This window comes from Lupinus angustifolius, chromosome LG05 (assembly GCF_001865875.1).
Source record: "Lupinus angustifolius cultivar Tanjil chromosome LG05, LupAngTanjil_v1.0, whole genome shotgun sequence".
In the NCBI taxonomy this organism is placed as follows: domain Eukaryota; kingdom Viridiplantae; phylum Streptophyta; class Magnoliopsida; order Fabales; family Fabaceae; genus Lupinus; species Lupinus angustifolius.
Genome location: NC_032013.1, coordinates 22,125,690 through 22,195,884, shown reverse-complemented (window position 1 = coordinate 22,195,884; position 70,195 = coordinate 22,125,690). Strand labels below are relative to the sequence as shown.

Here is a 70,195-nt window from a genome sequence, read left to right as displayed (position 1 = left end):
TTGGCATCCTTATTATTAGGTACTGTGATGTAATAACAATTTTTTTCTTCCATATCCATTGACTTTATTGTTCTCCATTAGAAAGTTAAACATTATTAATGGAACTTAGAAGTCTCTTAACTTGTCTATGAGATACATTTCATATTTTTTGCACTGTGATGAAGTTACATATAGAATATTCAAGTTTGAGAAATGTTGTGGTTCTTGTTAACATCATGACTATTTTTTTTGTTGCACTCAGTTCTTTCTTACTACCTAATTTTTCCCTTTATTTTTGTCCCTTTGCAGTGAGGATGAAATTGATGATATTCAAAAGGTATACTGTGATAGGTCACTTGTACTTCAAATTTGCATACCCAAATGATTAAATCTCCATCAATTTAACAAATATGAGAAGAGGAAAGGAGAGAGAGGAATTGACAAGGAAAGAGGGAAGATAAGCAGATTCAGTGGCAGACATGGAATTACCAACAAGATTTGGTATATTTTGGTGTAAATTGACGAAATGGTGAAATTGACAAACATTAGAGAGATAGAGGACTAAGTTGACATTTTATTTTGTTCTAGGACCAAATTGAATCCTACAGATAAGTTAAAGGACCAAAAGAGTATAGCCTTATAATACTAAATTTTTCAATCACAATATATTTGATTGTTGATTGCTTTTGGAACTCTGGTATTTACCGTGACTCTTTGCAATAGAGGGTGGCTTTATGTTTGCATATAATTCTATAGCTTATATGTTGCTCCTTTGGAGAGCTATCTAATTGGCAGATATTGGTAGCCAAGCATACTTGTGCTTTGTGCTGATGTTCTATGGGCATTAGCAATGTAGTTGAAATCAGAGATTTGTCAAGTTCTTATCAAAACCTAAGTAGTTATTTAAGTTGCTATTTAGTTACCATATCTTTGAGAATAAAATTTTACCATATCTACCTTTATTAGCAAGTTTGTGGCATTTTTTATATAATTCTTTCGAACAAAAAAAGAATACATCGGAGGAACTTCCAGAAAATTATTTCCGTGTTTATTAACTAGCCTTAAGTTATTTTTACCAAACATATTTTATTAACTAGCCTTAAGTTAGACATGTACAATGAGTTGTATGTTAATTACATTGCATTATGTTATTTCCAGGTTTGACAAGGAGCTCAACAGAGAAGTCGCTATCAAAGTGATTGATTTAGAAGAATCGTACGTCCCCCTTTACTCTTTTAAAGAACGTTCTAACTTGAGGAATTGCAGTAGTGGCCATGTTAGGGACACTAACTAATTTTATAGTAATGGAAGCCTGAAAATACATTGAAAAGCATCCTTCATTAAATTATCAAGGATTGTCTGTCTAGATTCTTCCATGGAAACTTGAAGGAATATGATTATGTAAACTAGAAGGAACATGATTATGGAGACTAGAAGAAATAAAATTATGGAAACCCATAGGAAATTGGTGAGCTTATGTCCCTGACGACTTCCTGCAGTGCGTATTGTATAAGAAAAGTATCTAATATCTACAGTTATTTTATCAATAGGGACCAATATTTATGGTGAGTAATTGGCATCCTTATTATTAGGTACTGTGATGTAATAACAATTTTTTTCTTCCATATCCATTGACTTTATTGTTCTCCATTAGAAAGTTAAACATTATTAATGGAACTTAGAAGTCTCTTAACTTGTCTATGAGATACATTTCATATTTTTTGCACTGTGATGAAGTTACATATAGAATATTCAAGTTTGAGAAATGTTGTGGTTCTTGTTAACATCATGACTATTTTTTTTGTTGCACTCAGTTCTTTCTTACTACCTAATTTTTCCCTTTATTTTTGTCCCTTTGCAGTGAGGATGAAATTGATGATATTCAAAAGGTATACTGTGATAGGTCACTTGTACTTCAAATTTGCATACCCAAATGATTAAATCTCCATCAATTTAATTTTTTCAGGAAATTTCTGTTCTTTCACAATGTCGATCTCAATACATTACTGAGTATTATGGTTCCTACCTCAATCAAACTAAACTTTGGATAATAATGGAATACATGGCTGGTGGCTCTGTTGCGGATCTAGTAGGTTACTCTGCTTACTTGCTTCTATGTGTCCAGTGCATGAAAGTTGGAGTTGATTTTCCCAAAATATTTGGCTTCTATTAGTGATACTTCCTCAGCTTATCCTTAAACTATGTCATGTATTCTTAAACTGTTATTTTTTTTTTATTTATTGGATAAAAAAAGGAATTCATAAGACATAGAAATGATAACAAAGATTTATGCTATCCTATCTTATGTAGACACCAATCGAGTAAAGAAATTATATGCCTTGAATTGGGTTATAATGTTCCTTTTGCATATTTCATTGAAGTTTTGATGTTTTTACCAAAAATTCCTTTACTACGGTGCCATATACGTTTACATTTTTGTAGCTCTCTCACTGTCAGTTATAGGACTTGTAGTTGATGTTGGATGATTTAGTTTCTCCGCCATTACATGCTTCTTAACATTTTCCGCATACCTTTGGTCTCTTTTGCTATTTTTATTTCTGTTGTACCAACTTTTCCGAAAGCTTAAGCTATAAGGAGAATGCTCATGATTTAGAGATCAATGTTTTGTCAACAGACATGATTTATGATAGATCATTATGATGTTGTTGGATCCATGGTGGGACTAAGGTTTGGTTGTTGTTGTATTCCCAACATGCCCCTCACGCAAGAGCCCTTTAGGCATGAACATTGAACTGGCCTGCCTATCATGTGCTGAAACTCAAATTTTTATTTTAATAATAAAGGTTACAGGGATCAACCTCTATATCATTTGCTTGGTCATATAATACCATGTCATATAAACTCTTCCAAAAACTTAACTTGTTTTAGGTGAAGGCTTATGAATTGTTTTCTTATGTATATCTGATATTGATCTAAGAGGATTTCTTATCCTCCTCCATACCTCCCCTGTTATCATATTTTATTTCATTAAAAACCCATAAAAAAACCCTAGGCTCATATCTCTTTACTCTAATTTCCAATATGGCTATATGGTATATCATGTGCTGTTAATGCCGGTTTTATTACTCTGTAGCTCCAATCTGGTCCTCCACTTGATGAAATGTCAATTGCTTGCATTCTGCGTGATTTGCTGCATGCCATTGATTACTTACATGCTGAAGGGAAAATTCATAGAGACATTAAAGGTATTAGCAGACACCCCCTCTCCATTGTTTTTGCAGTACTTTGAAGCTGCTTTTCCTTCGTGTATATTAAACTTGTAGTCATTGGATTTCATTTTTTATTTACATTAGCTTTATATTGACAGCAATTTACATATCAATTTTGCAGCTGCAAACATATTATTGACTGAGAATGGTGATGTAAAGGTATATCTCATTCTATATTTGGTTATAATTTCTAATATGTGTATTTTGGAATACACCTTACTGGAAAAATGATAGACTTAATAATGTAAGATGTGGACATCCATGCATTTTACAAGTGACTTTCTTAATGACACCAGGTTGCAGATTTTGGTGTTTCTGCACAGCTAACAAGGACTATATCAAGGAGAAAGGTAAATATATTTCATTGATGTTAAATCCTTGATCACTTTGAAATGGATGGATTGTTGAGATAATGCTATTTTTATTACATTTAGATTAAAACTGATTTCTGTGATTTTATAATTTGTTCCATTACTGTCCTTTTGATAACTCAATTTTTTGTTTCTTTAACTGGTCAATCAAATCAGTTTATAGTCTCCCTAAATTTAAAGAAATCATAGAATGAAAAATAGTATACCTTGATTTGATCTGACCAACTGAGTTTCAAATTGTTGGTTTTCATGTATAGAGCTCTGCATTTTTCTTTCATTACCAAATTCCTGCATATAATGTTGTTATTAAAAAAAGTCATTTGTACTTGTAAATTGTTACACTTCATCTTTGACTGAATATGCTAATTTATTTGGTAACAGACATTTGTAGGAACACCATTCTGGATGGCACCCGAAGTTATTCAAAACTCAGATGGATATAATGAGAAGGTTATTCTATAGTTATTCTACACATATTTTTTTCTTCATAGTTCATCTTTATTTTTTGTCTGTGTGCTCTACTTCCCTATTATTTTCTTTTGGACCATCAGAATCATCATTGAGGTATTCTTTTTACACAGGCAGATATCTGGTCTCTAGGGATCACTGTCATTGAGATGGCTAAAGGGGAGCCTCCACTTGCTGATCTCCACCCTATGAGAGTGCTTTTCATCATACCTCGAGAGAATCCTCCGCAGGTTGCGTTCTTTAATATCAGAGCAATCCATCTTTCAAGTTTTGAATTGTTGAGTCGATAAAGCTTCCAAGATGGAGATGCTATATTTTCCAGTATAAAATAGTTGACATCTAATGTAATTTTTTGCAGCTAGATGAGCATTTTTCTCGTCCCTTGAAAGAATTTGTCTCGTTGTGTTTGAAGAAGGTTCCTGCTGAGGCAAGTGTCTATGTGTTCCTAGTACTCTATTTTTTCATTTTCCTTTTTCACTTTCTTTCTTTCTCTTGGGAAAATTGACGGAAACGTAAACCATAGGATTCAAGCAGGCTAGATGAAATGATAGTGCTTCAAGTGTCACATGTGATAGAAAGTTGTCATTCAAGCTCAAGGGAAGGTTTTACCGCATAGCTATAAGATGTGGAATGTTAACTGAGACTGAATGATGGGCAGCATAATGCCAGCAAGAGAATAAACTTCATGTAGTAGAGATGAGAATGTTGCATTAGATAAGTGGACACACTAAACAAGATAAGATTAGAAATAAATGCATTAGGGTAAAAGTTGGAGTAGCTCCTATTGTAGAAAAGATGGTAAAATCATGACTTAGGTGGTTTGGACATGTGTGGAGGAGACCGTTAGATGTCCCGGTAAGGAGAATGGACCAAATGGAGATTAGTCCAACTTCTAGAGGAAAAATGCCAAGAAAAAACTATAGGTGTGATAATTAGGAAAGATTTACAGATCAAAGTTTTATCAACGAACATGATTAATGATAAAGCATTATGGTATCTTTTGGCCCATATAGCCGACCCCAATAGTAGGATTAAGGTTTGGTTGTTATTGTTTCTTTCCCTTGGGCATACGCGCAGTTCTTATATATTGTTAATGAACAGGATTAAGGTTTTGTTTTAAGCTTTAATTCAAGTAAAATGATCACTTTAGGGATTGTATGAGAACAACCTGAAAAAGGCCCTTTTGTTTTATCATGCTTAGTTTGCTTGCCTATAACTTTTTCCCCGGGGTGGATGGAGGTGATAAGATACATAAGATATATCTATTAAAATATTTGACTTGAATCTAAATAACTTTGTGTGGGAGTTGTCAACTTACTCTAGCCCAATAAGATGCTTTTTCAGACTAGGATTGAAGTGGAACTGGTGAAGATATTTTCTCAGTCTCTTAACTTTTCCCATTTTTCAATTCCAGAGGCCAAGTGCTAAGGAACTTCTCAAACACCGCTTCATTCGGAATGCTAGGGAGAGTCCAAAGCTTTCTGAAAGAATAAGGTGTGAATTATGGCTAAAGAATGTGCTATACTTTATTACGTATTTCTACCTACCTTTGCTTTTGGCTATTATTGTTAAAAGAAGTAAACCACTGCTCTTGGTTTCTTTTATTTTTTCTCCAGTCAATATCTTAGAAAAAAAGAAAAAATGAGTTTTCATGATTAACTTTTCAAACCCTTTTGCTGTGTATTTTTAGCATGTTTTTCATGACCTGGAAATTGAAAATTACGAATACTATTCCCCAACTTGTGGTTGACACCACCATGCCTTGTGGTTTCATGATAGGGAGCGTCCTAAATACCAAATAAGGGAGGAGGATCAGGAGACACCTAAAAATGGACAGAGAGGGATGGGGGAGGCATCTGATACTATGAAGGTTGCAAGAGATTCAAAAGGCGAACAAACTAATCGACCCAGGTAGGTTATAACTATTTGTTAACTGTTACTGTTCTCAATTTTACATATTGAAATTGAATTTTTATGAACAGTTTCTAATTTGCAGTGATCAGGGTAAAACCATGAGAAATTCTGGATGGGACTTCAGCATTGGCGCATCACAGGGTACTGGAACCTTTCGTAGTGTTTCACGGCCACCTCAATTTAGAGATAAGAAACCTGAAGTTTCACATAATCAGCTTATCCAAAGAAAAGCTCCAGAGAGTGGCTATCAAGAGGGTTCAGCCAATAGAAGTGCACTTAACGAATCACTTGAAAGTTCCTTTGGAAAAGATCCTAGAGTTTCCTACCATGATGAGCATCTGGCTAATCTTGAAGATGTAATGAATTCTTACTATGTGTCTGTGTTTGTTAAAGAACATAACTTAAGCTGAATGATCTATTGAGCAGCCATTTCTCCACAGGGAGAATCTTTGGGTCATTTTGGTAGTTTGTAAAATGTTGGATATATGATTAATGCTTAACTCTAAATTATTACCTGTTGAGTTTTAGTCTTTTAGATACTTTGAGCTTAAACTGATGTAATATTCTCTCTCAATCCTATCTTGCTACCCATTTAGCAGAGACAAAACAACACTTAAAATGTCTGGTGGATTAGTTATTGAGAATTCACCTTGTCAAATGTTATGTATCAGAATTGTGTAATCATGAAGTAATATGATATCCGTATGAATTCAGTGAAGTTTCATTTTAATAATCTTTGACATGCTTTGATCCTTTGGAACCTTAAATGTGCAGGATGAATTGTCTGGATCAGGAACTGTTGTTATTCGATCTCCAAAAGGATCAAGGCCGTCAGGGTCTCTTGACCACTCATCCCAGGTATTATTCAAACTGAGTTACTTTGATAAGAAATCGATTAGCTCCTATTGCTGTTCTGTGTGTCACTAATACGATTTTGAATGCAATGTAGTCTAGCAGCAGCCATGCTTCTTTTGAAGATACTTCTACCAGTGGAACTGTTGTTTTGCGTAACCAGCGTGACTATTCTGGTTCTTCAGAGACAAGTTCCCGACTGGGACTTCATGAGAGAAATTCAAATAGCTCATGGGAAGACAGTGCTGCAAATCTTGCCGAGGTCTGTGAATTTCACTTGTGTGTTATTACCCCCTTGTTTCTTGTGTTTTAGGTTTGGTTCCACGATGTTGTTAATTTATTTGAGGAAGAAACATTATTACACTTTATTGTTTTCTCATGTTATATATTTTCAGGTTACCATACATGTAGGGTATATATGTTTCTTAAAACACATCTTAAGCACTTCTTGTACAAAAAATCACCATTTTTTGCTGTGATAATTTATATTTTTGCTACAGGAGACTCTGACATGTTTGCTTTGTCGGATTAATATTGCTTATAAACAACATATTCTTGTCTGTTTATCTCTGTAGGCAAAGGCTGCTATCCAAGGAGGACTAAGGAAAGGCAATGCTCGTGAGAGACTTGCAATGGGGAAAATTAACAATCAACAAGAAAGCAAGAGAGAAATGACAAGCAGCTCTGGTTCTTCGAGGTACCTCCATACCAATGACACTGGTAATTTATCTGTTCTGAAATAAAGATGTGATTATAAATTCTCGATGAATACTTTTTTCAGATCATCACAAAAGGGCATGTCAAGATCGCATTATTCTAGTGGTGATGAAGAAAGTGCAAAAATAATGTCGTCCTCTGTGCCGTTATCAGCTTTGCTTATTCCTTCACTAAAAGAGGTGAACCTACATATAGATTTTAATCTTATTCTTAGCAGTATGGTAGAGTAAACATTTTGTTTCGACTTCATCTCTTTCTGAACTGCCAAATATAGCATCTTACATTGGAACTTTCACTTTTGCTTTTGGATTCTGTTCTAAATTATTGGTCTACATGTTGCAAAAAAAGAAAAAGCATTAATATCCTTGTAAATGACATTGAGTATGACACACTACTAGCACGACTAACTTTTCGATCAAAATTTATATGTATACAGGCTATTGCTGATGATCCAGAAGGCTCAATTGTGCAAGCAGTTATCAATTCTCTCATAAACATGGAGAACACAAAGCCTAGATCCTCTGATGTTCTTGTCAGAAAGTTGCTTCAACAGTTGGCAAGGTTTTCCTTCTATAAACATTAATCACAAAAACCAACAAAAGGAAACTACTTTAAATAAAATTACCTCTCTCTTTCTCTTCTGTGCAGTTCAAAGGAAGATTCATTGAAAGACCTGCAGGAATTTGCAGGCCAACTATTCAACAAGACCAAGTCAGCTGATACAGACTCCGGTAGCCGCAAGAAACAACAGAATAAGGACCTTCATCCAAATAGCAATTTAAGCCCACTTGCCAGATTTCTTCTCTCAAGGTTTATTGAACTTACCATTTTCCTTGCAAATAACTTGATTCTATAAATTAGTTTTCCTAGCTTTTCTTTTTAGGATTATGGTCTTGCTAATGAAACAAATAGCATTATTCTGGGAAGTTGGATGTTTGAGAGAGCTTAGAGTCTATTTGGGCTAATGAGAATAAGTTATTTTCAGAAGTGTATTATGACATTCCTATAAACTGTAGCTTATGTCAATAAGTTTATCAGATAATAAGCTTATGAAAATAAGCTCTTTTTAGCTTATTCCAAAAAAGCTTGCTGAGTAAACACTTAATTAAACTGCTCAGACACACTATTTAGTCACATTATATAACATAACATATGCTTGTGAGTAATCTCTTGTTCTTTGTTTTTCAGATGGCAAGGCCAAACCTCAAGGGATCTAAATCCATCTTGAGGAGTGTTACAAGTTACCCTTTTGTGTGTTGTCTCTTCATTTATGCATTTATTCTGATTAAAATGTACATATCATTGTAAGGAATGTTTTTTTCTATTTTCTATTATTATGTGTTCAATATTATTTTATAAATATTGTCTCAGAGATAATGAGGGTCTTCTTAGTTACATCCAAATTGTAATCAATAAGTATTTACTAATTGTTGTTTCTTTGCATTGTGTGAGAAAAAACCAATGCCTATGTTACATTTTTTGCCCATTGTTTAAAGTTTTATTTATATATTTTGGTTGGATAATTAGGCTTCTGATGTTTATAAATGTATCAGAAATTGTTAGCACTGAGTTCAAATCATGTATCAGAAATTGTTAGGACTGAGTTCAAATCATGTATGTCCTCTTTATTACCTTTTTTTCCTGAAAATGGCTTGAAAAACTTACCAAAGAAAACAAGGGACGTTTAGAAAAATAAATAAGGACATCTTAACATAATTATATAGTTAAAATGTGTAATACATTATTAACTTCATGCTATCAATTAATCATGAATAAAATGTGTAGTTATGTTGCATTGACATTCCAGACACAAGATTTGATGAGAGAATTTGAAGTATAAATTAAATCATTTCCCATTTTATTACATTCCAAAGACACTCTAAAGGTTTTGAATATTTGAGATTTCTCTTGTTTTGAATACACACAAAACCCATACCCTCCTATGTTGTGTATCTTTTTTCATCAAAAAGAATTTGTATGTTGTTACTGCCTTGATTCCTTGACATATATCTTTGAGGTTTGACCAAATCATCCTCTCTCATTGCTCTTTTGATACATTTTACATTTGATTCTTATTTAGAGGCACCTAAGATCTTATTAGACAATGAAATTTTCCAATTAAAAACTTAGGCCAACTTTGATTTTATAGATAAATGACTACAACAAAATAGAAAATAAATGTATGTATATGCAAGTGATGGACATGGAAACATGTTTTAAAATCAAAGCCAAATGCAATGACTATTTATTTGGTACAAAAATTTTGTATAGCATGAAACTTCTGCAGCTTCACTTTAAGATTTGTTCACATTTGCAACACCACAAAACAAATAGAAAGAGAAACCTCTAGGTAAATATATGCAACAAGAACTCTGATAAGCTTTTATTTAATGAGTATAATATCTATGCATTGACATTGTAAAGATTTATACACAATCTCTATATCATTCACAGTTCATTTGGATTCTTTTTTCAAGAGTCAATGATGCAATGAGAGTATATAAAACTCATACATTGTCAACTTCACTCAACATAAGTAACATGTATTCTTTGTGAGTCAGGCCCAGCTACCATATCATCCCATATCAAATCTGAAAGTGACATTGTTAATTCTCCAACCTTTCCTGTCAAAAATAGATAATTGAATGAATAAATAGGATAAAGTATGAAAGGGAGAAAGATAGAGACACTCAACAAATTCTATGTTGTAAGACTCATGTTGATTATTACATATAACTATGATATCAATCACTTCTTAAATGATTCTAGCATGAATTATATCAAAACCATGTATAATACAACATGCAAGAATAAAAATTCATGAGCATCAATAATGTTAAAAAAAGTTTAAAGGCTTTATAGTTTACACCATACAATGGGAGATTGATAATAGATTGTTACTAACTTACTGTCATAAGTCAATTTAACCAAAAGCTTAAACTTTTAATGAAGCTGGTCTACACAAAAGTCGAACTCATAATCATTTAGTCATTCTAATCGTGTCATAAACCAATTCCCCTGCAAAACTTAAGCTATCGGGTAAAGGCATATGAATGATTTTATATATCTAACACTTACCATTCCCGATCGGTCGAACATCCCATGCGACTATAGGCAACACAGGAAGCGTGCTTCCTACATACATCATTTCAGCGGCAGATTTAGCTTCCTCCACAGTCAGATTTTTAGTTGTCACCCCTTTCAAAAGCCCTTGATCAACCAACTTAGTTGCCAGCTGAAGAAGCCTTTTTTGAAGCGCAGCCATATAAGATATTGTCCTTGTGGTTGACACCACCATGCCTTGTGGTTTCATGATAGGGAGCGTCCTAAATACCAAATAAGGGAGGAGGATCAGGAGACACCTAAAAATGGACAGAGAGGGATGGGGGAGGCATCTGATACTATGAAGGTTGCAAGAGATTCAAAAGGCGAACAAACTAATCGACCCAGGTAGGTTATAACTATTTGTTAACTGTTACTGTTCTCAATTTTACATATTGAAATTGAATTTTTATGAACAGTTTCTAATTTGCAGTGATCAGGGTAAAACCATGAGAAATTCTGGATGGGACTTCAGCATTGGCGCATCACAGGGTACTGGAACCTTTCGTAGTGTTTCACGGCCACCTCAATTTAGAGATAAGAAACCTGAAGTTTCACATAATCAGCTTATCCAAAGAAAAGCTCCAGAGAGTGGCTATCAAGAGGGTTCAGCCAATAGAAGTGCACTTAACGAATCACTTGAAAGTTCCTTTGGAAAAGATCCTAGAGTTTCCTACCATGATGAGCATCTGGCTAATCTTGAAGATGTAATGAATTCTTACTATGTGTCTGTGTTTGTTAAAGAACATAACTTAAGCTGAATGATCTATTGAGCAGCCATTTCTCCACAGGGAGAATCTTTGGGTCATTTTGGTAGTTTGTAAAATGTTGGATATATGATTAATGCTTAACTCTAAATTATTACCTGTTGAGTTTTAGTCTTTTAGATACTTTGAGCTTAAACTGATGTAATATTCTCTCTCAATCCTATCTTGCTACCCATTTAGCAGAGACAAAACAACACTTAAAATGTCTGGTGGATTAGTTATTGAGAATTCACCTTGTCAAATGTTATGTATCAGAATTGTGTAATCATGAAGTAATATGATATCCGTATGAATTCAGTGAAGTTTCATTTTAATAATCTTTGACATGCTTTGATCCTTTGGAACCTTAAATGTGCAGGATGAATTGTCTGGATCAGGAACTGTTGTTATTCGATCTCCAAAAGGATCAAGGCCGTCAGGGTCTCTTGACCACTCATCCCAGGTATTATTCAAACTGAGTTACTTTGATAAGAAATCGATTAGCTCCTATTGCTGTTCTGTGTGTCACTAATACGATTTTGAATGCAATGTAGTCTAGCAGCAGCCATGCTTCTTTTGAAGATACTTCTACCAGTGGAACTGTTGTTTTGCGTAACCAGCGTGACTATTCTGGTTCTTCAGAGACAAGTTCCCGACTGGGACTTCATGAGAGAAATTCAAATAGCTCATGGGAAGACAGTGCTGCAAATCTTGCCGAGGTCTGTGAATTTCACTTGTGTGTTATTACCCCCTTGTTTCTTGTGTTTTAGGTTTGGTTCCACGATGTTGTTAATTTATTTGAGGAAGAAACATTATTACACTTTATTGTTTTCTCATGTTATATATTTTCAGGTTACCATACATGTAGGGTATATATGTTTCTTAAAACACATCTTAAGCACTTCTTGTACAAAAAATCACCATTTTTTGCTGTGATAATTTATATTTTTGCTACAGGAGACTCTGACATGTTTGCTTTGTCGGATTAATATTGCTTATAAACAACATATTCTTGTCTGTTTATCTCTGTAGGCAAAGGCTGCTATCCAAGGAGGACTAAGGAAAGGCAATGCTCGTGAGAGACTTGCAATGGGGAAAATTAACAATCAACAAGAAAGCAAGAGAGAAATGACAAGCAGCTCTGGTTCTTCGAGGTACCTCCATACCAATGACACTGGTAATTTATCTGTTCTGAAATAAAGATGTGATTATAAATTCTCGATGAATACTTTTTTCAGATCATCACAAAAGGGCATGTCAAGATCGCATTATTCTAGTGGTGATGAAGAAAGTGCAAAAATAATGTCGTCCTCTGTGCCGTTATCAGCTTTGCTTATTCCTTCACTAAAAGAGGTGAACCTACATATAGATTTTAATCTTATTCTTAGCAGTATGGTAGAGTAAACATTTTGTTTCGACTTCATCTCTTTCTGAACTGCCAAATATAGCATCTTACATTGGAACTTTCACTTTTGCTTTTGGATTCTGTTCTAAATTATTGGTCTACATGTTGCAAAAAAAGAAAAAGCATTAATATCCTTGTAAATGACATTGAGTATGACACACTACTAGCACGACTAACTTTTCGATCAAAATTTATATGTATACAGGCTATTGCTGATGATCCAGAAGGCTCAATTGTGCAAGCAGTTATCAATTCTCTCATAAACATGGAGAACACAAAGCCTAGATCCTCTGATGTTCTTGTCAGAAAGTTGCTTCAACAGTTGGCAAGGTTTTCCTTCTATAAACATTAATCACAAAAACCAACAAAAGGAAACTACTTTAAATAAAATTACCTCTCTCTTTCTCTTCTGTGCAGTTCAAAGGAAGATTCATTGAAAGACCTGCAGGAATTTGCAGGCCAACTATTCAACAAGACCAAGTCAGCTGATACAGACTCCGGTAGCCGCAAGAAACAACAGAATAAGGACCTTCATCCAAATAGCAATTTAAGCCCACTTGCCAGATTTCTTCTCTCAAGGTTTATTGAACTTACCATTTTCCTTGCAAATAACTTGATTCTATAAATTAGTTTTCCTAGCTTTTCTTTTTAGGATTATGGTCTTGCTAATGAAACAAATAGCATTATTCTGGGAAGTTGGATGTTTGAGAGAGCTTAGAGTCTATTTGGGCTAATGAGAATAAGTTATTTTCAGAAGTGTATTATGACATTCCTATAAACTGTAGCTTATGTCAATAAGTTTATCAGATAATAAGCTTATGAAAATAAGCTCTTTTTAGCTTATTCCAAAAAAGCTTGCTGAGTAAACACTTAATTAAACTGCTCAGACACACTATTTAGTCACATTATATAACATAACATATGCTTGTGAGTAATCTCTTGTTCTTTGTTTTTCAGATGGCAAGGCCAAACCTCAAGGGATCTAAATCCATCTTGAGGAGTGTTACAAGTTACCCTTTTGTGTGTTGTCTCTTCATTTATGCATTTATTCTGATTAAAATGTACATATCATTGTAAGGAATGTTTTTTTCTATTTTCTATTATTATGTGTTCAATATTATTTTATAAATATTGTCTCAGAGATAATGAGGGTCTTCTTAGTTACATCCAAATTGTAATCAATAAGTATTTACTAATTGTTGTTTCTTTGCATTGTGTGAGAAAAAACCAATGCCTATGTTACATTTTTTGCCCATTGTTTAAAGTTTTATTTATATATTTTGGTTGGATAATTAGGCTTCTGATGTTTATAAATGTATCAGAAATTGTTAGCACTGAGTTCAAATCATGTATCAGAAATTGTTAGGACTGAGTTCAAATCATGTATGTCCTCTTTATTACCTTTTTTTCCTGAAAATGGCTTGAAAAACTTACCAAAGAAAACAAGGGACGTTTAGAAAAATAAATAAGGACATCTTAACATAATTATATAGTTAAAATGTGTAATACATTATTAACTTCATGCTATCAATTAATCATGAATAAAATGTGTAGTTATGTTGCATTGACATTCCAGACACAAGATTTGATGAGAGAATTTGAAGTATAAATTAAATCATTTCCCATTTTATTACATTCCAAAGACACTCTAAAGGTTTTGAATATTTGAGATTTCTCTTGTTTTGAATACACACAAAACCCATACCCTCCTATGTTGTGTATCTTTTTTCATCAAAAAGAATTTGTATGTTGTTACTGCCTTGATTCCTTGACATATATCTTTGAGGTTTGACCAAATCATCCTCTCTCATTGCTCTTTTGATACATTTTACATTTGATTCTTATTTAGAGGCACCTAAGATCTTATTAGACAATGAAATTTTCCAATTAAAAACTTAGGCCAACTTTGATTTTATAGATAAATGACTACAACAAAATAGAAAATAAATGTATGTATATGCAAGTGATGGACATGGAAACATGTTTTAAAATCAAAGCCAAATGCAATGACTATTTATTTGGTACAAAAATTTTGTATAGCATGAAACTTCTGCAGCTTCACTTTAAGATTTGTTCACATTTGCAACACCACAAAACAAATAGAAAGAGAAACCTCTAGGTAAATATATGCAACAAGAACTCTGATAAGCTTTTATTTAATGAGTATAATATCTATGCATTGACATTGTAAAGATTTATACACAATCTCTATATCATTCACAGTTCATTTGGATTCTTTTTTCAAGAGTCAATGATGCAATGAGAGTATATAAAACTCATACATTGTCAACTTCACTCAACATAAGTAACATGTATTCTTTGTGAGTCAGGCCCAGCTACCATATCATCCCATATCAAATCTGAAAGTGACATTGTTAATTCTCCAACCTTTCCTGTCAAAAATAGATAATTGAATGAATAAATAGGATAAAGTATGAAAGGGAGAAAGATAGAGACACTCAACAAATTCTATGTTGTAAGACTCATGTTGATTATTACATATAACTATGATATCAATCACTTCTTAAATGATTCTAGCATGAATTATATCAAAACCATGTATAATACAACATGCAAGAATAAAAATTCATGAGCATCAATAATGTTAAAAAAAGTTTAAAGGCTTTATAGTTTACACCATACAATGGGAGATTGATAATAGATTGTTACTAACTTACTGTCATAAGTCAATTTAACCAAAAGCTTAAACTTTTAATGAAGCTGGTCTACACAAAAGTCGAACTCATAATCATTTAGTCATTCTAATCGTGTCATAAACCAATTCCCCTGCAAAACTTAAGCTATCGGGTAAAGGCATATGAATGATTTTATATATCTAACACTTACCATTCCCGATCGGTCGAACATCCCATGCGACTATAGGCAACACAGGAAGCGTGCTTCCTACATACATCATTTCAGCGGCAGATTTAGCTTCCTCCACAGTCAGATTTTTAGTTGTCACCCCTTTCAAAAGCCCTTGATCAACCAACTTAGTTGCCAGCTGAAGAAGCCTTTTTTGAAGCGCAGCCATATAAGATATTGTCAAATGGCCGGGACAAAGGATCGCGATCCCGCGAGGGTGAGCTAACTCCAAAAATCTGTCCTCAATTTGGATTATAGTGTGCAACTCGCCTGCGTGAAGCCGGAATCGCTAGTAATTGCTGGTCAGCCATACGGCACTGAATTTGCTCCCAAAGGCATGACAAGTTCCTTTTAATGTGTAATAAAGGCAACATTCACATTTGGACCTTCAGCAATATAACCTGCTTCATCAACCCATATAGAAGCAAATGCTCCTTTCTCTTCAGCTTCCATCACTGCAAGAACATTTGGAAGATAATTCACATTCTTCATGGTTGCAAATAGTGATGCCTTCATTGGAACTTTTGAAGTAAATACTTTAATCCCTTCTTTGTGTTGAAAAACATCTTCATCAATGACTAATTGACTACTACACTCAACCAGTATCTTAGAGTACCTTTCTTGCATTTCGATACGGCGGTTAGCTGTATCGAAATGCGAAGAGTTGCCCGAGGAAACGGAGAGGATATCTTTGCTACTGAGGTTCATCTTTGTCATAATGTCCACAACTGTTATGATTAGTTATAACAAAATGCAGTCGATATAATTAAAATTGTGATCACAATATGATTTTATCTATTAACTAGGAAGATATGTGTTAAAACAAATTATTATTCATCCTACATACATGATTATCAACAACTATAGAAACCATGCAAGAGTTATATGTATTGGAAAACAAAAGTGACTGAGGCATTATAAAAGGTTATAAGGACTTATCACCATTTAATGGTGCAACCACATTGGAGTTATAAAATAAGGGTTATACCGAATTTTTCCACATTAAAATGTTGTGGTGTTTCCTTTATTATTTTCTACTCCTTGTATCCTCTATCCTCTATCCTCTATCATTGATATTGGATTTGATTCTCAAAGGATTGAATTTAGTGAGCACTTTATTATTTTCTTGTCCAATAGTGAATATTGTGGGATAACAATGTAAGTACCGAAGTTTAAATCATTTAAATCATAATAGTAACATAATTTTCATCATCCAACAGAAAAATCTACCAATAGAAAAATAAGCGCTCATGTTTAATATGGTTGTGTTCGACCTGCTTGTAGTTTTTTCGGATAGTTTATAGTTTTTTGACTTGGCTAATAAACTACTAAATTGTTTGGTAACCAAAAATTGAAGGGAACTTGTAGGTATTAAAAAAATAGTTTGTAAGTTTGAAATCTACTTTTTAGAAAGATGGTTAAAATAGTATTTAGAAAGTGTAAGTAGCTTTCAATAATTAGATTTTCAATTTTATCCTTCAAATGTTTAAATAATTACATTAGTTACTTTTAGGGTGAGTAGGACTCGGCCCTACTTGCTGACCGGCACAGCCCGATCATGATTGAGTCCGAATATGGTCGGGTCTGATTGGGTCTAAGGCTGGGTTCAGGTTCCAAAAATAGACTCAGTCAATATTTAGGATCAGGTAAGGACCAAGCATGACCCAGCCCATCCCGTCTCATGGCCACTCGCTCATCATGTTTGTATGTGTTTCTACTCAAATATATAGAGTAATGATACCTTTTTAGTCGAAAGTATTATTTATTCTTTAATTTTTCCATAATATATACATGATTAATAATATATATATATACGTATATCGTTTATATATCAAACTACATATTCATAATAATAATTAATATTGAGAAGTTTTTATCTAAAATGAGTACACATTATATTTAATCGGGTCTAGGGTTTGGTCGAATTTAAAAGCTAACTCGGTCGCTATTTAGTGTCGGGTTAGATTCAGGTCTATGGTCAGTTCAGGTTCAAAAAAGTGATATGGCCAATATCTAGGACCGGGTAAGGATAACCCATATCCCGTCCCAACCCGGCTCATTCTCACTCCTATTTACCTCAACTAAAAAACTTCATTATTATTATTGTCTCACATTATCTCCAAATAAATTAAAATATTTCATATCCAATATAAATAAAATATTAAAATAAAGGATTGAAATTTTTCATCTTAAATTTTTTATATATTTAGTTATTCCAATTTATAAGTATTTAATAAATAATTAGCGGATATACTTTTTAATCATTTTTCAAATTTTAGTTAATTATAAAGCTACTTTATTGAACAATTTTCTTTAATAAGCTATATATATATAACAACAAATCACAGCTGCAAGTTAGTTTTGCCAAACATATTGCTTAATATTCCACTAAATTATTGTGAGCATCTTATTCTATTGCCTAAACATTTATTGTATAAAAAAGAAAATCCATCTAACCACTAATAAGATAGTGTCTTTATCTAGTTTACTAGTAATGTAAGATTTGTTTATGTCATAAAGCAACATTTACTCACAGACACAGCTAGAAAAATTAGTTTCTTGACTATGAAGTTAATGATATAATTACTAAAAGCATATATGTATTTGGTTAATAAGAGGTTATATCGTGTGAACGTATCTTAACGGAAGACACACTATTCATAAGAAAGTGATTTCTTACACAAACTAGAAGACATATCATAATAAATCTATGATAGCAATTCAATTCCTAATTGTTCCAAAATGTATCAATTATGTCATATCTACACCTATACCATCATTCTATGGACTCTCTATCATTTATATGATATGGGAAACGTTGTCTAAATGCATGGTATAAGTCAAGCTAAATATCTTAATCATCATAACTTTGGAGGTTGTTTGTCACATCGACCGTTAAAATTGAATTTAAAAACAAAATAAATACACTTATTATTACTAGGAAAAGTAATGCATGTATGAGTTTATGGTCACATCTATTTCCATTAATTAGATTTGGGTTACTTGTAGATCTTGGCTCTAATTTCAGCAAAATATCTGCTATTTATATTTGTTTTATGTTGTTTGCGGCTTTGCTTCAATCTCCTTAGCTAATGATTAAAATTTTACATTTATACTAATAAGTTTAATGTATCATCAGATAAATTAAAATGTCAAATATTTAATTGTTGAAAGATAAATGTTTTTCCTTTTCATAACCTTAATGGATATCATATTTGGAGTTCATTATAATTGGGTGTTATTTATATATTAAACTAAAATTAATGTATTTTATAAAACTGTTAATTAAATAATGCCTATAGTATCATATAATGTTTCCTTATGAGCACTTCTTAAACGTTCTAACAAACGCAGACTATTATTATTAAGAAAAGTAGAACCTCATATTTGAAGAATAATAGTTCATGATATATCATTTGGAGTGAGAAATTGCCTTTTTTTAAAGAATCTAATGGGTGTGGACTATATGTGTCAAGTTTTTTTTATATGGTTGATGCATTATCCAATATTTATGTATACAATTTTTATTTATAAATTAATAAATGAAGGATGGTGAAGAGACATAAAAAACAAAACTGTTTATATTATGAATATATTTTTTTTTTCTGCCAAAGACATTTGATATCTCACTTTTGGTACCCTTTAGAGTATTATATAATTGTTTACTTTGTTAGTAGATACATAAGTTATTACATATATTTTTTATTATTAAGTCATTTTTTACTTCATTTTTGTGATTAATCAAAACAAATGTTATACTAAGTAGACAAAATAGGACAGCAAAGGTTATCCCTTTAATGGTTGTGTGCCTTAACTTTTTAAAGCTTTATACACTATATTAATTTATTAATACATAATTCGCTACTCATGTGTATAATTTTTAGAGTGTAAAATCCATATATTGACAGTATAAATATTTATAGACGTGTACTTCATTATCCACCATTCATTTATATTAACTTTTTAAAAAAATCAACAATAAGTAAATATCAATAATATATAATATCATGATAATATATAAAACCCATGTCACTCCATATATCTTCAATTTCTATGTACAAGTCAATGCATTCATCATCAACGCCTTAAAATACTTTTTATGTTGTCATTCCGTAATCTTTTTTTTCTATTTCTCGAGTTTAGTAAGGGTGCACTTTTGGGTTAATTATTTTAGATTGGTGATGTATTATTTATACATGAGTTTTGTTTACAAATTAATGATGATTAAAACACTCACGGTAGATGATTCGTGGACCAGGTAAAAATAAATACATAAGTGGCGCATGATACCTCTTCTCTTTATAAACTGGATTAGCTTGAATGTAAAATAGGGCTAAAAAATAATAAAACAAAAATTAACACTAAACAATCATCATCTTTTTTAAGCTTTCGTGAATGAGTATGATATATGAAATGATAATATAAAAAATAATTATTTACAATTAATAGATCATCCAACATTTTTTATTTATATAATTAAATATGAATAATAAATAATATAATTATGATATAAAACTAATTTATTGTTACTGTGTATTGTTTTTATGTGGTGAATTAGCTATGTAGCTTCATTAATGGACTTGGACGTAATGTAAAGCCTGATGCGGCTACTCCTATGCGTGTCTCCCGCAAGGGATCCAAGGCACCACGTATCAAAATAACAATCACCAACAAATCTTAACCGTTCAATAGCAAACGTTGTGAAATTAAACATTTGCTTGGAACAATCCTGTGTTCCTGACCCTAAATAATGGGATAAACAAAAAGAATAACAAAATTGCACTGCACATTACCTAAATATAGAAAAGATACATCGCCTACAAAATATTAAATATTATATAAAAATATTTATTGAGAATAAATAAAAATTATATAATGATATAAAAACAAATCCATAAAAGTAAAGTTATTTTTTCTTATTAAACAAAATATAAAAAGTGTGGAATTAGAGGAAATAATTTATATGCGGTAGGTTGAGGGTATTTATGAGATTAGATAGGATTCAATAGTGTTATTGGATTGGAGGGGATGATAAGTTGTGAAGATCACTTGTCTTAAATCGTATTTTACTCCATGTTCTAAGTTAATTATAGTGTTCTATTTTATTACGTTTTACTTTTAAAAAATTTTATGTTATTCACGTGTTAACATATGATTGGTTTAAGGCAGAGAATTAGATACTATGGCTAAAATTGATACCCATCCCTGTGTGACCTCGTTTATAGTCAATGTCATTGCCACCACGTGTGCAGTCATATGTGGTCGTGGTCCCCTATAACACTATTTTTTTAAAAGCATATCAGAAAAAATTTCTATGCAAAAATATATATTTGAAAATAAAATTTTTATTCAGTGCACAATAATATTTTAATTTTGATCCAAAAATAAATTGCTATTAAACAACCTATGCCACGTTGCACATGAATTGTGGTTGCATTAATGAAATCACACGTGGTGGTATCTGAAAAATATTGGTTAGTTGTTATTATCTCATGTGACAAAATTCAAAGTTAGTCACACGTACTTGTGAATGTTTTCATCTCAGAAGAATTGTCTCTATTGTAATAACACATGTGTGAAACAAAAAATATGATAAGTAGTTTTTTTTGTTTCCCAAAAGTATCATCGCACTAGAGACAATTTCGTTCGAGCTGAAAACATCTACATGTACGTGGGGGCTAGCTTTCATAGTGGACAATTTTTTCATCCATAAGACTTGAACACGAGACATTACTTAAGAGGAATCAAACATGTATTACTTAAACCAACGTCTGTTGCTAGTTTTTTTTTATTGATTGTCGAGTTAGATGTGAATAATTTAATTAAATGTCGGCTAAAACAATTCCATTTGAATTATTAATTTGAAAAACATAAAAAATCATTGTTGTCTCTAAAACTACGAAGAGAATCAATTACCCCTTAATTTTGACATCCACAATCAATTTAGTTATTAGTATTTGTACACGGCAATAAATCTAATGGAAAATCTCAAGTATGTACTTTAATTTGAACATGACTGGCCTCGAACAAACAATTCTCTTTAGGGTAAGAAAATCTTAATTAAACATTAAAATTTGTATATCCACACACATAATCTTAAGTTAGAATATTTATTTTTATTAGATATATTTATTGAGATAGATAGTTACGGATTTCCAAGAATATCTCTCGTCTTATTAAAATATATGCCAAAATTAAAAATTAAACTGCCGTGGCAACAACATTAATGTTCCGTTTACAGTACTAGAAACAGACACAGACGTTTGAGAACCATCGTTGAAGGGAGACGCCGCCGCCACCCTCGTCCTTATTAGGCCCATTCGGTTGAATGACCCACGTGTTAAAAAATTAGAGTGGTAACGTGGTTCAGTTCCTCACTCCCTCTGTTAATTATTATGTTGACGGTGGGACCCACCAGGTTGGGGCGGCGCGGCGTTATATTTATGGTATTAAACATTTACTGCACAGTCAACCAAAACCTCTTTGACCGTGCCCAATGTTTTTCTCTCTTATTATAACATTGGATCAACTATTTAAAAGTAATTACTTATAAATCAATTTCTCATGTATGAAGTGTTATTGAAAAATTACTCGTTAACAAATATCAAAAAGCATATGGAAGGCTCCACTAGATTTTCCGGATTACAAAAATATAAAATATTCAAATTCTAATAATGATACTTGTTGGGAGAACTGTCAAGTATTCTAAGTAGAATTAGTTCTTTATATTTGATACTCTTAATAATACTAAAAAAAGTTGATATGACCAAATAAAGTTTTTTTATGTGAAAATTTAGTTTAACTTCATGAGAATATAATTGCCAACACAACAAATTAATACTTATCTCTATGATGAAAAATAATTGTGAAATGAAATTAATTTCTATGTAAAAGGTAAGATGTGAAGAACCTTGTCAAAAACGGGGCAAAGAGAAAGACAATACTAATTTTATGTTTTTCTAAAAGCAGCATTGGAAGTATGGGCTCCACAATTGTGGTGTGACTTTTCCTTTGAACTTTTGGTTATGTTGAATGGTGGTCAACAACCAAAACACTAGCAGCATATTGAAATTTAGAAATTGCTTCATTAGTTTATTTAATATAGTTTTCCTTGTTTATTTTTAAATTTAGTCATTAATTAATAGTAGTCTTCATCTTTTATTTGAAAATACTATCACAAGTAGTAAAGTATTAAGAAATATCAACAATGTGTTGATATATTAATGTAAGATTCTACTAAATCCTTATGGTCAATGTTTCGATTCATGTGAGAGACAATTGTTATAAGAGGTAATCACGAATTCTGAAAGAGGTTAGTTTCTTACCCAAAAAATGAAAGAATAATCTTAAAGTACCAAAAAAGTATTAAGAATTCTCTTCCAAAAATACAATATCAAATTTCTCCATATTATTTATACGATGAACTAAGTAGCTAGAAGTAATTAATTAATTGTTACAATCTATTTAATTTTTTAGTTTAATGAATTTTTATTGAAGACATACTTTAGACTAAGACGATTCGAGGATCCAAAATAGTACTAGTATTTTCATTCTTGCTATCCGAACGACGAACTAGACCTTATTACCATGATTAAATTCTTCAGTCAAACATGATTTTAAAGCTGATGTAACTAATTTCTGAATGCCCATGACAAAACACACTCATAACTTACGGCGTACTAGCGTGCACCTATATTTAATTTGCTATTTACTTTAGGAGAAAGTTATATGCAAACACATCTAATAAGTCACATTTATTGTTATTATTTATGGTTAAGTCTTGATTAAAATTAATTTTTTAATATGTTGGTAATGTATTTTTACGTACATAAAAGTTTTTATCTTATTTTATTTGTAGTACCATGTCTCTAAACATCAATCATTTTACGAATTCATCATTACCATAATTTTAAACAAATTATGTAAAGATAGAATCTTAATTTTTATTACCCTTTTATTTTAATAATTTATTTGAGAAATAGCAAAAAGGAAATTTCTAGTGCAAATAAAAAATGACAAATTGCATTAACCTTGGTTACGTTTTACCTCATTTTGTTTTAAAAACTAAGGTGACTTTGTTTCATACCAAAAGTGATAGCAATTACACTCATTTGAAAAACTCATATATTAGGAGTGAATAGTGTAATAATATAACATCTTGTGAAAGATAATAGGTTAAGAAGATTTTGGAGAAGGAAAGTAAATGAGAGTAGGAAGGTGGCAAAAAGTGAGTGGTGAGCAGCTTCCACTAAAAGCGGTTCGTGCTAGGGAAGCCACGTTTGTTGTAATAAGCAAGCGCCTAAAAGGAGCGTAGCTTTATATACCCAACACACTCTCTCTCTCTCTCTCCGCTATATAATCCCCTCTTACTCCATTCCCTTATCTCAAACCACATTATCTCTCTATCTCTTATAACAACTTTAGTCTCTTACTTTCTCTTATTCAAATTCTCAAACATCAATTCCACAAAGAAAGAAAAAAATTATAATTATGGCTCCAAGGGATAGAACAGCCGCCGCTATCACCGTCGCCACAACCCCAAAGACCACCCACCTCGCCGCCGCTAAAGAGATCCGTTATAGAGGAGTTAGGAAGCGACCGTGGGGCCGTTACGCCGCTGAGATCCGGGATCCTGGCAAGAAGACACGTGTCTGGTTAGGAACCTTTGATACTCCTGAGGAGGCGGCGCGTGCTTACGACGCAGCAGCACGCGAGTTCCGTGGCGCAAGAGCGAAGACTAATTTTCCCACCGCTTCAGAGCTTATGAATATAAACGTAAACATTAATAACACCGTTACACGTAGCCCTAGCCAAAGCAGCACCGTTGATTCTTCTTCACCACCGCCGCCGTTGGCACTCACCCTCAGCCCATTCTCCTCCTCCGACAATACACCCTACCCGGTGGCGCGTCCCGTGGTGTTCTTCGACGTTTTTGCTAAACATGTTGGCCGTGAAATTTGTACTATTGATCGCCACGTAGCTGAGTTCCGCCGTGCTTCCACCGTCTCCGCCGCCGTTAAGTGCGAATCTGATTCTTCATCAGTGGTGGATTATGAGCGTGTCCCACGACATAGACTCTTAGATCTTGACCTTAATCTACCTCCACCACCTGAAGTTGCATGATCCAGCACCGTTCTGAAGTGCCATTTGGAGAAAAGATCGTTTTTTTAATCGATTTTAGCTTTTTTTGAGTACCCTTTTTTGGATTTTGGAAGAAAAAAACGAAATCACTCTATAGAAAGAGCTGAAAAGTGAGAAGCTGACATGATGAAGATATAACTGGAGCGTTGTGTAAATATGTTATAACTAAAAGTTTGGCACTTTTGCTTTTTTTGAATTTTTGCAACTGAGAAATTGTTGAGAATTTCTCACTGTTGTTTATGCAATTGGTGTTAATCTTTATAAATATATATTGGCATTTTCATCATATATTGTATTAATTAAATTTCCTTTCCTTTCTTTTCTTTTATTTACTTTTTTCTGAGATTTTAACCTCTTTCGGTTAAATGCAATACTTGTTTGATTTTAAGAAGCAAGATAATTATGCCTCATAGTTTGTTCAGTGTTATCCACTATAGTTGTGGATTTTTATAATAATGATTATGGTGAAGCTTGAATGAGCAAGATTCGTATTCAAAGAACGTGGTCTTTTATTATATTTTTATATTTATATAAAGTATTGGATGTGGTATAGTGGTGTTGGATTTCGTTTTGATGAAATCTGACATGTTGCGCGTTTGATTAGTTTAATGTCGTGACTGGCTCCTTTTTCTCTCTTAACCTCGTTTGCTTTGTTTAGGGTAGGCGTTGCTATAAGTGCATAATGTATATATTCTCTTATTAAACAAAATTTGTTAATCTTTTTTCCCACAAAAATTGGTTTATGAGTGATTGAGTTACTTTTTATGAGTATGAAGATCACAACTAGGATAATATATCATTACTTTTTTACTCTTGTTTCATGGTTAAAAAGCTATTCATTTTCTTTATCTTCAAAATCCTATTGACAAACGAAGTGTAAAAGCTAAGAAAATGTAAAACATTTGAAAAATAAAAGAGTCACCATGTTACTTCCCTCATTGGAATATTTTGCGTGCAAGTGATTAATTTCCATATTGCAAACCAAAGTAGGTGTTATCCTAACTTCACAAGATATTGGCTTAAAAATATACATAATAAAATTAAATTTTAATAATATTTAATATGCATATACTGACAATATAAGTGTATTTTATACTATCAACAAATCTTCACCATTCATTTACTAATTGTATTGACTTTCAAATAAAAGTATTACAAATCAATAGTAGATGATGTGCTGAAAATATACAAACTTTACACTATCAGGACATAGATACTCTAAAATTAATAGCCTTCTTGCCATTGTGTAAATTAATTAATGATGAAATATCAACTTTAGAACCTAATTCATCTTTACAATAAATAAAACTAAAGATACGAAATGTGGAAAGAAGTTGTATTAATTTTGTGTGTATTATATTACTAATATTGTTTGCTGGCGTCAGTATAACTGTATAAACCCCACTTTCCACCGACACCGTCACACAGAATTGATATTTGAAAAGAAACACAATAAATTTAATAATTAAAAACATTTCTTTTTCAGGGTCATGATGGGGAGCATGGGCACTTGATGTGAAGGGTCACAGATAAATCAGAAGGGTATTCTCGTGATTTCGGCGAGGATCTCAATGCCACATTAAACTTTTAATCCAACGACCAATATTATCTGATTCATTCGGTTGTTTTGTTTGGTACATAGGATATAAGACACTGATTCATTCTCAATTCATGTGTTGCTTAAAATAATAATGTTAAATTAATTAATATTGATTATAGGCGGCACCGACGGCGAAAACACTGCGCAAAAAAGGAGAGCGAATCAGAAGCGTGCGTGTCTGGCGGTGGGCCCCAGATGTGCATTTGCGTGTTGACTATGTGCCTGTCGTAGTTCATGTTGTCCCCACGTGATGTTTCAGCGCCCCCATCTTTCACGTGTCTCCATTCATCTTTATTTTCACAAATTTTCTTAATCAAACAAAACATATTCATAATTTATATTTCATGAATAATTTATTGATATTATAAAAAAAAATTACACTGTTTGTATATATTTATATAGAACTTTGAGTAAATTGCTAGTTTGAAGTTGGAACTGAAACATAACTATTGGGCAATTTATTTATGAGGGGTTAAAAATAAAAAATTAGTGGAAAAACTTATGTAAAGATATATGAATGTAGATATAAAAAATTCATAATATTAAAAATTTAATTTCAATTAAAATTTAGTTTTAAATTATAGTACCAAAAAAATATAAATGTATTTACTTTTAAATATAATATGTTTTATATGTTTCTAAATAAGTTTTGAGAAAAAATTATCTCTCATGCGATGAGATAATTTATCTTTTTTATTTATTCAGTATTTGATATATTCTTATTTTTTCTTTTATAATAAATTTTGAAATGAAATTTTTTCGAATGAAGTAAAATAAAATATATATAATCCTCTGAGTTGATTTAAGGAAGGAGATTAGTAATTTCAGTATAATCAATAAATGGGTTCACATTATGGAAGTGATACTTGCTCGACAAATGTCTTTAGTTTGCGAAGCGTTTTCCTCCCGGTCATAACTGAAAATAAAAACATTTATTTACATTCCATCCTATGATAAGGGCACAAAGGCAACAACACTTTCGTGAAAAACTCTCTAACTTGAGCAAACGTGTAAAATGAAAAGGTAAAGGGAAGATTAATCGTATTCATGTCTGTGGAAACAAAATAATTATATTTATTCATATGGTGGTGGCTACAGGTTTAAGTGTCACTAAACCTAACAACAACAAAATATAGTTCAACTCAGTTCTTTTATGAATGAACCTTTTAAGATCGGTATGGTTTGTTGTTTTAGGACTTTAGGAATGATTCGTCAATACAAGAGTTTTATGTAGTATCAATTTATCGTCCGTCTTTCATATTTAGTTATTAACTTTTTAAAATATAATACAAATGAATTGTAAATAATATGCTAAGTGTATATAAAAATCTTTACACTAACAATATATAAATATTATTATAATTAACGTAAAAGTACATAAATTATTGAATAAATGAGAAAGAATAACAAAAGTGGGAACCACGTGTTAAAGGATCTGTATGTTGGAAGCGCGGCGGCCGCTTTAGGAGTGGGTCCCAACAGGTTTCTTCTTCACATCTCTCCAACGTCCAACCACACATTTATCAGTTAACTCCAGCAGCTAGCAAAGTATGATCCTACAAGTCATGCCAAAACTAGCGTTTACTATTTATATCTTTTTTTATTTTTTACTCTATTATTTTTAATTAAGATTCTAATGGGTATTAAATGAAGTTATTTTATTAACGTTGAATTTAATTTTGTATCAGTTTTATTGTTTTTTAAGAACAAACAAATAATGTAAAACTAAATCAATGGAGTAGATAGACCTCACTCTATTGTTTTAGCTTTGTTCTTATTTTCATTTTACTAAAATTGAAATGTCCATACACATATTTAGCAAAAAGGCAAACCGTACTTATTAAAAATGTTAGTAACCACGAGTTCAACTAGAAAATTGATGAACTGATCCTCATATCAATCTAGTGTGGTGATTATGTTAGATATACACTAAATTGATTAATACCGTCAAAATCGACCTAATTATATTATATTTTATCGATCAAAATCGGTTTGTGAATAAAAATTCAATATTTTTAAAATAATATAATAAGCATTAAAACGTTGTTTATAAGATAATTAATGATTCAATCATTTATACTATTACCCCTAACTAAGTATAGTGTGATGAGTCAAACAATGCCGACTAATAGACTAAAATTGCAAAAAAGGTAGAAGAAAAATTGTGGAGCCCCGAGACACAGTGCAAATTGTCGTTGCCGTGTGCAGTGGTACCACTTAACGAACGGTTGCCAATGATTGAGATACACGTGGTGAGGTTCACGTGGGATGGTAGGAAGACACTATGAGTGAGCGGTGACGTGCTAAAGATGACAGACAGAAGCGGTGAAATTGACGCGTCCACGTGGGTGGCTCTTGTGTTATGTGGGAGTCAGTAATAAAGTATCAAACTCTCAAATGTTTCCCTTTATCGACAAGATATATTTTAGGATAATCAAAACGAGGTTAAAATTTAATTCTTAGAGATATTTGTTAGGAAGATGCATATCTGTTATTCTACGTGTTGTATCACAACATATGTCATCAACTGTTATTGGTCAAGAAAATAATTAATTATTAATCTATTAACTTAAATATATTTTTCGACTAATAATAATCTAATAGTACATACCGTTATACAATTTATGAGACAACAAATGTATCGTATGTTAATCGGAGCAACCAGATCCTCTAAAAAGGCTTAGTTTTTTTACTCAAAAAGAATAATCAATGTCTTTAATAGTACAAAACACTCTAGAATGTGTTGGGCGGTGAGGTCACTCAAAACCCACATGAATTGAAAGTGAATATCCTTTATTGCCTTCAACTTTTTGAATGAAAAAAGAAAATGATATATTCTCTAATTAAATCATTCTATTAATCCTTATGGCCACGCAAATGTGATATATGTATCAATATAATATTTTATTTATTAATTGTTGATTTATAACTCCCAAAAATAAGAATAACATAATTCTTTTCTCATAATGGTAAATATCATTTTTTTCTTATTTGGGTTCCACAATATCTGTTTTTCATCTACAACATATACTTCTCTCATCACTTTTTTTCGGCTAAGAACAAATAAGAATTGTTCTTATTTAAAAACAAAAATCAGAAAATAAGAATAACACAATGAAAAACATAATAAGAATGTTCGTATTCTATTAATAACTACTTGTTGTTACTATATAACCTTACTCTTAACGAAAATGTAGATGTTACACCAAATGAGCATGATGTATTTATTATGTACCAAAAACAAATGACCATCATGTGTTTATATTTGCAATAGTGCAAGTAATATAAACACGTCTACTTCTACTGTACTAATATCTACATAGAGTATAATATTAAGAGTTTAAAATATGTATATTAACAGTGTAAAGTTTTTTACATTATCAATAAATCGGTCATCTTTAATTTATATTATTTTGGTTTGAAAATTTACAGTGGTTAACAAATCAATGTTGAATGATTTACTGCCAGTATACAAAGTACTTACACTATTAATATATACATATTTAATTATAATATTAATCGATTGTTGGTATATATATATATATATATATAATTTATTTTAATTATTTTTTTGAAGACTCGACAATAATTAAAAGTGAGCAATGAAAATGACTAAATATAAAATAGATTTAACATGTATATAATGTCATTGTAATTATTGTTTTTATACTGTCAGTAAATCATCTATTATTCATATGTTAATTAACATTGACTTTCAAATAAAAGTAATACAAACCAATGAGCGATGATATGCTGACAATATAAATTTTTTACACTCTTGAATAGATTTCAAACTCATAAAATTCATACACATTTAATATATTTTTTCTGATAAATATTTGCTTATCCAGTCTAATTTGGCCTTTCTCAAAACTTTACAAGTGTTTATTCTTATACAAGTCTTTTGTACATTTGTGATTTTGTGCTTATTAAATATGGTGCAATTACATAAGGTTAACAGTATTTACAAGTTTGGGAAGAGAGAATTCACCCAAAAAAAACCAGAAAAAGCCTCCTCCTTTTGGTAAAGAAGTCGAGGAAGGAAAAAACTTACATGTGGATCTCATGTAGAGGTTTCACAAATTGGGGAAAAAACCCAAAGTTTTTTGTGTGATTAGCATTTTGACCATAACCTCTAAAAAAATAATTTGTAGATTGAATACTAATATAAGCAGCAATTTTGTCATTCGAAAAGTGAAAATAATATAAGATTGGAAGGTTCTATTAAATTAAAAGAATTATTTGACAAAATCTTAAAAATAAGGATATACAAATTCCCAAATATCATTGACAGCCGATCTCATAAATATTTTTCTTTATCAACCCTTGATACGAGTAAAGCTCAAAGTTGTTTTGTATTGCAAAAGTTTCACATTTTATCTAGATGAATTAAATATTATATATAAGTATGTGAACTCATATATCTAATGTTGAAGGATGATAATGAGTATTTAGAGCTGCGAGTAATATCCATAATGATTAGATTCATGTCAGTGTTTTTGGACGTGCACGTAATTAGAGCCGAAAAATTTGAAACTACTTGCCGAACGCATTGGTAAATAGATCTACATATGCATAATAATATAAATGTAATATCATATTAATCATAAACATAATATTATATTCTTAATCTATAAATGTGTGATGTTATGTTTAAACATTGATGTTAGATTGTTAATTCATAACATAATATTATGTTAGCATATGAATGTGATGTTATATTATATTATAAAGCAGTGATGATATGGTGTTGATTATAATTTTGATGTTGTTAATGTTTTGTTGTTAATTCAAAACTGTGAGATAATAATATCTTGATTAATTAGTTTTTACTAAATAAGTTTTCTCCAAAGAAATTCATTTGCCTAAATTATAGCCAAACAGATGAATGTTAACTTTCATCATCAAAAAGAAAATGCAAAAATGTAATTCAAGTTTAATAATATTAGAATGCTAACTAAATATAGAGGCACACAAATGAGAAATCATCAATATGTGTGTTTGAAGCATTTAAAGGAAAAACTGTTGACAAAAATCTTCCCAAAATATATATATTTATATATTATATAAATAAATATGGTTTAGAAAAAGCACCTTTTTAAATAAAATTTCTAATTAACTTATAAACTATATACTAACCCTTAACAAATTAATATTTTTCATAGAATTGGACGAAAGTGTAATTTCACTAAGGAAAATGGCCAAAACCTAAAGCCTTGTCTTTTCTCGACAACCTCTGCGTTTAGCTTAGAGCCTCAGCCAAAAACCTCTGCATTCTCATCTTCTTCAAACTAAGGTATTTTATTTCTCTTTCTTCTAATTTTCCTTGCTTCCATTTTTCTCTCTATTTTGTTAGTAATAAGTAAATTTCTCTAATCGTTTTCAGCTTTCAATTTTTCAATTTTTTTTTAAAAATTTGTAAGAAAAAGAGAATGCCCAATTTGGAGGAAATTAGTAAGAGGATAAGGAACGAATAAAGGACCAATTTTCATGAAAAAATAGTAATTTAGGGAAATTCCACTGTTGAGTTTAGCTATGAAGAACTAACACTTCACGCTCGTGTATTGAACATTTTACATACAGTTTTAAATGTTCTAACTATGTGTATTCTATACATCATTTACTTTTTCAATTTTTACTTGATTGATGGAGATGGCACAACAATTATATCAATGTTAGTATTTTATTATGTTTACAATGACTCTTACTGAGTTGTAAAATGTTATTCCTCTGTTTTAATTTAAGATTGGATGCTTTTATGTTAATTTTGTATCAATTTTATGTTTTGTATCATAGTCTTGTCATGGCTATATTATTTTAGAATATGCCATTTCCCGGTGTTAGTGCCATGTCTTGGTCATATTCGTGCTTCCTATCTGTAGAGTGATTCTGCATACATTTGTTGCAGTTTATCTGTGTTACAAAAGTAGATGAAGAGGTACATTTTAAGGAGTCGTGAGGAACTGATGATAGTTACTTCAATATTAGCGATCCTTATAAAGTATATAAAATTTAAATTTTGAGCTTTGTTGATTTGCTTAATTGCTCTGGCGAGATGGCGAGACGAAGATACAGCTGATAGATTCATTTAGAAGTTTTCTGAGCTTTCCCGAGGTCTTGAAATTTAGCACTTTGGATACCTGTAGAGCCTAACAAGATTTAAATCTCTTATTATTTATCAGGGTGTTGAATGTAGAAGTCTTGGTTTCTTTAATTGCTGATCTAGTTTTTTGTTTTTCGTTAATCAAGATGCGAAAATCTATAGAGAAACTTTGGTCGACCTTCAACATAGTTGTCAACTTGGCACTATAATCTTGTAAAAACAGCACTGATCATGGAATTTTACAAACTTTCAAACATGGATAAAACTTAAATAAAGAAATAAAAGAATCTACAGCTGTAGAGAAATGTAAACCATAAGACTCAGAAATTTCTCTAACTACATGTCATCCATTGAAATTCATGGTAATACTTAAACTTCGATTTAAGTCTTTTTGTTAATGTGGACCTTCCCTGCCCTTTTGGTAATCTTCATTTTCTTGTTCAAAGTGTGCATTTACAACAGCTCCCACTGAACTAAAGTAGCATCCATTCCATTTCTCACCCTTCTTTATATTTGAGCATTGGTCATGTATTTTCCAATAAAAAAATGTCTTGACCTCTAGTTAAAATGGGAATGGAAGTACAAGAGAATCGTGGAACTACGGTTAGTTATAACTTTTCCCCCCTTGTTTGAAACCAACTCCTTTTTGTGTTGCTTTTTACAAGAGAAAGTGGATGAAAAGTATTAAAGGAAAGTTGAGAAACTATTTTGGGTGGTGAAAAAGTAATTTTCTTTTGATAAGAAAAGTAGAGAAGAATAAAAAGAAAACGGTAGGTTGTTTTCTTGTTTGTTACTCTCCCTAATGTGATTTCGAGCACATCATAATAGCTTTGGTTTTCTTTACAGATTCAAGGTAGAAGCTATGAAGTTGTTCAATATAAATGGAACCAGTCTTTCTGTTGCACTCTATACTGATGTCACAAATTCAAAGTTAGTCTCTCTCTCTCTCTCTCCTTATTCTACAAAAATAATAGTGGGAATTAAATGTTCTAAAAAATGAGCACCTTGTTATGAGAATGTTACCTGTTAGTGAATGCAAGTTATTAATTATTATGATCAACTTGCTTGCCCCTTATTATTTGTTCAAATTATTGAGTTATGTTTTAATAATGCATGCGGGGTTGACTTTGATGATTGCACGACTTTCCATTTATGTACCTAGAGTAAATGGTTATCATGATGCATGATATTTTGTGGGTAACCATCAAACATTGATAGACAATGGATCACTTCATGTCAAATTTACATTCAGAGTAGTTAGATCTTAAGTAGCTTTTTTTCCATTGCAATAAGAAGTACCAATATTTGGTGCCATTTCATCCTATGTCAGTGCAAAACGTTTGGTATTTATGCTCATACGCCAACCTCTTTAAAAGCAAATACGAAGGATATATTGTAATTTTTTAGCTATTTGTTTGTAATTGATTGAAAAGATTAGGAACTTGCTCTTTCTGAACTATATAATGTAATTCTTGTTCTCTCACAGGGAACTCTTGGAAAGTATGCAAGCTGGGACGTTGGAGCCAGAAGTTGCATTTCTCAATGCTTCACTTGTATAATTTCTTATATTTATGCTCTAAGTCATGTCCAACACTATTTACTATATGATATGCATGTGCTTGTGCTTAAACTATCAACAATAACTGCTAACCTCACTTTTGCATCTTTCTAATGTTACCATGATTATCAACTGTTCAAGGTTCCAGATATTTTCCCTGTTCTAGCAGCTGCACACAAGACGCTTGTAGCCAAGTCACGGGACTCTTTGACCACACGCACTCCTCATTCGGAACTTGTTTACAATTATTCAGGGTCAAAACATGTAATTGTGCATTGCTATTTAATTTTCACCCATTATGGCTCATTGTTCCGATTATAGTGTCTAACTTTGGCTTGATTTTGGCTAGATTACTGAATCATTGAAAAGATGCGGAATCTCAGACAGCACAACCTATATCCTTGCTGCTCGATTCGACGCTAATCCTGATGCGGTGAGGATAATTTCAATTTCTACAATGTGGCACTCATTTTTCTTTTTGCTAACATAACTGTGATGCACGTCTCTCTACCAGATTCAAGGCATCGAGAAGCTCATTAATGGCAAAGAGATCGACCTGGAGGAGCTGGAAGGAAGAGCAAACCGTTCCCAAATTCAAAAGGTTTGCAAGGACATTGATACACATAAAATAACACTTTTGTGTCTTCTTCTTTCTTGTGCAAACTAACTTGTTCCATAATTTATGTTTCAGCATTACAAGATATCTGCACCTGAACTTGGAGTGTCATCACTTTCTGATGCAATAACTTGCCGAATAGCTGCTCGTGATGCCTTGTGAGAAGAATCATTGTGATATGCTTGTATGTTACACCCATTTTTATGATCTCTTCATAATCTATGGCACGATATGTTATGAAAATTTGAAAGAATGCTTTTTTAGCTCCTATTGTAGGTACTCTATCTTTCACATATTCTCCAAGTAATGTAGTTCCTATTATGACCAAGATTACCTATGACACTGCCATAAACAATTCAATGTAAGCACAAAGAGAAGCATATCAATGTTATGCAGATATCTACCTTGCAGTGACTATAATGAACTAAGATCATGAACTCTTATGTAAGGGTGTTTAGTGATGTGGTTTCAATCACTTATTTGCCCAAGAAAAGTCATAACATAAAAATTAGTTGTGGTTCGGCTTGGTTAAAATATAAAATGTGATGGGCTAAGAAAATTAACATGTGGTTGCATTAGAAATGCGAATTATAGTGTTATTTAATGGAGAGAATAATGTTTCTTTAATAATCTTCTCGAGTGATTAAAATTATGATATGTGACAATTGAAATGAATAAAGTAATAAGGTAAATTGTTCTACTGTAATCAAAGGAAAATAATATATCCTCCTATTAATCATTCTACCCACAAGAAGATGGCATGTGTCACAATAAGATACTTTAATTATTAATGATTTCTCACCCTTCTTTATATTTGAGCATTGGTCATGTATTTTCCAATAAAAAAATGTCTTGACCTCTAGTTAAAATGGGAATGGAAGTACAAGAGAATCGTGGAACTACGGTTAGTTATAACTTTTCCCCCCTTGTTTGAAACCAACTCCTTTTTGTGTTGCTTTTTACAAGAGAAAGTGGATGAAAAGTATTAAAGGAAAGTTGAGAAACTATTTTGGGTGGTGAAAAAGTAATTTTCTTTTGATAAGAAAAGTAGAGAAGAATAAAAAGAAAACGGTAGGTTGTTTTCTTGTTTGTTACTCTCCCTAATGTGATTTCGAGCACATCATAATAGCTTTGGTTTTCTTTACAGATTCAAGGTAGAAGCTATGAAGTTGTTCAATATAAATGGAACCAGTCTTTCTGTTGCACTCTATACTGATGTCACAAATTCAAAGTTAGTCTCTCTCTCTCTCTCTCCTTATTCTACAAAAATAATAGTGGGAATTAAATGTTCTAAAAAATGAGCACCTTGTTATGAGAATGTTACCTGTTAGTGAATGCAAGTTATTAATTATTATGATCAACTTGCTTGCCCCTTATTATTTGTTCAAATTATTGAGTTATGTTTTAATAATGCATGCGGGGTTGACTTTGATGATTGCACGACTTTCCATTTATGTACCTAGAGTAAATGGTTATCATGATGCATGATATTTTGTGGGTAACCATCAAACATTGATAGACAATGGATCACTTCATGTCAAATTTACATTCAGAGTAGTTAGATCTTAAGTAGCTTTTTTTCCATTGCAATAAGAAGTACCAATATTTGGTGCCATTTCATCCTATGTCAGTGCAAAACGTTTGGTATTTATGCTCATACGCCAACCTCTTTAAAAGCAAATACGAAGGATATATTGTAATTTTTTAGCTATTTGTTTGTAATTGATTGAAAAGATTAGGAACTTGCTCTTTCTGAACTATATAATGTAATTCTTGTTCTCTCACAGGGAACTCTTGGAAAGTATGCAAGCTGGGACGTTGGAGCCAGAAGTTGCATTTCTCAATGCTTCACTTGTATAATTTCTTATATTTATGCTCTAAGTCATGTCCAACACTATTTACTATATGATATGCATGTGCTTGTGCTTAAACTATCAACAATAACTGCTAACCTCACTTTTGCATCTTTCTAATGTTACCATGATTATCAACTGTTCAAGGTTCCAGATATTTTCCCTGTTCTAGCAGCTGCACACAAGACGCTTGTAGCCAAGTCACGGGACTCTTTGACCACACGCACTCCTCATTCGGAACTTGTTTACAATTATTCAGGGTCAAAACATGTAATTGTGCATTGCTATTTAATTTTCACCCATTATGGCTCATTGTTCCGATTATAGTGTCTAACTTTGGCTTGATTTTGGCTAGATTACTGAATCATTGAAAAGATGCGGAATCTCAGACAGCACAACCTATATCCTTGCTGCTCGATTCGACGCTAATCCTGATGCGGTGAGGATAATTTCAATTTCTACAATGTGGCACTCATTTTTCTTTTTGCTAACATAACTGTGATGCACGTCTCTCTACCAGATTCAAGGCATCGAGAAGCTCATTAATGGCAAAGAGATCGACCTGGAGGAGCTGGAAGGAAGAGCAAACCGTTCCCAAATTCAAAAGGTTTGCAAGGACATTGATACACATAAAATAACACTTTTGTGTCTTCTTCTTTCTTGTGCAAACTAACTTGTTCCATAATTTATGTTTCAGCATTACAAGATATCTGCACCTGAACTTGGAGTGTCATCACTTTCTGATGCAATAACTTGCCGAATAGCTGCTCGTGATGCCTTGTGAGAAGAATCATTGTGATATGCTTGTATGTTACACCCATTTTTATGATCTCTTCATAATCTATGGCACGATATGTTATGAAAATTTGAAAGAATGCTTTTTTAGCTCCTATTGTAGGTACTCTATCTTTCACATATTCTCCAAGTAATGTAGTTCCTATTATGACCAAGATTACCTATGACACTGCCATAAACAATTCAATGTAAGCACAAAGAGAAGCATATCAATGTTATGCAGATATCTACCTTGCAGTGACTATAATGAACTAAGATCATGAACTCTTATGTAAGGGTGTTTAGTGATGTGGTTTCAATCACTTATTTGCCCAAGAAAAGTCATAACATAAAAATTAGTTGTGGTTCGGCTTGGTTAAAATATAAAATGTGATGGGCTAAGAAAATTAACATGTGGTTGCATTAGAAATGCGAATTATAGTGTTATTTAATGGAGAGAATAATGTTTCTTTAATAATCTTCTCGAGTGATTAAAATTATGATATGTGACAATTGAAATGAATAAAGTAATAAGGTAAATTGTTCTACTGTAATCAAAGGAAAATAATATATCCTCCTATTAATCATTCTACCCACAAGAAGATGGCATGTGTCACAATAAGATACTTTAATTATTAATGATTGATTACAAGTGACATGTGTCATTTTTTTGTGGGTAGGAGGATTAGTAGGAGGATATAACAATGCTCGTAATCAAATAGAGATAATAATTTTAAATGAAGGGGATAAAAAATTAAATCAATTATATGCAACAAAAATCGTAACTAAAAGGCAAATGTATAGTTGTAAAGCATAGTATATATTTATACGTTTATATATTCAATTCTGTTTTCATAAAGGAATTTGAAATTTTATTGGGCTTATTCTTACTTAAGTAATTTAATTTTAACATGATTCAATAAGAACTTGAAAGTCATGAAAATTTATTATTCTCATGAATTCCTACTAGTAGAGATGAACATGAATGAGGAGAAGCATTACAATATTAGTGTGTACTAACATGATGTTAGTCTAATGGTTTAAAGCTTTGTTAGATTCTTATGATGATCAAAATGTCAAAATTCTATTTCTAGGCAATGTTTAATGGGAAAGACAATCATAAATCCTGAAAGAGATTAGTTCTTTGCCTATAGTGTGAATGAACCATTCTTAGTGTAAAAAAAAGTACCCATGCCTCAATGCAAACCTTAGACTATCTCATAATACAATTGAATTAATGAAATGAAAGACGGAAAATGTATAAAATTTCTTTGAATTTTTTGCCTTTTGCAATTGGTTATCATGAACTATTTTCTTCTTAAACTTTATGAAATAAATTAAAATAATAGTAATAATCAATGAGTCGATGTTAAAACAAGTTATTGATTTAAATTTTTGGTTGCTATTAATTAAACATTATCTTTATGCATGAAACATTTTAACTAGCAATTAGAGTTTAAGGGATAATAAGAAAAAAATAGGAATATTTTCACTAACAATTAGGAACTTGTTGGGAGCATAATTACACACTCAAAAAAATATTTGTTCCTTACTCATATTACTCACATAGTGAGATGATATCCTCATTGTACAAGAAAATATTGTTTATAGTTTTTTCTTTCCTCCTCCACATATACTTTACATCACAATAGAAAATGTAAGGAAATTTAAGGAACCTTCAAAAATAAAAATACAAAAGGAAGCGTTTCTAAATGTATCATAAATTACATATTAACTTATATGATATGAAGATATTTGTTGTCCTAAAAAATATAATATCTCCATATATTCTGCTACGATTGGTTGAAAAAAATATAAATTAAATATCTAATAATTAAGTAACTTTTAACCAATAAAAAGTGACACAAGTGGTGAAAAATATTTTTTGGGCTCTTTAAGTTGGAAGTGTGTTCAAACTTCAAACTCTTTCTCCACTTTAGTATAGATTAGCTTTATTTGGTTTAGGGAAGAAAATATGATAAGAGAAGATAAAAAGAAAGAAGATGTGTTTAAAGAAAGAAATGATAAAATGAGTTAATTGCAAAAGTTGTTTGATAAGAAAGAAATATGAAAAAAATAGAACCGAGAGAAAATGTGTTTTTACAAAAAAAATTAATTTTACCTTTATAAATACTAATTAGGATTGGATAAAGCTAAGAGCATTATTGTGAACACAAAAACCCTCCTCCTTTACCATTTCTTCTCACATGAGAGAAGAAACTAAGGCTATGTTTGGTTTGGTTTCAATGAGTGGAAGAAAAAATCACTTTTCACTTATTTAGTTGACAAGGGAAAAGTGGAGGAGAGAAAAAAGAAGTGAGGCCTATGCTAAAAAATTTCCACCCCAAATGTGAGTGAAAAAGAGGAGGAAAAGAATGAATTTTATGCAAATGACTATAATGCCCTTCATTTTTATCCTCAAATTTATCTTTCTCTTCTTCTCACTCATTTTCTCCTTCTTTCTCATAAAATTGACAAATTATTTTTTGTTTATGAATATGATATACTTATGTATAACATTTCAAATGACAATTTATGTTCATTGATATTATGTTAAGTGTGTTTAATATTTCTTATCTATTGCATGATTTTCAAAATACGTACTCAAAGTTCATCACAAATGTTTCTAATAGATCAATTGGTCTTCCTTGAATAGAATATATGATATAATAATTTATCACAAGTTAAAATAATTGAAAGTGTACAAAAAAATGAATAATTGTGATAGTTTATGTTAAAAATACAGTAGCCAAAACAACAATGTTGTAAGTATGACTTTCTTATTTGGAATGTTTATATAATTTTACATATATTTTTCCTTCCTTTCACCTTCTACACAACCAAACAACAGGAGAGAAAAGTTATAATTTTCTTTCATTTTTTCTTTTAAACCAAACAACTAATTTTTCACCTTACTTTCAATTTCTTTTCATTCTTGCAACTTTCTTTCATTCTTTTTTCTTTCCTTTCATTTTCCTCGATGAACCAAAAGTATAAAAGTTGATGGATCCCACCATTTTTATTTTCTTTTATGGTTGATACTCTTTACTATCAAATGAGAAAAAAATTGTGTTTCTTCTTCAAGTCTCTCCTTCCTTTTTCTTTCTTTCCTAATTCTCTCAAAAAATAAAAATACAAAACGAGGCGTTTCGAAAAGCAGGAATTTGTTGAATTTTCATCCCTAACCCTTGTTTCCCTCCAAAATTCCATTATTTCACAGTCTTCAAAGGAGCAATGAGAGGGTTCTGAATTCTCATCCATGGCTTCAACTTCACGTGGTGGTGGCGGTGCTGCTGCTGGAAGAATAAAAAACTTAGCTTCCTCTTTCAGTTCCGATTATCAGCCTCTCATCACTGTACCTATTAAACCCCTTTTTTCCTTCAATGCGTTTTTATCTTTCTTTTCTATTCTATCCTTTAATTCACTGGACTTGTTTCTTCATTCAAAAAAGGAACTTTTTTTTCTGGGTTGCAAGTAAAAATTAAGCATTTTTCTATTTATAACTGATTGGGTTGCATTTTTTGCTTTTGCCTTTAGGATATTCGAAAGACTATGAGTTTTATGAAGGATATTGCGGTTGAATTGGAGAAAGATGGCCTCTCTGACAAGGTATTTCAATACAGTTAATTTTTCTGTGTTCGATATTTGATTACTTGACATGAAATCATATAATTTTCAAATTGTGGTAACGGTTTTGGTTGTGGCCACATCGATTGCTGTTGCTGTGGAATGAATTTTTTTTGTGTGGATTTGTTTTTGAATCTATTGCGGTCAGTTGCAGTTGCAATGCGGTATTTTTCTTAAAGCTGGAACCATACCACAATTGCAGGGTGATGCAGTTGTTACCATAATATTTCGGTGTAATGTGGTACACAATTTAGAACCTTGATATATTGATGTATGATGAGTGAAATGTGAAAACTTTTCAGGTTAAGGAGTTAGAAGATGCGGTTATTGAGTTAGCGAGCTTATCTGGACTCAGTGTGCATTTTTCCTCTGCAGTTCAAGCTTTTGCAAATAGATACCAGCCCGGAGAAGAGGTTATAGAATGTGGATTGCATATTAACAGCTTTTGTTTTTCTTAATAGACTATTATGGTTATCTGTTATCATCTAACCTTCACACCCTTTTGACCAAAATCTAACTTGTCGCTTATTGAATGCAGTTGACTGATTTTCATAAGGTTTTCGAGGACGAAGTTTCACAGTTTAAGGATAATCCAACTACAGATCCTAAAAAACACCCTTTTGTACGCCAATTTAAGGAAGCTGTATGGGTATGTTTCTTGCCACCCCTAAGTATTTGAAAGAATATTTCATGTGTATGTGTGTTACTATGTAGATGAAAATATTTACCATTCATGTTTATTATCTTTATTTTGGTCAGTGGCCAATGCCACCTACTGGAAAAAGGCTTTGGTTGTTTTTGTTGTTGTTGTTGTTGTCTTTTGGTCAGTGCTCAGTGGACTTCCCTATTGTCTTAGTTTAGAAATAGTGTACTGTCATTTCTTTTCAAATATCTTGTTCATAAAATTAGTAATTTGGTATTTGAGTTGAAATATTTGGAAACCTACCACTCATCAGTGTTCTCTTTGCTGCTGGCAATGATTTTAAAATCTGGAAAAGGTAGAGATGTGACCGCTGCTTTTTGGTAGTGGTAAGAACATTTTTCTTGCAACTTGAGTTTTCATCCTTTTCTTACACGACTAGGATCCTGGTCAATAGAAGGATGAATTCCCACCATTGGATAAGCTTCATCATATTAATGTTTACATGAATTCAATTTGCAGAATCTATTTATTTGCAAAAATATTCAGTATCAACCATTTTAGGATTGAATTATCTCCTTGATACTTTGTCTCTATCATTCACCCCGATTCACGTGGACCTATGCTGAGAGGAAGTAGGGAAAGAGATGAATTGAAAACATGTTTGGATTAGGTTATTTTAAGAGAAATAATTACATCTTTTGAAACTTCTCTCAGGATTCCTTTGTTTGTAAGCTGTTTTAAACAATAATTCATTAAATAAGTAAATCCAAACACACTAAACTTCAGTCTGCACTTTGCACATTCTATTATTTATTTCACTTTGTGTATTCTGTTTCCATGATCCTGTTTAAAAGAAAATATGCAGTAATAACTTACTGCTGTGTGCCGACATTGTTCATCAGCAATATTGCTGTTAGGTCATAAGTGAATTCTCTGACATGTTTTCTGTTTATCTTGTCTTTAGAAAGTTCATCACGAGGGACAGCCAATGCCAGGTGAAGAACAGGAGGACATTGTAATGACCAGCACCCAATCTAGTATTTTGAATATGACTTGTCCCCTGACCGGAAAGCCTGTTACCGAGCTAGAAGATCCAGTCCGCAGGTACCATATGAATCAAGTTCAACATATTGCTGTTTCTATTAGCAATGTTTATTATCTATTACTAGTAAGAGTTGCATCTTTATGTTGTGTTTTGTTAATTATTCTTAATGTTTATTAAATTACTGTGCTACACAACATTTATTTATTGAAATACATGCTTGTATTTTATGCTTGTGTAGTTATTTACTTGCTAGGGTGTCTCCACAAAGGTTTCAGATCTGCATCCTTGTATGGAATCAATGAAGATTTGTTATGAGATAAATTTCGAGTCATTTGTACACTAAGATATCATCCAGTAGACATGTCAAAACAAACATATAACTTCTTTTTTATGGTCCTTGAGGTGTTTCTTTTGGAAGCATCCCTTGGAGATGGAACTTATTGCCATTATAACTCTCACCAGGGACTATTTGTTAATAACAATGGTGTCTAACTTGTTTTTGTACTAATATGGGATAAAATATCAATGGAGCTTATTTTGTTTGGACTAAAATGCATGTTCTGTGGAAGAGCTTCTGAATGGATTCAGGTACTGATATATTGTGTGTTACTCATGTTTCTCTTTCATTGATGCAGTATGGAATGTAAGCACATTTATGAAAAGAAAGTAGTAATGACATATTTAAGGTCAAAGCAGAGGTCTCAATGCCCTGTGTCAGGTAGATCATCGACATCTGCTAACTGATCACCTTCACATTCCGATGCCATCCTTATGTTGTCTTTTAACCGAACTTTTGTATGTCAGGTTGCCCAAAGATATTGGTGGCGGATAAGGTGGTGAATGATCCTCTGTTACTGATTGAGATCGATGAATTGCGGAAAATGACTAAAGAAACTAATATAGTAGAAGACTTTACCATGCTTGATGAAGATGATTGATAAAATCAACTGCAGATAGGATTTCGGCTGTAAATTCTGTTAGTTTTGAACATCAAAAGGATGTACTTGTAGATTTCATCACCATTCACCAGAAGTGAAGTGTTGAAAGTGTTCACAACTTGCAAAGTTGTAACCTTTGCATGCAGTAGTGAAGTTCTTATGATGGTTTAATCTTATAGCCTAATGTTGCATGCTTTGTTATCTTTTGTGTTCTATTATACTTCATATTTAAGAATTATAAAAGGGTAAGTTGCAAATGGAATTATATGGAATTACAGATTATTTAATAACAGCTATCTGGGTAAAAGATAATACAAACTAGTGCACACATGAACAACGTGGAGTTTTATTTTTGCAAGTTCTTCAATCTGAGCAAAATTTCAATGCATGTTTGAGTACAAGTTACAACAATGTTCCTGTGCAACCATTGATTCCACATATTATCCTTGCACAATGTGATAATAATGATTACTATATGAAAAATTATGTTGTATTTTAACAATGTTATAATATATGATTAGGTGATGAAGTAAAATTGAAAACTTTTTTGGTGATCAAATTGAACTTTTATTATGTTAACACCATTTATGCATATTGAGTTCTTTAAATGTTTTTTTATGTTACTTTTGTATGTAATCACTTTATACAAAACTGTATTGTATATATCATGTGTATGAATTACAATCTATAATTGTTTGTGTTTTCCCACAACTTTTATTAGAATCATTTTTTCCACCACTGTGCTCTATGGTCATGCTTCATTGCTTCTTAGCAACTTAACAAGAAAATTCAAATGTATGTGGGCTCTATTGTAAGTTTGGAGTAGTTGCATTAACCTTATTAGATTTTGTACCCTTTTTATTTCAAAGGTTATGGTTGTTTGCTTCTTTTTTTGGTAAAGTTAGTATAATTTCAATATCGTTATTTAAAAGGGTATGTCTAATGATATCATAATTCGTAAACCTGAATAGAAGTTAATATATAATTACTAAAAACAAAGATGTGTGGTCAAAATAATTAAATAAAAAATATGGAAAAGCTAATGTCATTTTTCTTATAAAGTTACATCACATTACAATAATTGATAATTACTTATATAGATATCAAACATTTACCAAATGTCAAATGATAGATGTAGCTATACTGAATCTCTAAGATTGAATGTTTAACACTTGTTAAGAGAGAAACATTCATGAATCTTAAAATGGATTAATTCCTTATCTAAAAAGGTAATAAATACATTTGGTAATATAAAAAAATGGTGAATGCAACTGAATATATAGGTGTACAGACTTATATTGATCATCACAAATTTCTAACACATTTTACTAGCTTCAAATATATGTGGGGACGACAACGATTAAAAAAAATAGTTTTTTATTTCACGTCATTATTCTAAACATATTTAACCTTAATGGTTGGAGATAAAGTATCCATGATTTACTTTTGAATAGTGTTTTAAATTTGTAATTAGAGTTATAATGGTATTGTATAATATTTACAAGTTGATAAAATCAATGTAAATTAATACTAGATAATAAGATTATGATGTCATATTATTGTGTCTACCAAGAAAATTAGAACCTCTTATACTACATCAAGTTGTTTACAACCTTGTATTTGTTTACAATCACTCACTAAGCTAGAGACAAAGTTAAATTAAGATTTCCTACAACAACAAAATAAATTCAGATTAAAAGAAAGAAAAAACAGAGAAAACCTCCCTAGACACACAAGGGAACCACATTACAAAAATGTGTTGATCTAATGTTGTAAAGTATCGTTAGATCTTCATGATAATTAAAATGTCAATAATTTAATTTCTGGTAATAATACTTGTTGAATATTAGTTATTTCCCCAAAAGAGTAAGAGAATACATTTGGTAGTACAAAAAAGGAAATATTCTTAATGTCCCAAAATTTGTGCATTTCCATATACTTATTCTTTTTTATTGGTTAGAAAATTAAAACAAGAATTTAATATATATATTAACTTTAAAATTTAAAATCTGTGTATTGACAGTGTAAATTTTTTTACACTATCAGCTCATCATTCACCATTGATTTGTAATATTTTTGTTGTTTAAAAGTCAATATTAGTTAACATATGAACAATGAGGATTTGCTAACAGTATAAAAAATACTTACACTTTGATGTATACATATTAACACTATGTTTGGTTCTATGGAAAAAAGAGGAAAGAAAAGAGGAGGAAGGAAAAGTGGTGGAAAATATTATTTTCCACCATTTGGTTCAACACTAAAAATGAGGGGAAGGAAAAATATGCATGGGTCCCACACAAAAAGTTTTCCTCCCTATTTTGTGAAGAAAATTAAGAAAGGAGAGAAAAACATCAAAAATTCTAAATTTGTCCTTCACCATGAATGAATATAAAGAACCACAATCTATGTGAAAATATATACAATTTAGAAAAATTCTTTGTTTATATTCATTTTGATGTGAAATTCGTTAACTTAATTTTATTTTTGTTGCTTCTAAACTCAAAAATAAATAATAATTGTGTATTATCCGGAATGAAAAGAAAAAAATAAACATAATTACTAACACAAATAATAAATAAATTAGAAAAACAAAATGCAAAATATATAGAAGTGAGATTGTTAAAAATATAAAAGTGAATGTAAAAAATTAATTATACTTTACTTAGATACATTGATGAGAAGAAGATATAAGATGTTAATGATTTTTATTGAATTTTATAAACATTAATTATTATATTAAACTTAGTAACTTAAAAATATTAATCAATATTATTAAAAATAAATTATTTAGTTATGTAATTTGCAATATTAAAAAATAGTATTTAAAAATTAGACATATTTTATAATTATGTATTGTCATTTTAAATAAATATTTAGTTATGTAATTTAGTTATATAATGAGGACACTTATGTCATTTTAAATATATTATATTTAAATATGCATTTTCTTTCCTCTCACTTTTCTTTCATTTTCAATCATATCAAACAATAATATTATCATCTCATTTTTTACTACTTTTCTTTTCTTTCATTTTATTTCCTTCCACTTTCATTCCTTAACCAAACATAGCCTAAATCCTTAACTTTAACTATCCCCTCAAAGCATGATCTACATGAATACACAGATATTTGAATTTATAAAGAGCCGTTGCCCTTTTAAAAGCATGTGCATTATCCAATACCCTCCCAATTTATTTGCTTTATATTGGCTTCTCATGCAATTATGCATATTTGGCGGGCAACAATGTGTTGGAAACTAATATAACAAAAAATAAACCATTGAAAATACTTTCCCACTTTCTTCTTACAACGCGTGACTCACACTCATATAATCAAAGAAATCAAACGATTATATTTCTTTAAAATCCCCACGAACTCTCACGTGTACCCCACGCTACTTACTCACGCGTATGATTAGAATAGAAATTATTAAAGCAAAACCCTTTCAATATTTCACTCTCAAACGCCATAGTCTTTCTGTAACTGCAACAGATAAAATTTTCAGAGAAGAAAAAAACCACTCATGAGCGAAGAAGAATGCATAAGAATCCCAAAATCTAGAAACCCAGATTAAGATTCTTCATTCAAATCATCACTATCGGTTAAATGGGTTTTCAATTCGATTTCTAGGGTTTCATTTTCCATAAAAAATTCCACCTTGGTTTATTGAGTCCTGCTTCAACTATGGCAAGCGTTGCACTTCTCGTCTGAATCTTAGCGTATTCAGACACCCAATTGGATGAAGAAGACGATCATCGAATGAATATTTGATAGATTTTGATAGAGAGAGAAAAGATTCATTTTTTTATTGTTGTTGGTATTTTTGAGTTTTGTAATTTTTTGATCGTTTGGCTTTGTTGTCATGCGATCCAGTTCGTCATTGGAGGAGAGCAACATTGTTCGTTCATCACGGCTTCGAAAGAAGCACAAGAGGTTGGATGCAATATATGAGGATGAGCACAATCGGAGCCATGGTGAGTTCAATGATGATGTTGTTTTGAGGCATGATGCAGGGATTCGCCGCAGTTCCCGTGTTCGGCGTGCCCCGGAATTGCTAGATGCCTCTCCTCCTCCACCGAAGAAACGCCGGAGATTAGGGGATAATGGAATAAAGGGGTGTGTGGAGGTTGCTAAGAGTTTAGAGAGGGAAAATGGGAGTCCTAGCGGTGTCAAGGAGAGTCCAGGGACATGGGGTTCAAGGTTGAGATCACGGGTTAGGAATGTAGGTGTTGAAGTGAAGGAGAAGAAGGAATCTAGGGTTAGGAATGATGGTTTTGAGTTGAAGGGGGAGAGAAAATCTCGCCGTGGGAAAAGGAAGCTTTTTGATGATGCGGTTGGAAGTGCGGATGATGAGGAGTTGGAGGTTGTAGAGATAGATAACAACGAAGAGTTGGAGGTTGTAGAGATAGATACCGAAGAGGAGTTGGAGGATGTAGAGGTAGATGGCATAGAGAAATTGGAAGGTTCCATGCCGAAGATAGTTAAGTCTAAGAGACCAGGAAGGATCAAGGCCGCGAAGAATGATTCTCATGGCAGTTTAGATGAGAGTAAGAGTGAAGAAGCGGAGTTTGTATTGGAAAAAGATAATGATGAGGAGACTGCTTCAATTCCGGAAAATGAGTTGTCCGGAGGGAAAGACATATTGGATGAAAGTGCCCCTCTGACGATAGAGAATGCGACAAACATGTCAAGCAATTTGCAAAGCGAGGAGTATGGCGGCAGCATCGAACCATCTACGGTGGAATGTCTAGATAAATTGGATGATCAGTTAGGGAGTGAAAAGGAAGGGCAAAATGCCAGTGATGCAGCTGAAATTGCTGGAATTTCGACAAAACAAGTAAGAAATGAAGGAACTGTTCACGAGGAGGCTAACATTGATGAAAATAACTTGAAAGATGTATGTACTGTGAGGACGGATGAGTTGAAACAGGCTTCAATTGATAAGGCTGGCCTCCGACGTATCAAAGAGGGTAGACGATGTGGTTTGTGTGGTGGAGGGACTGATGGCAAGCCTCCAAAAAGGTTAGCTTATGATAATGGTGAGAGTGAGAATGAGGCATATAGTGGGTCTTCTGCTTCAGAGGAGCCTAATTATGATGTCTGGGACGGTTTCGGTGATGAACCTGGTTGGCTTGGCCGTCTCTTGGGTCCTACTAATGATCGTGATGGTATTGCTAGAATATGGGTGCATCAGCTATGTGCTGTATGGAGTCCAGAGGTGTGTGATGTGATATACAGTATTTTGTGAATTTTGGTTTGCAGCAGGAACTATGCATATGTGAGCTTGACCTTAAATTTAAGATTAAAACTCGTGAGAACTATATCATGCTAAATTGCTACCTGTTTTATAATAACATATTGCTAATCATAGTGGCATTTTAAGACCTAAATAAATTCCATGTCTGTCTGGTAGTAAGAGACTTACTTTGGTAATTGCTAATGATGTAGCACTTGCTCTGATCTCAAATGGTATCTTAAGTTCTCCTTCTTATGGAATAGTAGATTTTCTTTTCTCTTTGAGAATATAATTTACATAAAGGATATAAGGCAAGTGTTTTCTTACAAATTACAATACTTGGCCTATGTTGGGGAAATAAACACTTGATACAAGTTAAACTCACATCTTTAAACTTTGTAAGACTTCTTCTCTTGAATTCCTTATGTATCATATCAATTTTGCCATCTGCCCCAACTGAACATATACACTCTTTTTTGGGCTGATAATATAAATGTTATATGTATCTTTTTTATGGAATATAGCTATAGTATACTTGTAAATTATTATTGACTATAATATTGTACACATTTTCCAACACATGACAAAGACGCTTTTCTTCCCATTCTTTTCATATTTTATATCAGCAAAGTCATTTGGTAACTTAGCACATTACTTAAATAATGTGCCTATTTGTAGCTTAGTCAACTTTTATGTTAAAGTAAATATCCATTCTGAAAAACTTTTGCAGGTTTATTTTGCTGGCTTGGGATGCTTAAAAAATGTGAGAGCTGCACTTTGCAGAGGAAGAGCATTGAAGTGCACTCGTTGTGGGAGGCGAGGGGCAACCATTGGTTGTCGTGTCGATCGTTGTCCAAAAACTTATCACTTGGTTGGCCACGAGCTCTTTCTTTAAGATTTACATTCATAAATATTCTGAACTTCCTTTATTTTGATTTTGCACACAAAGGAAGCGTTCTTATATAGCAATCTTAATCATAATTAACATTCTATGTGTGTTTTGCAGTCTTGTGCAAGAGCAAATGGTTGCATCTTTGATCATCGTAAATTTCTTATTGCCTGCACAGACCATCGTCATTTTTTCCAACCTCATGGCACTAAATATTTAGCTCACATGAGGGGTAGGAAAATGAAGTTAGAGATGAAAAAGCGCTCAAATGATGCTCTGAGAAAGGATATTGGCGAAGAAGAGAGATGGTTGGAAAATTGTGGCGATGATGAAGAGTTTTTGAAACGTGAGAGCAAGAGGCTTCACCGCGATTTATTGAGAATAGCTCCAGTTTACATCGGAGGCTCCGACTCTGCCCCTGAAAAACCATTTCAGGGATGGGAAGCTGTTGCTGGGCTTAAAGACGTCATCCGGTGTTTGAAAGAAGTTGTTATTATGCCTCTACTATATCCCGAACTCTTTGATAATTTAGGGCTTACACCCCCAAGAGGTGTTCTTTTGCATGGGTATCCTGGAACAGGGAAAACCTTAGTGGTTCGAGCATTGATAGGTGCATGTGCTCGTGGCGATAAACGGATTGCATATTTTGCTCGTAAAGGTGCAGATTGCTTGGGGAAATATGTGGGAGATGCTGAGCGCCAACTAAGACTGTTATTTCAGGTTGCTGAGAAATGTCAACCTTCTATAATATTCTTTGATGAGATTGATGGACTGGCACCATGCCGTACTAGGCATCAAGATCAGACACATAGTTCTGTTGTGTCAACATTGCTTGCTCTTATGGATGGTTTGAAATCTAGGGGTTCAGTTATTGTTATAGGGGCAACAAACCGTCCTGATGCTGTTGACCCAGCACTTAGGCGCCCTGGAAGGTTTGATAGGGAAATTTATTTTCCATTGCCATCAGTTGAGGACAGAGCTTCCATTCTCTCAGTTCACACCCAGAGGTGGCCAAAACCAATTAGTGGATCGTTGCATGAGTGGATTGCAAGAAAAACTCTTGGTTATGCTGGTGCAGATCTCCAGGCTCTTTGTACTCAAGCAGCCATCAATGCTTTGAAAAGGAATTTCCCTTTGCAAGAAGTGCTGTCTGCAGCTGAAGAAAAACATTCTGGTTGTAAACACCTTCCTCTTCCATCCTTTGCAGTTGAGGAGAGAGACTGGTTAGAGGCTTTTTTGCGTTCCCCTCTACCATGCTCCAGGAGAGAAGCCGGAAATGCTGCTAATGATGTAGTGTGCTCCCCTCTTCCCACCCACCTTATTCCTTGTTTATTGCGGCCGTTGTGCACTCTTCTTGTATCACTTTATCTTGATGAACGTGTATGGTTGCCACCTTCTATATCTAAAGCTGTAAAAATGATTAAGACAGTTATGATATCTGCTCTAGAAAAAAAGAAAATGAGTATTGACCGCTGGTGGTTGTATGTTGATGATTTTCTTCAAGAAACACATATTGCTTTGGAGGCAAAGAGGAAGCTTGCGTGTGCTGGCATTTTATCTGTTAATGGTTCTCCTGATACTCTAGATGATACTGATGATGGCGAGGTGAACTTTGAACCCTCCATGAAGAACAATGTTTGCATGCGTAATGGTTTATTGCCAAACATGTCAATTGCATTGACTAACAAATTGGGATTTCGTATATTGATTTCTGGAAATACCCGATCTGGCCAGAGACATCTTGCTTCTTGCCTTCTTTACTGCTTTGTTGGGAATCTTGAAATACAGAAGATTGATATGGCAACTATTTCACAAGAAGGCCGTGGAGATGTAATGCAAGGGATTGCACAAATACTAAGTATGTTTCTTTTCCTTGTTTTCAGCTTTGTAATGTTGGTTATTATTTTTTCGTATGTATGGTAATATAAAATCTCTGGAGATCTGGTAAGCTATCGGTAATTGAATTTGTTGCTCTATATGAAAATGCTGATGCTCTATATGAGAGATGAATTGAATTTGTTGCTCTATATGAAAATGCTGATGCTCAACTTTATTATAATCGTAGCAACTTTATCTGACACAGTTATGTTTCTGTGTGGCAGTGAGATGTGCTAGCTTGCAATCAAGCATAGTATTCATGCCGAGAATTGACTTGTGGGCTGTGGAGAAACATTTCCAAAATGCTGAGAAGACATATTCCTGCTCAACAAATCATCTATTACCTGGGATGGAAAAGTCTCGTTTCACATCAAACCAAGTTGAGAAAGAAAATAAGTTAAATACTGAGATAAACTCAGCAGAGATGACTAAAAGCCAAACCAACAAAAAGGCTTCACGTGCCTGGATGTCATTTATTGAGCAGGTGGAGTCCATTGGTGTATCCACATCCTTGATGATTCTGGTACGGATGCTTTATCCTTTGCATAAATAAAAGCCTTACACAATTGGGCCGTAGACTTTTGCTCCTTGTTTTTAAACTAAATGTTGACTTTATTTTTTTGTATACTTGGTTATTTCTTAAATCATAAGAGTACAGTGACTTATTGATATGGACTAAAATGCTTGTAGCTATTAATATTTTGATACAGTTGTTTATAAATTAACATTGCCAGGCAAAATATATCTCCCCGGTCAAAATTTTATTATCCTTGGTCTTCACAATTATGGATGACTCATTGTGATGAATTAACTACTAACTAGATGTTTCTAATATTTTATACAGTTGTGGATCCTTATATTTTGTTTTTCATTTCCTACAGGCTACTTCAGAAGTTCCCTATTCAGAGCTTCCATGTAAAATAAAGAAATTCTTCCAGACTTATCAATCTAATGGCAGCCAATCAATTCCTTTGGAGCACACAGTTCCTCGATTCTCTCTACAGGTTGGTGGGAATTTCAATCATGACATGATAATCAATCTATCTGCAGCAGAGCTATTGAGAAATTTAGTTGAGCAGCAGGTTCAATTGATTCATAAGAAGTCTCATGCTCATATAGGTATTCATAAGAGCTGCAGAGCCTATGGTTCAATTGGAATTTGTAAAGATAAGGTATGTCAAAGAAAAGATAGTGGGTCAGCTAATGAAAAAAAGAGTGAAACCCACCTTCCTGAGTCATCTGCAAAAGCTCCACCACTACCCAACAGTAGGTCATTGAAGGGAAAATCAACCCTTTTGTTGGCAATATCCACATTTGGCTATCAAATTCTTCTAAACCCACATTTTGCTGAACTCTGTTGGGTCACATCAAAACTCAAAGAAGGTCCTTTTGCTGATGTGAGTGGACCTTGGAGGGGCTGGCCCTTCAATTCCTGTATAGTTCGTCCTAATAATTCACAAGACGAGGTGGCAGTTCCGTATAGCTCTGGTGGCATTAAAAGCAAAGAAAGATCTGGTAATTTAGTCAGAGGTTTGGTTGCTGTTGGTTTATCGGCATACAGAGGTGTTTATAAATCAGTGAGGGAAGTTTCTCTTAACATAAGGAAGGTTCTTGAGATCTTAATCGAACAAATCAATGCAAAAATTCAAGCTGGGAAAGACAGATATCAATATCTTCATATTTTATCGCAAGTGGCTTATTTGGAAGATATGGTCAACAACTGGGCATATGCATTGCTGAGGTATTATACTCTTTTCTTTTACTATTGATTACTTTGTAATTTGTATACGATTTGTCCAGACTTGGTCTCTAACAGTAATTTCATCTGTTTTAGTCTGGAGCCGGGTTCCCCTGAGATTGCGGAAAAGGTTATGTCATCAACTGTTGGGTCTTTAAACAATCATCTCACATGTGAAGATCACCAAGCTGAAGGTGAGGACTGCCATTTGGTTGTTCCTAGGAATGATGATTTGAAGACACTGGAGAGGAGTGATAAGGAAATTCCGGCTGAAACAACTGGCTGTGTTTCCTTGAATGTCAAAAATGGTAATTTAGATGATCTTGATCACGGTGTTCAGAATGCAAGTTCTGAAGGAACTCTACAGAACCATACTCTTCCAGATAAGCAGATAAACAGTTCTGCTGCTTCCAACCAGCCTCTTGATCCATCCTTAAATCAAGAGAATGTGTCATCATTTGGACTATCTGAGTCGGCAACTGTCTGTGAACAAGGTGTTGAGCTCGGTAACTCCAACGCAGATGATGTCAAATTAAATGATGCCTCTTCAAGTGAGGGCAGCGATCATACTGAATCCGGATTAATTTGTGTGTACCAATGTTGCCCTGGCTGTATCTCCAGTCTCTATCATTTGACACAGAAAGTACTTCTTCGCGAGTATCGGTCGAATAATAGCCATTGGACAGTAGAAGATGTACACGACGCTGTTGCATCATTATCTGTGAATCTTATTTCAGCACTTAGAAAATGTTATCTAGCCGAAGATTTCAGTGATTCATCTGACAAAACCTTACGACAAGAAAAGTGTGGAAGAACATGTTATCCATTAAACCAAGGCAAGGATATTGTACCAGTTGAATGTGTTTCTCATTCAACAAGTCAAGGTGCAACTGGAAGCAAAAATGAGTTACTGAATGAATCACTGAAACTTGATTTGAAATTTATTTTCAGAGATGGTGTACTAATGCTTATGGACCCAGATAAAGGTGTTCCCCTTCACTGTAAATTTGAGAACTTGTGCCTTTGTTCTGTAAGAGAGTTAATAGAAATGACGAATCACCCTTTTGATTAAGCTATGATTTTTACCTGCTGATGCAGCAGTTGTATATAGCTTTTTTTGGAGATTATAATATGTTTTTTGGACATGAAATTCTCATGCAGTTTCTTCAAGTGCTTACAAGTTGCATCATCAAAAAGTCAATTATATTCCTCACTAAATCAAATCAAATTAAGCTAATATACTGAGATTCCATTCCACTAGATCAAATCAAATTTGTAGTACTCAAAATTGGACTATTATGATTACATTATGTTCTTCACACAAATAATAGAACTAATGGTTGCAATACAACATGCATTAGTATTTAGTAACAACCGTGAAGTTGTGTTAAGGAGCACTATGAAGGGGCTGTGTATCATTATAATGAACATCCCATACAACGAAACTCGACTCATCATTTAACTCGATATATGGAGTACATGTCCTCCATACTTGCTTTTCTATTGCTATGAGTATGATGGACTATCCTTTGGAAAATTCCTTGCCGGTACAACCGCTATAGCTAAGCTTGTACACAAACTGATACAATGACAATATATAAAACTCGTACACTATCAGTGTATATATTTTTCTCTCAACAAAATATCCTGTAGTTTTGCAGTCAATGCATTCTCCATTTGGTCACGTGTGTGGTCCATGGCTATGACAAGGAGATGTTTAAGAGAATTGGGTATTCCTGTGGCCAATAGGAGGCCCTCCACGTGGGGGATTTTTGACAATGTGGAATGTGATGAGTTTTGGGAAATGGTTCAGTTGTTGTAATTGAACTTGACCTTTTTTTGGGTACAAAGAATGTGATTTTATGGGCCATTTTGTAGAGATGGAGGAATGGGGTCATGTGGTTAACCGGGAGCACATATGTTGTCTTATGTTTTGTGTCTCTCAATGTATTATTACTTCTGATTGTAATTATAAAATATTTTTTTGACCAATTATATCTCCTAACACGTAAAATGACATAAACAAGTGGGATAGCAAATTTGAACCCGCGGCTAACCATGGACACATAGCAATGTGTAACTTGGAGGTGTTTTATTAAGCCATTTTTGCAACATTTAGAACATGGTCTGTATATGTATGTTGGACAAGTTTCTATAATGCTACTAGTACAATTAAGGGTTAATATTTATTTAATTTAGATGAAAGAATCTATCTCTTAAACGGTATACCTGTGATTTGAAATTTCTTTAATTTAGTTAATCTATTAGATCAATTAGTTTACTTTGTCACTTAGAATATTAATTATTTTTTTATAAGTCATATACTGACGTGTTAAATTGTACTTGATTTAAGTTCAATTTGTTAACAAATTTAATTTTCAGTTCAAATTCAATTTATTTGGTTCATAATTAATTTCATGAAAATAAACAAGAGATTGAGTTTCAAATAAATATTAAATTAATTTGTTTCATTCTAAGTTTATAGTTTTAGAAAGAACAAAAAAAAAAAACTGTTTTATAATTAGTATATAAAAGTGGTGATCTATTATAATACTGAAGCTTGAATAAATTGAAGTTGTTTTGGGATGTGATGTGAAGTGTCTGCATAAACAAAAACTGCATCACATGGGGATATGCTGTCATGACAAAGCCACTCCCAATAATTTTTAGTTGTGGAGCTTAAATGCCGCATATCCCCACTTGGCCTCTTTGCTCTTCCATTTCACTATAAAATAACATTTATTTTTTGGACGCTAAGCTCATTATGGCTTTAAAATATTAAACCACATGGTGTCGTATCTCACATGGCTTATCTAAAAAGCTAGCAGCTAGCACCATTTCTTTATAGTCCAAATTTTGGCTTCATTTATACAACATGCAATTAATGTAAACATAAACCCAATTGAGTCGAATTTGGGCTCAACTCTAGTTGATAAGAATTGATTTACTTTGAAACTCGACTTGAGTTTGATAGAAACTATTTTTTTTGAGGAGGTTGTTGGAGGCCATTGTTATAAAAAATGGGAAAAGTGAGTAATCAAATGTGAGATATCACGTCTTGAACCAAAATCTTAAGACAATGACTATAAGTATTTTCCACTTATAAGTGTTTCTACTCATCTCTTATATTTAATGTGGAACTTCACGTTTGAATATATCCAACATTTTTTCAGCTAGAACTTAACTCGATTCCACTCATTAGATGGATTCTGATTAGTTCGTCTGATATTGACAAACTCTTTAGTTTCATTCACTTGCTTAATTGGTTTAGTTTGTTAGGTCAAGTGAGAATTATATTTTAATATGTATAAATTAAAATTTTTATATGTATATATATATATATATGTATGCTTACATATATATATATATATATAATCGAGTTAGTTCATGAATATTGCAAGTCTCACTTAAATATATTTGGCTAAACTTCTAGTTATAAATTTTCACCTCATTTGCACATCAAGCTAATTGACTAATTTTGTCTGGAACTACATGTAACCTCATTTCCAGCCAATCAATGAGTGACAAGAGTATACACTATACAAAGTCTTAGTATATATATTTCTAGAAAACATGAAGGAGGTGACAAAGATAGAAAGTGGAAACTCATGGAGCTAATTGATAACAACAACTCTTGTGAATCATCTTTTTCAAGAGATGAAAAAATGGAAGTCATGGATCTTATAGAGGAGTGTTGGTTCTTTGAAAACATGTTGAATATAAGACCAACAATGCCAAGGTGCTACTCTGACCCTTGTCCTTCAACAGGTCTAATCAGCCCAGATATTTTGGTGAAGGACTCTGATATATCTTCCTACTCATCAAGTAAAAAAGCACCCAAAGATGGTGTTTTTGTTCATACTAAGAAGATTCATAGGGCACCATCATTGCCACCATTTAGAGTGAGAGAAGAAGATGATAAAAATGGAAGCAAATTGGTGCACCAACCATCAGATCCTGCTGTGGCTGGTGCACCTAGTATACCTCATTGTGCACAGATGAAAGGGCATCATAGAAGTGATTGTAATAGAAGGAAAAGCAAATTGCTTAGAACACCATCTTTGCCTCCATCTATAGGGAGAGGTGAAAGGTTTCAAGTAACTGATCCAAGAAGTAGCAGATCCCCAAAGCAACCATCAACACCTCCTCATATTGAAGTCCTGCCACCAAGACAAACCTCTAAGGTAATGTGACCATATATGTTTCCTTTCTATCACCCTGTTGGTAAGGAACTAATCTCTTTCGAGTTGTATGGCTGCCTCTCCCAACAAGTGTCACTCTCAGGAATTGAACTCTTGACATTTTGATCTTTCTGGGATCTAACAGGACCTTACAACACTAGACCCAATGCTTTGTTGGTTTATATAGATATTTACAACAAATTCATTTTTTTTATTTATAATTTAAAAGCATGAGATTATGTCACATCTAAGAGCTTATGGTGAAGGCCAGAAATAACATATCATGTAATATTGCCAAAAGGCCTAAAACCCAAAAGGCTTTTGGCATAATCTAAAATCATACAATTAGAAAGGGACAAGCAGCATAAATAGCTTGTTGCTGCAATGCTACTTTTCAGTAAAAAAGGCAATGTCCCCTTAGATAGTTCAAAATATATATACTTCCAAATTCATACTGAGTTGAACTTTTTGTAGTTAAATTATTAGAGTCTAAAGTTCTATAGATGATTTGAAATCTTACTATAAATCTTCATTAGAGGTTGATGGTTTGCTCTCACTTTGGACAAACCTCACCTTACCATACCATGGTTTTAAATTGCATTACACAATCGCAATATTGGCTCGAATGTTTCAATTCCAAGACTCTAACAGTTGCATTATGACCGCAATTATGATTATATTGGCGACATATTCTTGCAATTTTCTGCTATTGTAACAAACACAACATAAATTGGAGCCGCAATTTAAAACCATAATCCTTATAGGAAACAAAGAATTCTTATATGATATATGTTTGGATTATGGATGGTAGAGTTGTAGCATTCCAAGACCAACTACAAATGGTGAAGTTGAAAGCAGGCGCAGGTTCCTGAATCAGACAACAATGAGGAGAAGCCTAAGTGATCTTGAACTTGAAGAAGTTCAAGGATTCAAGGACTTGGGTTTCTCCTTTGAGAAAGAAGCATTAAGTCCAAGTCTAGCTAACATAATTCCTGGTTTACAAGAGAAAAATAGAGATGAGACAGAAGAAGATAAAGCAGCAAGAGGACCTTATCTATCTGAGGCATGGTTGGTGCAAACTTGTGCTACTCCAATGCCTCCAAATTGGGACTTAGACAAGTCTGCAACTTGCATGAAAGAGCAAATCAAGTTTTGGGCTAGAGCTGTGGCATCAAATGTGCACCATTAGTGCTGAAAAAGTGACATTGATTACACATTTACACTCAACTTAAGTGTTGAACTTAAGGGTTATAATGACACTAATGATCATTCCTTTTGTAACCTTGATGTACACAATTTGTGTGGCCAGTTTCTGCTTTGTGAATAAAGAGAGGACATTATTGCATGCACTATAATGGGAAAAGATAATTCATGTGCTTCTGGTTTGCCTTATTTTCTTATTTGCTTGTCCTATCGACATTTTACATCATGTTTTCTTCTAGATAGACAAGTACAAAATTTGCACTTGAGAATAAAACTACCTAAAAATAATTAAAATTACAAAATGTCATACTTCCCAACCAATCTAGCATATCACCCAAAAGAAACGCATGAACTTTTTTGGTGTGTAATAATAACAATAATTATTGTCCTTAATATTTGAGTTTTATATTATTCTTTTGGTTATTCTTCTTCTTTTTTTGGTAAGAAATTAATATTTTTTGGGATTTGTGTATTCCCCTTCAAACAAATATTGCTTATAAGAATCGAACTTTTACCCTTAAATATCCGGTTTATGTTACATCATTAAATCAAAGCTTTATTAGTATTTGGCTTCACATACCCAAAAGAAAAAGTCTAAAAAAATGTGTAAATGGATATACACCATTTTGATTTCCCACCTCACAAATCCACAAGATATTAAAAATCTTCTTCTTTTCACTTCACTCACTCACAATCTCTTCTTCTTTTCTTGCACAATGTTGCATTCTCACACTCACTGTTTCCACCATCATCACCATTTTCTCTTCACAAATCCCATTTTCACTAACCACAAATCTTCTCTCACTTTTCTCCACAAACCCAACAACACTCTTCACTCTCTTTCTCTCTCAGCAATTCCTCCATTGATTTCATCTTCATTCCTCGCTGATCTCACCACTGCAGTAGTTGAAGATGGACCCATTGAGCTTCCATTTTCTTCTACTCCTTCCATTTTCGCTACCACTGATGACCCTTCTCCAATTCAACTCGCTTCCAGCATTTTACTCACTGGTGCTATCTCTGTCTTCCTCTTTCGTTCTCTTCGCCGTAGGGCCAATCGTTCTAAAGAATTGGTATATTGTTTCTTATAATTTGTGTTTTCTTATTCTTTGGTTTCAATTTGTTTTGGACTGTGTTTAAATATCCAATGATGAGTGCAACACACTTATTATCCCGGGATGCAGTTCGTCACTTTTTACATTAATTTTACGAAAATGAGTCGGATAGGGGGTAAGGTAAGGTGAATTGGGAGCGCCTGATATGCGGTGTTTTAAATTGCGGTTGTGGTTACTGCGATTGTCATCTATGCGGATCGAGGCCGTTGTGGTGTGCATTATTTTGTGAGTAAAAAAATATTTTTGATATCGATGCGGCCTGATGCAGCCAAATGTGGTATGATGCAGTTGCATTGCGACCATATCATTGTGATTGAGTATCACATTACAGTTACGGTGTGACGCGGTTGCAGTGCTGCATCACGTAATGGGTTCGGAATTTGAAACACCGGTGATATGTATTGTAAATGAAAGTATTATGTAAATATGGAGTGGAATGCAGTTAGGATACCATTTGGATATATTTTGATGTAATGGACTAACATGAAAGGGATAGTAAGCTGGTTATATGTGTTTGCAAAACATGATTCTTAATTAACTGATTTTGTAAAATTGATTTCAATTATAATTAAGTCTAAAATAAAATGATTACCAACCCCCATTGAATTCCTAAACATTGTACTAGGCCAAAGGTTAAATGTTCATTTCCTACGAGTGACATTTGTTGAGATGAACAGTTATGCATGCATCCCGATAGAGATAAATTCTTTATCTATATGGTGAAGAGATATCTTTGATTATAACAAAAATGTTATTCATGTTTGGGTGTTTTATTCAAGTTGGTAGTAAAATTTAGTGTGAAGTTTCAAACAAGTGCAAAAGCTACATCTTCTCACTTTATGCAAATGTGATTTTATAAAATTGTTAAACAAGGTGTCACGAAGTTCAAACCTTGTTTAAGCATGAAACCAGACATGCATTGCATCTTGTATCTCCCCGTCAAAAACTTCAACTATGAAAATTTTCCATTTCATCATATATTCATATTAAACATTAGAACCTATTACTATTCTTCTCTATTCCATCCATTTTCGTCATTCTACACATAACCTCAGGATAATGTTCATAAGTAAAGTACCCTTTTCTTCAAAAAGATTTGTTTGTGATAAATGAGTTTAAAGCATGGATGTTTGGTTTCAAAAGGTGACTTTTGGATTCATTGGTTTTTTCTGCTATGCTGTGTTCACATTAAATTTTAGAGTAATATCATTGGCATGTGTTCTTATGATTTCACCTGTGTTTCACTGATGTCATGAACTAACTACATCAAAAGCTTAAGCCGAGCCTGCCCTGTGCTGAAATTCAGCTTTTTCCTAAAAAAATCACTTGGTCATAGTGACTTTAGTACCATGTCATGAACCAATTATCACAAAAGTTTAAAGCTGTTATGTGAAGACACACAAATAAATTTATATAACTAATAATTGAAATGGGTGGGTGGTTTAGCAATACAGGTCAACAGGAACAAAGAAGTCAATAAAGGAAGAAGCATTAGATAGCTTGAAAGCTTTGGGATCATCTTCAATTGATGCTAAGGGTCCACCTTCACCTGTTCAGGCTTTATTTGGGGGAATATCAGCAGGGATTATTGCTCTTATTCTCTATAAGTTTGCCACTACCATAGAGGCATCTCTAAATCGTCAAACAATTTCGGATAATTTCTCAGTATGTCTCTCATCTCATATGTATTTTATTTTTGTTGTTGCATAGCATGCTAATTGTGATAAGATAAGGCTTCTTGTTTTCTTTGATTATTTGAACCAAAGAAAGAGGCAAGTTGTGTGAATTAGAATGTTGTTTCTTAGTCTGCATTATTGTATTGATGGTAAGATTATAGTAGGATATTTTTCTTGGTTACTATGTTTAGTTTAGAGTCCTGAACTTTTGTTCATCTAGTTACTATTCGTTGTTCTTTTAATAGAATTTTTGAATCTCAAAACACTTAATAAAGAAATGTGTTTTTTAAATGAAAACTTCTCAATAAAGAAACAAATGGTAGTTTCATTAACATGAATCCATGCATCTGAGGACTATGCAGTTTACTTTGATGCTGTTCCCTTCAGGGTAGAAGTCTTTAAATATGCCTGGTTTTTGTGATTCTTTCACCAATCAAGAGCACAGTTACCCTCCACCAACCAGAGGCAATCTTGCTCGAGCTGGATAGAACCACTGTTGACAAAGAAGCAATTGCAGTTTTCGTGTTCATAATAACCTGGGGTGTTTATATATTATTCATAAAATTGCACTTTTGTCACAAAGCATTTTAATGAATTAATAGAGATGACAAAATTACAACAAAACAATTCTTGAAGTTCTTCATTCATTTGCACTCGTCAGTCATTTTTTTCTCGCCTGCTCAAGATAACCTGACAGTAGAATGGTATATGTTTTTCAGGTCCGCCAGATAACAATTACCATAAGGTAGCTTCCTTCTCTTTCCTATCTGTGGCCTTGCTCTTCATTTTTTCGAAGCATCTGATAATCATTTCATATTTGTTTCTCAGGACAGTAATTAATGGCTTGACCTACCTTGCAACATTTGTTTTTGGCCTCAACTCCCTTGGTTTATTCCTTTATTCTGGTCAGCTTGCCATCAACTCCTTTATGGAAGGTTCAACTGAAAATGAATCTGAAAGCAAGTTCACTGATCAGTCAAATGTATCGAATTCATCGGTTGAAAGTCCCACCAGTAACACTGAATCGAGCAGCGGGAAGGAAGAACAAAGTTCAAAAGATGCACAATAGCTAATATTGAAAGTATAGTGAAGTTAAAGTGAAGAAAATGAAGCATAACTAAAAAAAGTGGTATAGTACTTGATAATATTTCAATCTAGAGAGTAATGTGGGAGACCAGTGATCTTTAATGCAGTTAATAGTCTCAATGTTGCATTTGTGAAAGGTTTATGTAAGTTATTTCTCCTTTACTTCTCTGTATGCCACAGTTATGTCAGTTTTGTTTGATATGAAGAAGCTGAGGGCCTGAGTTGACTCTATTCATTGAAATATGTTGTTTTAGAATTTTCAATAGCTGCATTCACACATAGGCCTACTTCACCAAAAAATAACTGAGTATTATAAATAAATTTTTTTGTACTATCAAGGGTATCCCTCACCATTTTGGGTAAGAAACTAATTCTTTTCGGAGTTTGTGACTGCTCCTCCTAACAAGTGTCGCTCCCAGGAATCGAACCATTGACATTTGGTTATCATGTGATTTAGTAGGGTCTTACACCACTAGACCAACACCTTGTTGGTATTACAAATATTGTTTATTATGAAATAGTTAATACACAGTCATAAAGTTAGATGGAGGTGAAGAATTAAGACTGGTTTAATTTAGTAGGTGGATATTTTGAGAACCCATATATGGATCTTTTAATGTTTCTTCTTTGCATTATGAATATGGCTAAATGTTATGTTCTGTGATTGGTGTGATTCCCTCATCTTTTTGTTTATTTTCTTCTTAATTAAGGACCCTTGAAGTAATTGTTGGGTGGGAATACATCCTCTACTTTTTTCAATAAAATTCTTTGGCTTATAAAAAACAATCATAAAGTTAACACAGCTAAAAGGCTACTAAAGTTAATTACACAAGTTGCAAGTATCTAAATATGTAAACCAAGATTGAAGAGAATAAAAAGTGCATGCAAGAAAGAAGAGGGTGCAGCCATTTCATGGTATTAAAATTAAATATATTCTCACAAATCAAACATAATGAGGTCAAGAAGAAGCTGCCTAAAAGGCTGAGTCCAAGGATTATTTGATACTAAATATGATTTCTTTTTTCTTTTCTTCCTTTTGTTGTCTTTGGTATTGTCTTTACCAATTGCAAAGAAAGAGGGAAGTGAAAAAGAGAAAAAACTGAGACAGATAATCATGTACTAGATTTTGCTGTCTTGGGAATTGATTATGGTGTGGAGTCCCTTATTGAGAACTGAGTAAACACTTGCTTTGAAACTGGAAAAAGTTCAAACAAAGACAAAATACCAACTTTATGGCTTTATGCACAAATTGCTTAGGACACATTTGAGAATATTACATTCATGCATACAATATTTTATAGTTTTAATATACATTCTTAAAAATTAAGAATAAAATAGATTCCAATCAATTTATAAGACTTGAAAAGATAAGAAAATGGAGGAGCATTGAACAAAATAGATTCCAACCAACTCATGGGAACAGAAATTCAAAGACACATAACAACAACCTTAACCAAAATGTCCCACTACCTTTATTATCTTATCTTACCCTTCAAAGCAACCTAGTTAGACCAATGTCCCATTCCCTACAAACGGCAAGCAGGGGCTCATCTTTTAGCCAGTATTGATATACATTGATTATCCCATACTTCTATTATATTGTACATCATTGAAACAATAATTAAATAAATACTAATTAGTGTCCTTAAAAAAGTAATCAAACTAATGTGTTTCTCATTTCTTTACTAATTTCCTTACTAATACCCTACACACAAAAATTTGTTTTAAATTGTCTTCCACTATTATAATCTCTATGGCTATTCTGTTAAGTGCAACTAAAATTGCAATTTTTTAATTGCATTTTCCCACCCTATTGTCTACTATAATAAAAAATATCGCTATCAAGAATCGAACTCTTGAACTTTTGATCTTTCTCATAATCTAATTAAGCCTTAAGTTAATTGACTAACAAAAAATAAGCTGCATAATAGTGTTTAATAATTGACTTACTTCAATAACCTACAAGAACATTTCAATAATCTACAAGGGATTTCTATCCTAAGAAACAAAAATAACACCCTAAAAAGCTTAGCAGCAATAATCTATAGATGATAACAACAATTAATTATTATATAAATTAAAATAGAAAATTTTATGCAAAATTAAAGAGAGAAAATCAAAATCCAACCCAGCTGACGCGCCGACTCTCAGGCGCGTGCCGACAACCTTACCGGCTCCGACTTACAGCGCGTGAGCACAAACGGCTTATAACCGTTATTTGCTTTGGGCCCCACCTTCTGTTCTATCATTCCGGCGAGAATCCCCTCCGCCGGCACCACCGGAAAAGAACACGAGTACCTCGGCGGCTGAAGAAACCGCTGCGGCGAAAGCTTCTTATTCAGCTTGGACCCCATACTCACCCTTCTCTGAACAACTCCGCCGTCAGGTTTTCCGGCGAGTTTCTCAGGCGGAAGCCACCGCACGAAGTCGGTGCTGCAAACCCATGTCTCCTTTGAAACTTCCATAGACACCTTTGGTTCACACATCATCTGTAACAAACACTCAGGTAACCCTTCTCTTTCATCTTTCTCTGACCCGTTTTCTTGACCCGAATCATCGTGGGTCGGGTCTTCTCGCTCGGATGATATTTCTGCAAAAACTGTAACTTTCTGTTCTTGTTCCTCTGTTAAATCTTCTACTGAAGCTTCAGTTTCAGGTTCTGCCATTGTTGCTGGTTCTTTTGGTTCTGCCATTGTTGTTGTTACTTCTGGTTCTGCCATTGTCGTTGTTACTTCTGATTCTGCCATTGTTGTTGCTGCTTCTGATTCTGCTTGTGCTTCACCATTTTGAAGTTCTGAAGCTATGAAAGTTGATGGGGTGGGATAAAGTTTTGAACTTGCATCATTTTCTTCACCCTCCTTCAGATTCTTCAAACTGGGTTGTTCAACCTCTTCTTCAGTTTCTGATTTTTCAAGATCAGCATGATGAACTTCTTCAAGGGTAGAAATGGAAACACCTGAATCATTTTCACCTTGATGAATAACACTTCCTAGTTCACCTTCATCTTTCTCTTCTCCTTCTAATTCTACTTCTTCGTATTGTGTTGGTTCGTGATGAACAACATCGTCCCTTTCGATTTCACAACTTTTCCTCACTTCATGTTCCACTAATTGAATTACATTGTTTTCTTTGTTGTTCACAAAACATACTCTTGTACTTTCATCTTCCTCCATTTCAAAGTGATCTTTTTCACCACCTTCTTCTTCTTTTGCTACTTCATCTTCATTATCCTCATCAACTTCTTCATCCTTTTCAACATCATCATGATCTTCATGAACAGGTGATTCCCAAAATCTATTAGCCAAAGCAGCCATTTTAACAGGATCAGATCTACACCTCATTAACAAAAGAGCATTCTTTGGAGGAACACAAATACTAACTCTTCCTTTTTCTTCTTCCTCTTCTTCAAACTCCTCAAACTTCTTATTCTTCTCTTCCACTACTACTTCAACATCAATATCTTCTAACACATGCTTCCTTTGGCTATAACTTCTCTCACTTCTTCTATTTCCATAATCTTCTTCCTTCATTACAAGTTCAATATCCCTTCCTTTACCATCCCCTTCTTGTAAAGCCACCAACCACCTTGCAAATGCAGCACCACATGAACCATCTCTAAGATTTCCATGTCCATTTTTTTCTACATTATTAGATCTTTCTCCTTCACTATTTTTCTCTTCTTTTGATACACAAGAAGACCTACAAGGAAAAAAACAAGTAAACTCTCTCAGTGCTTCACAAATAGTCAAAGGAAGATGCACCCATCTTTGGTTCCTATGCTTCAAACATTCTTGTTGTTGTTGTTGCAATTGATACTGAAAACTCTGGCTATTTTGTCTAACAAGATCTGGTTCTGAACCACCATTTTTCCTAAAGCTTAATGCTTCACCACCTCTTCTCTTTGATCTTGACCTCATTTTCTTCCCTTGCTTCTTGGTCTTAACCCTTACTTGTCCAATACAAGTGACTTTAGGAGAAGATGGTTCTGGATTATCAAAACCACAACCTCTTCTTTTTCCACCTATTGTTGGGAACATTGGAGAAGCTTGTCCTCCTTTCATGCTTCCATTGTTCCTAAGCCTTCTGCTTAGGGAAGATTGGAGAGAAATCTGAGGGGGTTCTCTGCTTCTACTTGGGCTTAGGATGGACTTTGAAGAGAGCTTCATTGATGATGAAGATTGAAGAACAAGACAACCTTAAAGTGAAACACACAAAGAACTTACTTGTGCTATTGCTATTTCTAATGTGGTATTTCCTTGTCCATAGTTTTTGGTTTGGTTTTCAACAAAATATTGTTATTTGGAGGCACAAGAATATATTTTGTTGAGATTTCAAGTACAGTCAATAACAAGGGTTTTGAGAAATGGAGAAGCTTTTTTTGCTTACTTGCAAGGTGGCTTATTGTGTATGAGAGAGGTTTAATGGAAGGTGATGAAAAGTTGTTTGTCTATAGGTATATGTAACTGAGTGACTTGTAGTTGTAGGGTATTGTTGCCCTTTGCTGCTTTGTATTTGTTCATGACGATGACTTCTAAATTGTGTTTTAAATTATGTTTTTTAGCCATAAAAATATGTTATATTAATTAAAAATGTTAAATATTTACTATTTTTCTGTTTTTAATATTATTGGGTCGAAACTTCAGATAATACATCCTTCTTATCTGAGAATGACAATCTTCTTTTTATGTGATATTTGGTAGATAGATGTTTCTTAAGTGAATAAGCTAAAATCTGTTGTCATCATTATGATTGTAAGAGCCTTTTAATAAGGTCTTTATTATTCACTTTGACTGGGATGATAATAAGCAATAAGTTCGTCCATGATTTTATTTCGTTATTAATATTAAGCTTCTAAGAGCATCAATGGAAAACAATAATTTTATTTTTGTCTAGTTTCACACAATATTTTATAATTTATTATAACTTCCTATAAAATAAGAATAACATATATTTTATTCACAATAGCAAACATCATTTTTATTTTTGTTTGGGTCCCACAACACCTACTTCTCTCATCACTTTCCCTTGACTAAGAACAGCCAAGAATTGTTCTTATTTAAAAACAAAAAAATAAAAAACATAAAATAAGAATGACACAGCAAAAAAGAAAAACTAGGGATGGCAATATGGGCTTGGCCCGACGGGCCATGCCGTTTTGATTAGCATTTTTAGCAGGTAGGGCTGGGGATTTTAGCCCAAACCATATTCAGTTCAGTTTGGAAGCCCGTTTTTTAGACGGACTATGGAGGGTCGGGCTGGGCTAGCCTGACGGCCAGCAATAATAAAAAAGGAAGAATTACATAGAGAATTAACTCATAGTTTTCCAATATTGATATGTTATTGGTTAAAGATATAAAATATGTTAAAGCTTTCTGTAATGAAGAATTACATGACAACTAATTATACTTTCATTAGTAATTATAAAAATGATATTTATATGCATTTTGGTTAAATATATTCTTGAATTACGTATGACCGTATATATATGTTAGGAAATGAGAATTGATATGAATTGTATCCAAAGTTTATTTCATTCTTTTATTTAGTCTTCTAGCTGAAATACTCATGTTATTAGTTTTATTAAGTGAATGTTTATTTAGTGTTTGCAATGTTCAAACGCGCCAAGAATATTGAAAGCTTTATAAAGATAATATTAAGATAATTGACATATGCAAATATAGAATAGCAAAATACCAAATATATTTAGTCATTAGAATCTTTCTTTACAAAACAAGGGTTGAAATCAGAAGATCCCTTGTTCATAGTAATTTTAAATATTCATTTTGTTTAGTTTTTACACTAATTGTTACTGAATTAATATGGTGTTTGCAATGTTTTAATTGGGATGAATGAACAATCACAAGGCACCAACAATGAAAATTTGTGAGTCTATAGTAAAAAATTATTTTTATAAATATATATTAATTTAATCATGTATATAATATAGATGATGAAGAAGAAGATTTGAAAGACGTTGATGATGGTAATAATAGAAAAGTTGAGTCATCTTCTTCCAATAGAACATATAATGTTTGAAACTTAGGGGTTAAAGCTTTATTGTGAACTATGAATCTAAAAGTTTAAGATTATGTTGACTTATTGTTTAGAAAGATGATATGTTATTGTGAGATTGTGGACTTTGATTTGTGATTTTTTGTTTTACAAAACATTTACGATGTGCGATAATTATTTATTTTTGAAATTGTGATTGAGTTAATTAAAAAAAACATATTTTGAAGAAATAAAATGGGCCGGGTCGGGCCAACCCATATTTTGATGGGCCAAAGGTAAGTCAAACCGGGCCAAGCTGGCCCGTATCGCCACCCATATGAAAAACAAAGTAAGAATATTTTTATTTCATTAAAAACCAACCATATTGGTTTAATCTATTTAGAAGGGAAAACTAATGGAACTAAGTTGTGTTTTACTATTCCTTATTTATAAGTTTTTTATATCATTTTATATCCACAAATATTTATAATTAAATCATTTACTCTTTAACCAGTTTTGAACTCGTTCAGCAAAATAAAACTATTAATAAATCAAGAACTCCAAATTTTCAAAAGACTATAGTTTGTAGGAAGTTGGATTTTTTAGATACTACAAATAATATTTTCTTATCTCATGAATAAAAAACTAATCACTTTTAAGATATATGTTTGTTTATTCGAATAAGCGTCACTCTCAGATAACGAATCATTGACATTTTTGTTTTTTTGGAGATCTAGCATACTTTATTCTATTTGATGAAATATTGTTGGTGAAGGAAAGTTGAATAATATTATCTTTGGCATTTTTAAAAGATCATTTGAATATTATAATTTTGACCTTTTTATAGGATATTTTTTTAAAGTTTTTTAAATATAAATCGTTTTTCTTATTAAAATACTTTTATATCGGAAAAAATGTTGCTTAGTACATCTCGTGTTCAGCAGAAAAAGGGGAAAAAATCTTGGTGCACGAGACATTTGGCAGATCAACAACTTTGGTAATGACTTAGAGTGGTGGAAAATAAAAGTAAATAAAAGGTGGTGGCTTGGAAATAAACATTTTAGTGTGGGAAAGAGTGAATATTGGAAAAAAACAGTCAAGGTCAAAGGAGATTTTGGGCACATATTCAAGAGAAGTTTCTTCTAAAATAATTATTTGTCAAATTGAAATATTAAAGTAAATTTAGTAATAAATTAAGATTACAATGTGTTACTTCACCCCCAAAAAAATTACAATGTAGTTTACTAAATTATGAAAGCTATATGTATGTATTACTTTAGAAGTAACCTAATGTAAAGGATTCTTAAGCATTACCCAAAATGCAAAACATATTGGACGTTTTAGCAACATAACCTGTGAAACTTCTAAATATTTTCCTGGATTCTTCATAATCAAGAAAATGTGCTCTTATTAGGAAAAAAAATTATGATGAGTTTATGATCAACAACATATAAACAAAATAACCAAATGTATTTTTTTTTTCTTCTAAAAAAACGAACCATCAAGCAGCAACGAGAACAACTAGAAAGTTTAGAAAAGAATACTTAGCCAAAGGATTGTTAAAAGGTTAGAGAAAAATGGAAAAGGCTTCCTAATGGTACAACTATATTAATCAAAATCAGCATTATTGTCAGCCACATTATAAAGGATTG

At 32.7% G+C, this 70,195-nt stretch overlaps 9 protein-coding genes and 2 pseudogenes across 18 annotated transcripts in view; 9 read left to right on the top strand and 2 right to left on the bottom strand.

Annotated features, from left to right (window-relative positions):
* The window catches only part of LOC109348135 (germinal center kinase 1-like), an 11,802-nt gene extending 2,798 nt beyond the window's left edge, over positions 1-9,004 (top strand). For 4 of the 6 annotated variants that reach the window (XM_019588386.1, XM_019588382.1, XM_019588384.1 and 1 more), the window contains exons 4-21: positions 1,841-1,868; positions 1,946-2,068; positions 3,074-3,185; positions 3,331-3,368; positions 3,506-3,559; positions 3,962-4,030; positions 4,162-4,278; positions 4,407-4,475; positions 5,463-5,542; positions 5,828-5,959; positions 6,045-6,318; positions 6,737-6,820; positions 6,912-7,076; positions 7,390-7,511; positions 7,596-7,710; positions 7,968-8,092; positions 8,180-8,341; positions 8,720-9,004. In XM_019588386.1, coding sequence (XP_019443931.1) covers positions 1,841-1,868; positions 1,946-2,068; positions 3,074-3,185; positions 3,331-3,368; positions 3,506-3,559; positions 3,962-4,030; positions 4,162-4,278; positions 4,407-4,475; positions 5,463-5,542; positions 5,828-5,959; positions 6,045-6,318; positions 6,737-6,820; positions 6,912-7,076; positions 7,390-7,511; positions 7,596-7,710; positions 7,968-8,092; positions 8,180-8,341; positions 8,720-8,759 — 1,909 coding nt within the window. In that variant the 3' untranslated portion in view covers positions 8,760-9,004. Of the gene's footprint in view, positions 1-288; positions 317-1,840; positions 1,869-1,945; positions 2,073-3,073; positions 3,186-3,330; positions 3,369-3,505; positions 3,560-3,961; positions 4,031-4,161; positions 4,279-4,406; positions 4,476-5,462; positions 5,543-5,827; positions 5,960-6,044; positions 6,319-6,736; positions 6,821-6,911; positions 7,077-7,389; positions 7,512-7,595; positions 7,711-7,967; positions 8,093-8,179; positions 8,342-8,719 lie in introns of those variants that run through there. The other 2 variants (XM_019588383.1, XM_019588387.1) reach the window with 2 other exon arrangements.
* Positions 10,824-14,026, top strand: LOC109348134. The gene is made up of 9 exons (XM_019588381.1): positions 10,824-10,981; positions 11,067-11,340; positions 11,759-11,842; positions 11,934-12,098; positions 12,412-12,533; positions 12,618-12,732; positions 12,990-13,114; positions 13,202-13,363; positions 13,742-14,026. Exons 1-9 carry the CDS (start codon positions 10,914-10,916, stop codon positions 13,779-13,781), a joined length of 1,155 nt encoding a protein of 384 aa, XP_019443926.1. The 5' UTR covers positions 10,824-10,913; the 3' UTR covers positions 13,782-14,026.
* On the bottom strand, positions 15,071-16,353 carry LOC109347082 (annotated as a pseudogene).
* On the top strand, positions 23,917-24,956 carry LOC109348133 (ethylene-responsive transcription factor 4-like). Its single transcript, XM_019588380.1, has one exon. It carries the CDS (start codon positions 24,140-24,142, stop codon positions 24,770-24,772), a length of 633 nt encoding a protein of 210 aa, XP_019443925.1. The 5' UTR covers positions 23,917-24,139; the 3' UTR covers positions 24,773-24,956.
* On the top strand, positions 31,556-35,064 carry LOC109348132 (EKC/KEOPS complex subunit Tprkb-like). 3 transcript variants are annotated; one of them, XM_019588377.1, is made up of 7 exons: positions 31,556-31,686; positions 33,340-33,423; positions 33,980-34,046; positions 34,193-34,315; positions 34,401-34,484; positions 34,566-34,652; positions 34,743-35,064. In XM_019588377.1, the coding sequence occupies exons 2-7, from the start codon at positions 33,356-33,358 to the stop codon at positions 34,827-34,829; spliced, it is 516 nt and encodes a 171-aa protein (XP_019443922.1). In that variant the 5' UTR covers positions 31,556-31,686; positions 33,340-33,355; the 3' UTR covers positions 34,830-35,064. The 3 variants fall into 3 exon arrangements, with proteins under 3 accessions (XP_019443922.1, XP_019443923.1, XP_019443924.1); XM_019588378.1 differs by having other exon boundaries at positions 31,558-31,681; XM_019588379.1 differs by lacking the exon at positions 31,556-31,686 and adding an exon at positions 32,934-32,938.
* Positions 35,769-37,541, top strand: LOC109348131 (EKC/KEOPS complex subunit Tprkb-like). Its single transcript, XM_019588376.1, has 6 exons — positions 35,769-35,898; positions 36,455-36,521; positions 36,668-36,790; positions 36,876-36,959; positions 37,041-37,127; positions 37,218-37,541. Exons 1-6 carry the CDS (start codon positions 35,831-35,833, stop codon positions 37,302-37,304), a joined length of 516 nt encoding a protein of 171 aa, XP_019443921.1. The 5' UTR covers positions 35,769-35,830; the 3' UTR covers positions 37,305-37,541.
* Positions 40,410-43,770, top strand: LOC109348130 (E3 SUMO-protein ligase MMS21). Its single transcript, XM_019588374.1, has 7 exons — positions 40,410-40,649; positions 40,832-40,903; positions 41,224-41,334; positions 41,460-41,570; positions 42,529-42,668; positions 43,245-43,327; positions 43,414-43,770. Exons 1-7 carry the CDS (start codon positions 40,554-40,556, stop codon positions 43,545-43,547), a joined length of 747 nt encoding a protein of 248 aa, XP_019443919.1. The 5' UTR covers positions 40,410-40,553; the 3' UTR covers positions 43,548-43,770.
* LOC109348129 lies at positions 47,028-54,473 on the top strand. 3 transcript variants are annotated; one of them, XM_019588373.1, is made up of 7 exons: positions 47,028-47,913; positions 47,947-48,768; positions 49,517-49,657; positions 49,793-51,533; positions 51,778-52,076; positions 52,435-53,294; positions 53,388-54,473. In XM_019588373.1, the coding sequence occupies exons 1-7, from the start codon at positions 47,413-47,415 to the stop codon at positions 54,361-54,363; spliced, it is 5,340 nt and encodes a 1,779-aa protein (XP_019443918.1). In that variant the 5' UTR covers positions 47,028-47,412; the 3' UTR covers positions 54,364-54,473. The 3 variants fall into 3 exon arrangements, with proteins under 3 accessions (XP_019443918.1, XP_019443917.1, XP_019443916.1); XM_019588372.1 differs by having other exon boundaries at positions 47,028-47,932; positions 47,966-48,768; XM_019588371.1 differs by having other exon boundaries at positions 47,028-48,768.
* LOC109347208 lies at positions 56,898-58,802 on the top strand. The gene is made up of 2 exons (XM_019586915.1): positions 56,898-57,475; positions 58,284-58,802. The coding sequence occupies exons 1-2, from the start codon at positions 56,900-56,902 to the stop codon at positions 58,659-58,661; spliced, it is 954 nt and encodes a 317-aa protein (XP_019442460.1). The 5' UTR covers positions 56,898-56,899; the 3' UTR covers positions 58,662-58,802.
* On the top strand, positions 59,345-62,792 carry LOC109348128. The gene is made up of 4 exons (XM_019588370.1): positions 59,345-59,748; positions 61,237-61,455; positions 62,186-62,211; positions 62,295-62,792. The coding sequence occupies exons 1-4, from the start codon at positions 59,392-59,394 to the stop codon at positions 62,533-62,535; spliced, it is 843 nt and encodes a 280-aa protein (XP_019443915.1). The 5' UTR covers positions 59,345-59,391; the 3' UTR covers positions 62,536-62,792.
* On the bottom strand, positions 64,479-66,821 carry LOC109347081 (annotated as a pseudogene).

Excerpts from the sequence above, each read along its gene's own strand:
- LOC109348134 (XM_019588381.1), top strand. The coding sequence starts at position 10,914 with ATGGGGGAGGCATCTGATACTATGAAGGTTGCAAGAGATTCAAAAGGC. Across the intron at positions 10,982-11,066 it reads GAACAAACTAATCGACCCAG|TGATCAGGGTAAAACCATGA; the intron begins GTAGGTTATAAC and ends TCTAATTTGCAG. Across the intron at positions 13,115-13,201 it reads TTGCTTCAACAGTTGGCAAG|TTCAAAGGAAGATTCATTGA; the intron begins GTTTTCCTTCTA and ends TCTTCTGTGCAG.
- LOC109348133 (XM_019588380.1), top strand. The coding sequence starts at position 24,140 with ATGGCTCCAAGGGATAGAACAGCCGCCGCTATCACCGTCGCCACAACC.
- LOC109348132 (XM_019588377.1), top strand. The coding sequence starts at position 33,356 with ATGAAGTTGTTCAATATAAATGGAACCAGTCTTTCTGTTGCACTCTAT. Across the intron at positions 34,047-34,192 it reads CATTTCTCAATGCTTCACTT|GTTCCAGATATTTTCCCTGT; the intron begins GTATAATTTCTT and ends CAACTGTTCAAG. Across the intron at positions 34,485-34,565 it reads TCGACGCTAATCCTGATGCG|ATTCAAGGCATCGAGAAGCT; the intron begins GTGAGGATAATT and ends TCTCTCTACCAG.
- LOC109348131 (XM_019588376.1), top strand. The coding sequence starts at position 35,831 with ATGAAGTTGTTCAATATAAATGGAACCAGTCTTTCTGTTGCACTCTAT. Across the intron at positions 35,899-36,454 it reads ACTGATGTCACAAATTCAAA|GGAACTCTTGGAAAGTATGC; the intron begins GTTAGTCTCTCT and ends GTTCTCTCACAG. Across the intron at positions 36,522-36,667 it reads CATTTCTCAATGCTTCACTT|GTTCCAGATATTTTCCCTGT; the intron begins GTATAATTTCTT and ends CAACTGTTCAAG.
- LOC109348130 (XM_019588374.1), top strand. The coding sequence starts at position 40,554 with ATGGCTTCAACTTCACGTGGTGGTGGCGGTGCTGCTGCTGGAAGAATA. Across the intron at positions 40,650-40,831 it reads ATTATCAGCCTCTCATCACT|GATATTCGAAAGACTATGAG; the intron begins GTACCTATTAAA and ends TTTTGCCTTTAG. Across the intron at positions 42,669-43,244 it reads CTAGAAGATCCAGTCCGCAG|TATGGAATGTAAGCACATTT; the intron begins GTACCATATGAA and ends TCATTGATGCAG.
- LOC109348129 (XM_019588371.1), top strand. The coding sequence starts at position 47,413 with ATGCGATCCAGTTCGTCATTGGAGGAGAGCAACATTGTTCGTTCATCA. Across the intron at positions 51,534-51,777 it reads AGGGATTGCACAAATACTAA|TGAGATGTGCTAGCTTGCAA; the intron begins GTATGTTTCTTT and ends TCTGTGTGGCAG. Across the intron at positions 52,077-52,434 it reads CCACATCCTTGATGATTCTG|GCTACTTCAGAAGTTCCCTA; the intron begins GTACGGATGCTT and ends CATTTCCTACAG.
- LOC109347208 (XM_019586915.1), top strand. The coding sequence starts at position 56,900 with ATGGAGCTAATTGATAACAACAACTCTTGTGAATCATCTTTTTCAAGA. Across the intron at positions 57,476-58,283 it reads CACCAAGACAAACCTCTAAG|AGTTGTAGCATTCCAAGACC; the intron begins GTAATGTGACCA and ends TATGGATGGTAG.
- LOC109348128 (XM_019588370.1), top strand. The coding sequence starts at position 59,392 with ATGTTGCATTCTCACACTCACTGTTTCCACCATCATCACCATTTTCTC. Across the intron at positions 61,456-62,185 it reads CAATTTCGGATAATTTCTCA|GTCCGCCAGATAACAATTAC; the intron begins GTATGTCTCTCA and ends TATGTTTTTCAG. Across the intron at positions 62,212-62,294 it reads CAGATAACAATTACCATAAG|GACAGTAATTAATGGCTTGA; the intron begins GTAGCTTCCTTC and ends TTTGTTTCTCAG.